Source organism: Hippoglossus stenolepis, chromosome 9, assembly GCF_022539355.2.
Source record: "Hippoglossus stenolepis isolate QCI-W04-F060 chromosome 9, HSTE1.2, whole genome shotgun sequence".
Taxonomy (NCBI): Eukaryota; Metazoa; Chordata; class Actinopteri; order Pleuronectiformes; family Pleuronectidae; genus Hippoglossus; species Hippoglossus stenolepis.
In genome coordinates, this window is record NC_061491.1 from 24588831 (window position 1) to 24660919 (window position 72089).

General features: G+C 43.5%; 1 protein-coding gene across 1 annotated transcript; it reads right to left on the bottom strand.

The window, feature by feature from the left end:
- Positions 1-15532: 15532 nt before the first annotated feature.
- Positions 15533-58186, bottom strand: rtn4r (reticulon 4 receptor). Its single transcript, XM_047341400.1, has 2 exons — positions 57612-58186; positions 15533-17621 (listed from the first exon to the last, which is right to left on the bottom strand). Exons 1-2 carry the CDS (start codon positions 57631-57633, stop codon positions 16240-16242), a joined length of 1404 nt encoding a protein of 467 aa, XP_047197356.1. The 5' UTR covers positions 57634-58186; the 3' UTR covers positions 15533-16239.
- Between the last annotated feature and the right edge of the window lie 13903 nt (positions 58187-72089).

Sequence of the window (72089 nt, forward strand, 5' to 3'; positions counted from 1 at the left end):
CAGCATTCATCAACTCTGTCATACATCCATCACCTTCCTATTGTTTTTTTACTTCTTAATTGCATTTCTCTTTGCCAAAAAAGTCCTAGCATAAGCAGTCATCGTGATTTTACCATGAACAACAGTGTCCCTCGGCCCACTAGCACTATGGATGAGTCGTTTGATAAACGGCCACATGTTGATGTACTCACATTATCCTGTGGATGAGGCAATACAACATCCTCTCAATGCTTTTCAGAATATTCCACTGATCTGGTGAACGAGCAGCAATGTGCTGGCAGACGCAGGGAACCAGAGGACATGGATGAAAACGATGCATTTTTCAAACTAAATCTAAAAGACGTGACACATCATAATCATCATCATAGATCCACACGTTTACTGAGTGACACTGAATCTTTCTTTGTTTTAAAGGTCAAGTGTGTATGATAGATAATCCTATAATATTCATAATGTTTGTATCACTGTATAATTAATTACCTGGAAGTAAAATCACAGTATTTGTTTTTCCTAAGAATTAGACCTGGTCCTCAGAATCTTCCATGTTGCACAGCCATGTGTCTACAGTAGCCCAGAACGGACAAACCACCGCATTTTTGCGGGACACTTAAATTGGCCACTACAGCATCTCCTACTTGGAAGAGAAGGGTGAGGGGAAGGGTCTGTAACTCTGCTTGATGCCACTATATCCTCTTCAGTAGTTTTTTAAGTAATGCTTCCACAGTTTAGGGACAACTCACGTCGCCTCTTTGGAGATCTCATCGTGTAGTGATAAGATTTCTCAACCCACTCATTCCTCTATGGCTGAAACATACTACTGATTTGCATTAGGCAACATAAAACCCACCATTTATGTAGCAGAGTTGGTCACAATGATTAGGTCGCGTCAGACAGTCACGTTTAGGTCTCGACTAAACTCTGCAGCTACTGAAGTTAAAACTTTACGGTTTATAAGTCACAGAATTTCGAATTAATTTACCATCTGCTCACATGTAAAGATGGCTTTCGTTTACATTATCTTTTACCGTGATGCAAAAATAAATTAATATAATCAAAAGTAAAAACAAGATTATTGAGTTGCTCGCCTGCAGCAGCTGTGGCTGCAGCTGTTTCTATGGTTACCACAAGTGGAGCTCTGTGGTTATCTTTTCATGCGATGCAGTGAAAACACTCCTTGGTCAGAATCACAGATGCACAAAGTTTGCTGTAACCACTTTGCAATTTGCTAAGAGATGCACACCTCGCTCAATATCCAAGTTGGGTGATAAGAGAAAGTTCAACTTCTCAAAGTCTTTACTTTTATTTATGGCCCCGACTCTAGATCTTTATTTTGGAACCAAATTAAAAAATTACAACAAACGCGCAATATCAATACGATTTATCTCCTCCCACACACGTCTCTGACAGGGCATCCACCGACCCGGCAAATTATCCACAGTCGTCAGTAATTGCAACAGTGTATTAAAAAAATGTGTGTGTGTGTGTGAAAGTATTGGAGTGCAGCAAAATCCCACAGCACGTTTTTATTCCTAATTTTGAAGTCGTTGATATTGATCAATAAACCCATTAACGGAGTCTCCTTCAACATACAGTTAGAGACATATAGCTTTTAAAAAACCTCACTGAGATGATGTTTTTGTTAAAATGAAGACCTCAGATGCAGGTTCAGTCTCAGTGTAAAGTCTGTGTTATAACTAGGACCCTTGTATGTATGTGAACTACCTTAGACGTGTGTGTGTGTGTGTGTGTGTGTGTGTGTGTGTGTGTGTAGAAAATGTTGTGAACTTTCTGGGTACACGTCTTCCACACGCTATAATTAAATATGCTTTTTTTCCCCCTCTGTGAACTTTGAGGTCACAGAGACGAGGATGTCTGTGATATTTTAAACATATTCTTAACATTTTTGAGGATTTCAGTCACATTCTGCTGTCGGCTCATGTCAATAATGTTCATGATGACAGGAAACAAGACAGCCCCTGACAAACTATTCGATCATGCATATTGTTAGACCAGGACTCGAGTATTAACATCATATTTGACATGTTTCTAGTCTTTTTTTTTTCATTTGAAGCAATGTCTCCCAATGCCTACTTCCCTTGCATAAAGAAATCCATTGATCTAGCCCTGTTTTCTTTTTTTCCTGCAAAATCCCTCTGATATGAGTCGGGCTTATAGCACCATGGCTGTCTGTGTGTAATAGCTTGGGCTAAAGTAGGGGAAATATATGCATGCCTCTGAAACAATCAGTCTTGTTTATCCAGAGCCCTTGAACCTCCAGGATCAGAAAGTTTTCGCAATGAATTCTGATTCCGCTAAATCCCTGTCCAATAAATTGCCTCGACTCTGCACAAACATCAAAACAAACTCTCTCTCTCTCTCTCTCTCTCTCTCTCTCTCTCCCTTTTTGTGCCACCAGCTGTTAGATCTGGGGCGAGAATAACAGAAGGAACGGTTTGGATGATAGAGACGTGGAGGATTCACAATTTGTTTATTAATGTCTCTTTCCTTCTTCCCCCTGTCTCTGCCTCGCCCACCCTTCGTTTCCCCTCCCCTGGAAAAAGCCCCTCAGCGTCTGCACCCCCAGTGTTTGCTAACTGCGAGGAAACGGTGGAATCTTGATGGAGACCTTGCAGGTGGAAAGTTTTCCTTCCTGCCACACTCGAGTTATATTTTTGGTATTAGTGAAAATCGGTCTTCTATGAAGTTGTTATGAGGGCAAACTATAAGGACACGTTTTTATTTTTAATCTCAGGTGTTTATTGAGGTCCACTCGCTTGGCTGGAGTCACAGCTTTTACACCCGAAGTGTAAAAAATGGCAGTTTATGGTGCATCTGTCTTTTTTAAAGCCCCGATGACAGTGGATGGAAAATGGAATTAAACGAGTCAGATTTAGTGCTCGGGAAATGATTAATTGCTCAAAGCCACAGTTGCTGCTTGGACATCTGCCTACTTGTCATTGTGTCTAATTAAAATGATAAACAATTAGTGATGCAAATCAACTTCCCTTTGGTCTTTTCCAGGCAATGAAAAAATATTTTGCTGGACATGGAGCCTGGAGAGTGATCTGCATATAATGTAACCGGAAAAAAAAAAGTATTCCACACACTGGAAATGTTTGTTTGACTCGTTGGAAGAAAAGAAACTTGGGGCTCCATCTAACATCTGGCAGAAAGTGTCTTTGCTAGTTTCAGATGGCGACGGTTTCCATCATGCATCCTGTGTAATTCAATAGCAAATACACTTGTGGCCTATTATCTGGATTGACTGTGCATTTTACTGTTATTTTAAGGGTTTGTTATCAAGATGGTAATATGCAGGTGCACGACATGTTGAGCTTTTTACACAGTGATACTGCATGTGCTCGTGAGTGACGGCGTGAAAGCCTTTTCTCTTGCTATCTGGTAAATCCGCCATTAAATTAGCAATCCACTTGCTCTTTGCAGATGACACAGTGATTGCTCTATTGCAAATTCTGAACCAAACTTCACCCAGGATAGTTAAATAACAGCCTTTTGGCACACAGACCTTTTTTCCTCACTGTTAAACTGTCACAAATGGATCACCCTCAATGCACTTGGACCATGAGCATGACACTATGCACTTAACTCGTTGCAGCTCTTACATGATCAGAATAAATCGTCCACTGATACCAAGCAGATGTAGTTGTTTTTTACCACAATCGCCATCTTAATTGAAAGTGTTGGGATGCTAACATTTACTAACTAGCACTACAAACAAAGTCAAGCTGACACTGACGCAAATGTCATTACCAGATATTGAATCTTTCCACAGATTCTCTTGCATGTTTGGAAGGGGAGGGTGAGGGGTATTCGGCTACAACATGCAACTTCACCACTAGATGTCACTCAATTCTATACAGTGTACCTTTAAGGCCTATGGTAGGCTGAGGCAGGCAAGAGTTAAACACCAGGGAGAGCCGTCCAGTGAAGCAAACAAATCCAAAGGGGAGCAGGCAGAAATCCAAACTCCAGAGAGTGCTGTCTGAAAGTCCAAACACAGGTAAGCAAGCAGAGCACAGAGCGTTTAGACAAGAAGCACACAGCAACAAACACAATATTCTGGCAAATAAAAAACAGGACAGGCAAAACTACAGATACACAATGGACTAATTGACACAACAATCTGGCTGGAAAACACACAAAGACGCACAGGAACAGAAATAAAACCAGAAACTCACCAAAATTGCCAGCCCTTCAGTCATGTCCCCAGCACGGCTAAAAACAAAACTGAGTGTCCCGTCTTAGGGGGAAGTATTGAAATAAAAATTATAATATTTTTCACACAAGCTGTGCAGTAAACTCTATTAATGGTCTCTTTAACTTCCAATAATAGCCCCATCCCAAGAACTGTGTAAAAAACCTTTGGTGTCGGCTTTGATCTTTTGCCAGAACCCCGTGTGTCGGAGGCGTTGGACGGGATTCAACAGCTGTTTGATCTGAAGACGGTATTGGCTCCGTATAGACTGGAAACTTCAAGATTTGCATACAAGTCTCCCTCTCATCACTAATTAATTGTTCTATTTTACCATCCTGAGGCAATTTTGGATCGTTTTCTTTTTCTTTTTCACTTATGCCGTCCAGATACAGCATTTGACACCCGAGAAGATTAAATAGCCCCGAAGAAAAACTGCAGCTCAGAGGAGAATCTCTCGCTGTGAAGTGATACACTTCATATCGGTCTATAAACAAACCTCTCGGATTGCGCTTTTTAATCACATATCCACACCAGCACGGCATTAAAGTGGTGGATCTCATTGCAATGACGAAGCATTAGGATGTCAATCGTGTGAGATATTCCATCAGTAAATTTTCCCCGTTGCCGTACAGGAGACCTCTTTGGTTTACCGAGTTTATCGTAACAGCTTGAGAGTAGATGACCCGCCAGATGTTTGTAATCTCACACTGCGAGGCTTGTGACTGGGGTCGCAATCAGATAAGGGAACATGGGAAGGGATTATAAATGGTGACAGTGGGGAAAAGGCTATAGATTCCACCATAATCGCTGATAGATGGCAAATGTCCTCTTTTGGCAAATGTCCCCCCGCCCCTGTCACCGTCACAGGGCAGTCAGTTTATACACCGACGCAATATCTGATAAATATGCAAGTCTATTTGAAATAAACACCCTGATGTGTTGCTGTAACCGAGTTAGCTCATTCCTTCTTGCTAGTTTGCAAGGCCCCATTGAGAGTGTATGGTTGTGTGGGCAGGTTAATGACATCAGCTGTAGAGTAGTTTTTGATCAGGAACAGACTAATGAGATGAGGTTGAGCTGGAGTTACTCCAGAAAACAACCGGAATGATAAGTTGCTCACTTCCTCCCTCGATTTTTCTATTTTCTCTATTTTTCTTTCTGCTTTCTTCTGTCCAAACCAAAGAATGGAGAGATTTAGGAGAAACCGGAAGAATGAGTGCACAATGGTGCAGATTAAAAGGAATCAGTCATATTTACAGGATTGAACAGCAGGACAGATTCACCCCGTTGCGAGGCACTGGGAGATTATTGGTAGCGGAGGAGCAAAATTGAGAGCTAGTTCTGTTGATGAATAGAAAAAATGAAATACAATTATAAAACATGTCCTGGCTCTTTTTTGACGGACAGAGGCCTTTTGTTTACGTAGAAAATAAACCAATGCTCGTGATGACGTTACCCGGATTTCACAGAGCAAAAATAAAGTAAATCTCTTTTCTTTTTTAAAAAGAACATTGTCATTTATTCATAGAATTATTCATCGTTAATCAACAGAAGAAAAATCCATGGATATTTGGACTGTTTTGCTATTCCACAGCCGTGCAGCGCTGCAGGAAATGGAAGCCCCCCCCCCGCTTTTTTTCAACTCCTTAGTACTGAAGCTTCACTCTCCATTAGAGAGTGAAAATTGGAGCCATGGAAGTGTAAAGAATTGGACATCACTACTCCACAGCCCCTGAGGTACATCAAGAAATGTTGGCGAGCTCTCTCCCCGGTAAAGAGCATGTTCAGCCCGAGAAGATGTCTCCGCTGCAGAGAGTACATTAACATGTTAGCCCGTGCCAACCGAGTCCTGTGGTTATACTTCATCCAATAACTTACAGATTTGAATGATGGCTGGTTTTACTGAAAAGACTCCCCTTTCCAATCCAGCGCTCCTATTTGAAGTGATAATGCGTGACATTTTCAGAGAAGTAACACGTTTCCCTCGCTTTTGGTAGCTGAGATAATGCTCAGTCATACTCAACCAGTCTGCCCTTTATGAATACTGATGCTTGATGGTCAGAAATGCAGATTTTAACGATAAATTGCAACACCAAAAATTAATAGAAGTAGATTTTTGGTATAGGCCAACTTCTGAATGAACATGTTAGTCCATTGTCTTTCCACTTGGCCACCCTTAATGCAAAATATACATATGGCCCCAATTCTGATCTTTTGACAGTAGCTGAAAAAGGGGTAAAAAAATCAAATCTAATAGTGGTTCTCAACTGAATAGTTGGAGGACTCCAGCTCTTCTATGGTTTGCTTTTATAATAAATACATTTATTTTCAGTGTAAAAGAGCTGACACAAAATGTCTTTGTGCACACAGCCTTGACCAAATGACTCAAGAGGTCAGGGGACTATAGAGATTGTTTTAAGGAAAATGAACCAATCATTGTGATGAACACTTCACTTTAAAGTTTGATGTGCAATGGAAACACTCAAATATCTTTTATCTTAAGCTTTAAAGTCTTGGGTTCAATCATGAAGTAATAAACTAGATTTTGGGGTCCCAAACCTTTTGAAAACTCTCAATGGCTTCAAACACATATTTGTAAAGTGTCTTTTTAACATCTTGCTTGAAGTTTGGGTATTATAGCCTCTCTGAATTTTGAAGTCCAGTGTAATTGAATTCTATTTTATTATATAACAGCATGAAATACAAAATGCTGTTCCCGGCAGTTCCCGAAAGGAGCTTGGCCACAGCGAAGATGTTCAAATTCCCCTTTTTAATAGAGACGTCCAGCAGAACTAGACTATCTGCCTTGTGTCCTGTTGGGTTGAAAAGGAGAGAACCCAAATAATCAGATGTTCTAAGAAATACAGCTCGGAGGTGTCCGACAGTAATGGCTCAGGATGTCAGAGGACTCGTTGTGAGGTTGTGGGTAATTTGATCCTCTGTGAATTGAATTGAAGATTTAATGACTCTAAGAAAAGGAGTTTGAGGGTCTCCAGCCAATTGTGTTAGAGGGCTGCTCGGAAATTTCTGAGGACGTGGGTTCAATTCTTATGAGGCTCAGAGAATTCTGAAGGACGACACCCATAGTGAATATTGAAAAACGCTCAGAGACGTCTACATTGTGATCGAAAGCATGGAGGGTTTGTTTGTGAAGGCTCCAAGGGTGCAGGTTTCCAGCCTGGGGTGTCTGAACCAATCCTACTTAGGCAGAGGTCCCATTCTTGATCAGTGGGGAACTGACAAGTCCTCTCTTGACAGCATTTATGGGAAAATTACAGATGTAGTTTTGCACTTACATTAGGAAATCAGACCTTTTTTGTAGAGCCTTTTATGACTAGTGGTGTACTAATACTTTACACAGTTCAACAGTCCAATGATGGATCAGTGGGAATCTGTGTGTGTGAGAGAGACAGAGAGAGGGACACGTGTATATGGATTGCTTTATTCTTTTTAATCATATTAAGTTGGATCATTAGATGGACCCATTTGCACGGCGAGGTGTACGCGACCAAATCCTATTGGATATCGGCCTAATCTACAGCAAAAGCTCTGCAGCTTCCAGTTGCGGCTTTAGTGGGAACTGCGTGTCCCTCTGTGCCGGCCTGGCCGCGGACATACGTGCGGCATTAATTTGGCTGAATTAGGATTGAGAACAAATTGCCACTCTACATTCCCAAATCCAGGGGTGATTCAGAAATAATGAGCGGCTCAGCTCACATAAATGGTTCACGAGATTATCCCCATCTGAATTAAACAGCTCACCTCTTGGCCAGGACGCGCAGTAGTTTCATAACAAACTTATCGTGGACAAAGCCAGAGTGAGATAGGGGCCATCCTCATCAGGCAAAGGACGTCACAATGATGTCACCCTAACCCAAAATAAGTCTTGTGGTAGTTTGAGAATGTTTTCCACTTCGATATCCTGCGCCTCACACACACTGTAATAACCCTGAAACCTTCCTCATGTCATGAAAAGCCTTTTTTTTTTTTCAGTCCACTTCCATCTAAAATGCTTCAAGATTATCCCTTAGCGGCGTTTCATGCTATGATAGCACTAATGGCAAAAATAGAATCATGATCCTCATCGTTTAAAAGCGGATCAGGCAGGAAGGTCTTGCTGAAATGACCTCTGGATTGGGCTCCAGGGACTAAAACAAATACGGTCACAATTCTTGCGCCAGCTCAAGAGGCCACTGGTATCGGTGGAAGTCGTCGAGCCAAATGGGGCAGCAGGCACAACACCAGGGCCTTGAGCAGCTGAAAGGAAAAATTCAGTCAACAGCACTTTCCCATTTATACCTGCTTTTTATTTACAGGGACTAGTTTAGCAAAATCCATCAAATCCAATTTTAGAAATGGTTTGATGGCCAAGGTCAATGGAAAGATTCAAATAAAAGATGGAAATGAATTAGTGTTTGCAAACTGTTGAGCGAATAACACTTTATATATGAAACCATTTAAAATGACTTGATAAACAAATTCTAATAATAAAAAGACGAAGTGCATCAATCTTTGACTTTACATGAGTTACTCAAAGTTATATGTATATTAAATATCTCACAAGGTAACGGGACGATTGCGTCACATCCCCTTTACCCCTGGTTTTGCCCGTCTCTGCTATAACTTCCTTGCAAATGATGTATGACGAAGCAAAAACACACTGATAGCCAGTTAGCTGGGTGTTTTTTCCTGATACTGTTTATATGGGTCACTCGTAATGGATGTTTTTGGGCCAACAACCACTCCCATGATCCCACGCTGCTCCACAATGTCCTCAATCTAGGTCTTTTGTTATTGCAAACATTTGGAAACTAAATTTTGAGATTTAATTGTATGTCATAATTAATTGTATAGCCCATATTCACAAATCACAACAAGGGCTTCATTGCACTTTTAAAAGTTTTTTTTTGTTTTTGTCTCCTTGCAATATTTACCAAAGATGTAGATGTTCCACGGTCTGAAAACACATCAAACACTTATTCAAACGGCTGATCCTCTATTCAAAGAGATTTTCCGAGCGTGAATCATGAATGTGTCGGTGGCAGAAGGTGAGTAAGATGGGGGCCAAGCAGAGATTGACAGAAATAAATACAGAAAGATTGACAGCGGGAGGGGGAGGTGGGGGGGGACTAAAGTGAGATTTGATAGAGAAAGAGTGTGATAGCATTGGAGCATTTAGTATGCAGAACGTAAGGGAAACACTTTTAGCCCCTCTGTCGAAGTCTGGGACTCCTCTGCAGCGAGCGGTCTAAACCTTCTCTTATAAGCCTTCGCCTCGAGCCATGAACTCAAATATTTTAGTCACATTCGCTGAAGCTAAAAAAAAAAAGGGTGCCTCATTACTTATGATCAAAGGTTGGTGTTTTCTGGAGGAGACACGGAGCGTCTGCTAGAATTTGCATTAAGAGTTGAAGGCGGGTCATTTTTCTATGGAGACACATCCAGAAACGGGCGGAGACTCGTTGTCTGTTTTCCTGCTTTTAAGCTCACTTCCTTTTGAAGAAAGTTTACACGGGTAAACAGAGCTACGTTAAAAATCTGAATATCACTGATAAAAGACGATGAGTTAAATGGCTCTCGCACTGTAAAGTCACGTCGCCCAGTAAAAACAAAGTTGACCTTTATTTCATCATGTTTACTGGAAATTCTTAGAAATACAGCGCTCGCGGTGACGTATCCGACTGCTGCCCTCTGTGCTCGGTCTTTTGCAAGTGTTTCCCTCCAAAAGCATCCAAGCAAATACGAGATGTGTCCTAAATATTTGAGTTTGTTATTTCTGTGACATTTCGGCATTGTCACCAACCTCCACACCCCCCCCCCCGCCCTGTCAGCAGCCATCAGCAAGTTCACGGTAATAAGAGAAAGGCACATCACTGTCTGTTTGGCTTTGTTTTAATGAAACAATGAATAAATAACATTTCAACTGAGTTTTAATCTTTTATTGAGTCGTTTCGTAATGTATTCATCAATTTATGAATCTATTTCTTTATTAAAATGATTGTTTCATAATGTTTTACGCTTTTAATATTTTATATATTTTGAAATTTCAGCAGCCAGGCTTTTCACACATGGGAAGCAAATTACAGTAGTGAGTGTACAACTTCTCACATACCCTTGACTTTTTTCGTTTTGTATTTCTACTTCGGTAGTGGCAGCTAGTAACACCTGCCTCACCCCTTGCTTAAAAACAGCTTTGGATTTCTATTATTCATAGAAATCTCTCACGGCGAGAGCTGCACCGTGTCTTCAGGTCCATTATTCTTTCCAAACCAATTACAACAATTGCAGTGATGGATGAAAACAAATTTGGTGAGAACTTGAAAATTAGAAACCCACAGATATAAAAACTATTCAGAGCTAACCCTGACACCACTGAAGTGCAATGAATCGCAAAAAAAATACAGAACACCAGTGAAATGAAACATGTTTTCATCCTGAATATTTTTCTTTGACCAGAGTTTCTTCCATTTCCTGAGGCCACGAGGCTAATCCATCTTGCCTCCGGACCCTCACTGCAGATGGAGTGTCAATAATTAGCTTAATTTCTCCGCTTCAGTCCAAAAAGAGGTGAAAAATGTGAGACCACCAACAAATACACTGAGTGCCACAGAGTGGTGGGTTTCAGTTGTTGCTCCATCTGAGGGGAAAGTTGTTTGACGTCCAGCGGGGGCCCTCAGGCTCGGGTCATCATGTTTTCTGGGCACTGCTAAATGGAGCCGTGGCCCCTGCATGGCTCTGCTGTCAGACCTCGCAGCCTTGGTCTCTAACTTAAAGGGCTTGTAAAGAGGCCAGGGCTGATGGGTTTCCAGTCTCCTTGGGCGGCGAGCCTGGAGGAAATTGGAATGATCCTGTGCTGTGTTGTGTGTTTCTGTGTGCATGGGGACTATACGTGGTTTAAAAGTATTTGTGAAAGCAAGACACACTCACCGACTCGGAAGGTCAGGAAATAAAGACGTGTTTATACCTCCGATAACTCCTTCTGGTTTATTTGAGCGATCCGGCTAACGACGTGTTAACCGGTGGCTCCAGATGGTCGGTTGAGGGGAGAGAGATCTGGGCTAGAATAGTATAAACCTCCTTTTTCAGTTAGTGTTGGTAGATGCTCCAGGTTATGGGGATGAGATGAAATGCAATTTACAGAGTCCGATTTAAGTTACAATTTTCAGTTTACAGGTTTACAATACAGAACATCTGTTGTGATTGAATAGTTATCAAAGCCCAAATCATTGTATCCTCCATCTTGTCAAGTAAACTGTAAAATAACCTTGTCATGGCAAGACAGTATTCTCAGTGTTAAGTCTGAAAACAACCTTACTGATAGTTTATGGCTAACAGGTCCACTGTGGAAACCTGCTCCTGATAGGTCTTTACAGGGATCAGATACAACTTTTGAAAGGATATTCAGGTTTGGGTCGGGTCGTCGTTTGTTTGTTGTCCACGAAAACAAGCAATAACCATTTAACACAAGCTCCGTGCAGCTTATATTAACTGCGGATTGGGTCAGGGTCGTCCATAAAAAGAGAGAACGGCTGTCTGGTTCGGGGTCGTGCTCGGATGGGTTCAGACAGACAAATGTGGCCCAAGCTGTCCACGCGTATCACGGTCATCTACAAACCTGACGGGCTGCGTATCCTCCAAAAGGGGACACGAACAGAGACAATGAATCTGCATGTTTCACTCACACAGCATCTGGTGTCTGCGTAGGCGGACGTGTTCACACACATTTGTCAACGGTTTGAGGAAATTTCAAACGACTGAGTGGGTTGAGTTAATAAGGGAGTTTAGTAGAGTTGGCAGGGGTGAGGAGTAAAAGGGGGACTCACCATCCGGTTTAATTAGAAAAGAGGAAAACAGGAGATCAGTTTTATCGGAACAATGCACAACAATGACTCCTTTTGGAATTCTCTAACTCGAAATGTCAATTAACGTTATGTCTTGATTTGAGGGCATCCCGAGCGCTAAAATATCTATTATCTCTATGCCTGTTAGTGTCTACTTCTGTATATTTGGGACATACACATTCATACATGTACATATATTACCCACAGCCATGATTTGCACATTTGATTCAGACCTCGACCTCACAGAGCCACGTTTCTGGGGTATTACCAAAAATATAAAGTACTGTTAAAAGCAATCACACAGGAATATCCGCAGAGAGCTGCCCCTTGAAAACCAGGAATCTGCCGAGAGTAAAGAGATAAGAGGACACTGGAGAGGGACCATGAAATCAAATTATCATGTGCGAATGTAGCGGGAAAGTATGTACTCCAACGTGTGAATGAGTTGTGATGTACTCGTGAAGGTGGATCCCTGTTTCTTTGCCAAATGCTCCAACTTGTATTTATGCTAGGAGGAACTGCAGCTTCCTCTCAGCGTGCAGTCTCTTCTTCAAAGTCTCAGCTCCGCCGGCCTCGTGTTTTGCCACCGTGGAAGTGCTAAATATGATCAAGCTAATTTAAAAGTGTGCTCCTCGTGAAGTCAAGACACTTCATAATATTTTCATCGGGGGAGATGCCTTTTAAGTAGAAATCCAGGATAACGACTTTTATCACACAGCAAAATGGTGAATCCTTCCCGTGCACTCGATTGGGTTTTATGTTTTTTGCAGCAGCTATAAGCTGTGATTTCCATTCAAACACAGCCGCAGTGATTCCTTCAAAATAAAGAGAAACGTACATGGCAAGGAAACATGACACATGGCACGACAAAATGTGTGTGTTGTTGTCCGAGGCCACAACCTTCCACCGATACATATTTTTATATTTAGAGCTGACTTGGGAAACAAAGCAAACTGAACTCTAAAGCAGCAATTATGACCACAACCATTATTTTCCTACATTCCCCTATTAATACATTTTTAATAAAGCTGCATGTCTTGAGAATAAAAGGCTCACTCAAGGTTAACTTACAAGCCTTTTTTGGTGTTTTAACCTTTAAAGGCATAATGGATATCTCATGTGGGACATTTCAGTCCCGCTTTCATTTATTGTTTTATAATTTATGGCTTTTTATCATTTACAATTGTTTTATTTATTATCATATATTATTATTCATATTATGGATTTATTATATTATCTTATTATTATTTAGTATGTCTTGTTTTACTTTTTAATTATCATACTTTGTAATATATTATAACGTATTAGTGCATTCGTTTCTGAACGCTGATTGATAAAAAAATTGGGGTCAAGGAGTAGCATGGTAATAGAAAACTAACTAAATACAAACGTGTGATGGCAGTAATGGTTGTAATCTTTCTGCAACTCTGTATAAATAAATGTGTATTAAATAAAAATGATTAACGGATTTGTAATAAAGCTATTTTTATCTAAATTTAAACAGATGTGCTGGATTCTCTTACACATCACAGGCCCGTATCCACATTGTTTTAACATCTGCATGGGACTGTGCTATCTCATGATGCCAAGGTGGTTCTACTGAAGAGGCTTTTCTGAATCAAACACATTCACTGGCTTCCTCTCAGCTCGCAGTGGCTTGTGGTAACAGGACTCGGTTGTGTGTGTGTGTGTGTGTGTGTGGGGGGGGTTTGTTGATTCCTAACCAAGATCAATATCTCCTCAGGTCCCTTTTTGTCCTCTTACTTTCCAGGGTTAATCGATGACGATGCAAAGCTCCGAGGATTTGGAGACCCCGACTTCTAATCCTTTCACTTTGTGCAAGATAAACTGAGCGGCTGCTGACAAGATCTCGACTTAATTTGCCGCAGAATATTATTATTATCCCGGCCCGTGGACACGGCGCTGCATGGACCTAACTCAGACATCTCTCCCCGTGACAAGGTGACATTTTGAGGCTCCAATTATTTTAAATCCAAGTGGTTTAAACTGCATTTTTCATCCGGAAAAAGCAAAACAGTGCTTAATATGATGCCTTGAGGGTCTTTTAGAGCTCTCAATGTCAAGGTTGTGATGCGAGGAGTCAGTTTTTTTAATATTCCCCCAGCATTTTCATACATTGTTTAATAATTCACTCAAAAATTATGAGGGAGTGTGGCAGTGTTTGTAATATACATAACTAGGCCTAATGGTATGCTGAATGTTGTGAAGCTGCCTGGGGCATTTCATTCAACGTCATTGTGCCGCCTGCGCAACAGTCGCTTAAATATGAAAAAATAAATATAAACTGCCTGGCTGGGTGTTGATATTGACCTTGTTTTAAATTGCATATTATCACATACTCATTGATTTTGTTTGATCCTTCACAAAGCCTGAGGAGGTTGTACAGAGAAAAGAGGCTGTAACTGCTGAAGATAAAACAGAGGCCCGGTTAATTTAATTCCCATGTGAGTTCTACTTAAACCCGATGGTTTCCTGACCAATTTAACATCAAAGTCAGAACAGGTGGCGGCAACTGTTGAAAAGTCGGAGGTGGGAAGTTCAGAAATGTTTATCGATGAAAGGTTAATTTTCTTTCTGCTCTTTCTTTCACTCCCTCTGAGCTCATGCAGGTTTTCTCTGCAGCGTCTCGAGCTTTGCGATGCCAACGTCCTGAAGAGGCTGCGGAGAAAACAAACGAAACCTGAAAGCCTGAGGTTTGGACGGAGGCCAGATTTGACAAAACAGTCGGTCATCCCTCTCCCAACAATCCCGAAAAAAACAATGAGCACGCCACAGTGGGTCCACCATCTGCTTAGGAGGAGGAATGTTATTTGGCTCTTTATGTGGTGAGAGGGACACAACATAATTAAATTCAGGTGCATGTTGGTAATTATTTAGAGCAATTTCGCAGTTTTAAAATTAAAAGTCTCCCTGAAATGCAGTTTTTCCTCACCTCATTAAAAACAGTACACGAGCAAAGGATGGATCCTGATGAGCTGCAAATATTAGTAGAACTAACTCAAAGGTGTAGTTTTCTTAATGTTCTTAGGCAGCAACAAATTATTATTGTCATTAATCAGTAATGTGATAGTAACTGATATTAGTAAGTCAGTAAAAAGTCGGAAAAAAGTAATAAAATATATGATACATTGTACTTCAGGTTTTTAATTCTAATTTGTGTTATTACTGAAAAAGCTTTACATGCTGTCCCTTGCTGCTGCTCCTCTTTTCAGCCTCTGTCTGAAACACTTGGTTCTAGCCCCCCCTTCCGATAAAACACTGTCAACTTGGGGCTTTTTAACTTTGCAGTCGTTTTGCATTCCCAAAAGAAACCTCTTACTCACAAGAGGAAAGAAAAACTGAAAAAGCAATATCCTTTAAAACCCCAACCGTTAAATCTGCTGCAAAATTTCCCGACTGAGAAGCTGTGAAGTCCACGTGTTCTATCAAAATACCACACAAAATCCACAAGATCTACGAAATAAGAACTTTTATTCATAATATATTCATACTTGTACACAAGTAAAATAAAATGCATATCTATGGTTCCTTTGCAATCTCCATAAACAAACCAACAGCATTTAATTCAGTAAATGCTCCCCATATACCCTTTCTGTCATGAAAATAGAACTGAAACTGGGGGGAGGTAAAACATTTGTTTTTATAAACATAAAAAACATAACATTACCCAACAAATGCATCACTTTGAATAAATAATGGGGGGGGAGATCGTTTATGTTCATTAAACCGACCCAACATTCTTTGTGTGCGCTCTGTTTTCCTATATCTGTATTTTTTTTTTGTTTCGTTTTTGTCTTTATTTTTTTTTCCTCTTTTCGTCGTCCGGTGTTCTGTCTAAGCAGCAAAAGCTTTTGGGAGGGAGAAAGGGAGGAGTCTCCGAAAAAGTGTAGCTTAGACACAGTACAGTAAAGTACATAGAGAACAAACAATTTTGGGCACCAATTCATTATATACATTGGATCTGTAAGTGTTCTGTAAAGGCATCCATTTTGTTAAATGTACTCTAGCGTCTTCGTTATTTGTTTGTCCTCACCCGCGACGGGGCCATCGAGACTCCTTGCTTTTCAGTCACTGCCTGTTGTAGATGTCACTGCATCTTTTGTATCATTGTCATGAGCATCAACAATCTTGAGTCCTGTATTCAGAGTGAGATCGGGAGTCCTAAGACATGGCTAGAGATATCCAGATCGCGGGAATGAAGAGAAAGTGAAGAACTTGTAAAGTGGCGCCCCGGCCTTTGATGCAGTGGGTGTCTGACTTTGGCTTTTTGGAACACTTCTTTTTCTTTTTATTTGACGCTGTGGATGATTCCGTATTGTCTATGAGGTCTGGGCTTAGATTTTCCAAGGACTCGTCCAGGGTGTTGGACAAGGTTCCCAGCGGACCATCATTCTGCTTGTTCTGGGTCTCATTTTTTGTTCGTTCTGGGTCTTTATATTTAGTCTTGGACATGTTCTCCTTTTCCTTCAGGGGGTTGTTAGTGATTTGGCGGCTCTTGCCAGACAGGATAGAGGACTTGTCGTTATCTCCGAGACAACACCTGGGAATGGTTTCTCCCAGAGGATTTTCAGTGGAGGGGAATTTCCCAGACTGTGCCTTGGAGCTGAAGAGACTGGTCTGGATTTGAGGCATTTCCACACACCCCTCCAAGTCCTCACTTTTCAGACGTTTCAAGTCTTTTCCTGCCAGGAATTCGGGAACGTTGCACTCCAACTCAGAGCTGGAACCTTTGAAACGCTTGAACCAGTCCCACAAGGTCCTCGCCCGGCAGTCGCAGATCCACTGGTTCCCATTTAAACGCAAATACTGGAGGGACACCAGCGGGTCCATGGTCTCCCCTGACAGGATGGTAAGATTGTTAAAAAACAAGAACAGGGATTTCAGCTTACCCAGATCAGTAAAAGCCCTGGGTTGTACAAAGATAACCCGATTCTCATGTAGCAGTAGCCTATCCAGATTGATTAAGCCTCGTAACATGTTGTCCGTTACTATCTTGATCTTGTTATTGTGCAGGTAGAGATAAGTGAGGTTGGCAAGGTCCAGAAAAGTGTCATCATGCAGGGTAAGAATGTTATTATCCTGCAGGTAAAGGTACTGTAGGGAGAACATTCCTCGGAAAACCCCAATAGGGAGCTCTGACAGGCCACACCTGTGCAGGTGGAGGGTGTGCAGCTTAGTTAAGCCCCGAAAGGCCGTAGGGCTGATGATGCGGAGGTTGCTGTTGTCTCCTATGTCCAGTTCCTCCAGTCTTTCCAGGCCAAAGAAGGCCCCTGCCTCGATGTAGCTGATGTTGTTGGAGTACATCCAGAGGACAGTGAGATTGTGGCAAGAGCTGAAGCTGGTGGACCGCACCACCGTTAGCTTGTTGGTCTGGAGGAATATCCGCTGGCTCCGCACGGGGATCTCAGTGGGGATGGAAAACAGTCCTTGTTGCTGGCAGGCCACTGTGGGCCTGGGCTCACTGTAGCAAACACACTTGGCAGGGCAGCTGTCAGTTTGAGGCACAAGGTGCAGCCACATCACCAGAAACAGTAGTCTCCCCCCTGAAGAGACAGAAAACAAGAGAAGTTGGTAAGTTGGAGAATGCTGAGTCACAATTTTAATACTTTTTACACACAAACGTGTAATAATAGGTAAAAACACAATAGTTAGCCTGATATAAAGTATGTGGGTACAGCTATCCAAAATGACACTGCACATATGCTAACATTCCCTTACATCAAGTGTAAATTTAAGAGCATTGCAAAATAATATCTTCACAGTGATTCAGCATGTATTTTAACAGAGATGTTTTTTGGGGGGGATTTGGGGATGTATCTCCTCCCGCTGCTTTCTCTGCTGACAGGAAGTCCCAAACAGCCAAAGAGAGCCCTGTAGAAGCAGACTCATTTAAAATTGGGTGGGTGGCTTTTATGTGGAATTAGCTTGCACTAATAGGGCGAACATAACTAATGGTGTTTCAGCGTTCCTGAGGTTGACATTTAGCCTGGCGCTGGGAGATAAGCTTTCATGCCAGGCTAAGAGATTGATGCCTGGGGCCGGGGTGGAAAGAGGGCTACGGAGGCCCTGCTAGAGTTTCCACTGCTCAGCCAAGACTGAAGCGTTTTTTTTCCTAAGTGCAGCATGAAGACGAGATATACAAGAGGTGTGGTAGCACTCAGAGAGAGGCTTGTAGGATTCTTGCCCTCAAGGCGTCCATGTTTAAAATAAGGCCTATTCCGCATTTGCTCGCATTAATTATTTCTCCCTGTCCTCTGCCCGTGGTTCATATCAGCTTTCTGCACCACATCACAAGTGAAATGGGCTGGATCGCTACATGTGAATTATCACTTCTGACATTACACTGCTGTGGGTGCAGCGGAATGAAGAGCATCTACTGGGGCTCATTCCTTCACATAGAGATGCAAGTGTCAGTGTCACAGGAATGTCTGTTATCAGCATAAAACTGCAGGTACACCTCCAAATCTCCAAATCCTCTGCAGTTCTTGTCCTTACTGAGGATTTCCAATCTCTGCTCTCATGCACATGTGAGGAATCCCAGACTCGTGGGCATGACAGGTACAGTGAGTGTCTGGAAAGATGCATGAGCCTCACTCAGCCCGTCCTCCATCCCCACTCTCCCTCCTCTCATTCCCCTGCAATATGTTTCGGTGCAGCTCATCTCTGGACCTTGTTAAACGGAGCACTGGTGTGGCCTGGCAGCAGCCCTCTGCTGCACTTTCCCTCCAATCTCCCTGCTCAGCCGTCAGACTGCCACCGGAAAGCTGTCAAGACTTTCCCCTCTTTCTGCATCGTAGCACTTTTCCCTCAGCACTGCCTAACAATAGCAATATTTTATCGCACAGCACGCTTCGCGTATCTCCTCTGCCATCTTCATTCCCCCCTCCTCTGCTGTCTATTCATTAATGGGCTATTTCCATCCACGCGTTGCATGTCAAAGCCCGGTTTCCTCAGCTCTCGGCATAATGGGTCTTGTCTTTGTTAGCATCTGCTGAATGACACCACGAGACCCACAATGTCATCAACTCTATCCCAATTATTTTTTGCTCTCTAACAGCAGCCTTCACATCTGCACCGCGCTGATTGCATTAACATACAGTGCGTTGCAAACATCAATCTGGAATCTGTCTCTACGATTCCACTCTGTCATTATCACATTTCTGAGTAACCTCTGCTTGGCTCCACAGTGAGACCTCTCACCTTCCACTCTGGAGACTTGTCCTGTATCTACAGCGTATACAGCTGACGTGAGAATTGTGTTCACGCTATCGATTTGGCAGCCAACAATGCTGGTCCGTGCACTTTTATTTTCAGCGCTACTTTATTGTCTTTGCTTCAGATCTAAATCATATAGCCAAGATTACACCAAAAGCAACTCATGTTTGGCCGTTTGTCCTAATGGCTGTTGACAGAAACTTTAATATCTTAAAATACAACAAGGTTGTGAGGCGGGAGAAAAAAAAAAGAAATCCGTTCCTTATCGTCTTCTGCCAGCTTTGGTTTCAACACTTAATCTTCCGCTATCTGCTGTGTCAAAACATGGCTCCGAGCACTGCCTTCCTGTGTCAGACCCTGCCAGTGGCCTCTCCTTTGAGAGCTATATTATTGTACAATAGCAATCATCGCTCTGTTTAAGAGCAGACAAGCCTCTTTGTTTCCTCCTGACTGACACTGTGGCCCCTTCAGCTTTGAGTACAGCACATCATTTAACCCCCTCCCTCTCCTCCAAGACAAGCCCTTCTATTTACATTGAGAGGCTGACAAAATGCAATACTGCAGCTTGGAGAATTGCATACGACCAATATTCTTTGGTGATGTAGCGTCCTTGCTTGTGTAATTAAATTGGCTGTCAAAACAAATCCTCCGAACCCATATGATATAGCTGCGGACAGTCTGGTTAGGGCATTAAATTGGGCGTTATATTGGTACTGAACCAAAAATTGGATATTGGCCTCTTGGTGTCCCTTGCTGGTGCCATGAAGGTGAGGATATGATTTTATTCATCCAGCTTCAGGCTTGACAATCTGCTAGACCTGCTGTGAAACCTGTTTAACAACCCACCGAAAGGAATTTCATTACAAGGGGATTTCAGGAAAGTTTTGTCCCGTGGTCAAAAAAGGAAAATTAAAAAATCGAGAGAAACCTGTTTGGGCCTGAAAGCGGTCGGTGCTGAAGATAACTGATATCAGCCAACTGCAGCTTATGTCCAGAAATATTGGTATCGGTGCGTTTTTTAATAGCTGCAGGACACAGATGCACAAACTAAGAGAGTTTTATGAGTGGGTGGACATCGCTTTGTTCCGTTTAATGTTTCAGGCTTGTTTGGACCTCAAAACAAACTTTTGTGAAAACTCAACGTGCATTTCAACCCCCTCCTCGTGCCCTGAAAGCCACAGTGAACACAGAGGGCAAGTTGGGACAGCACATTCGGAGGACCTCCGATTCATCACGGTGGCTTTACTTTGAAGGGCTGGGGATCGGGCAGGGACGGCTAACATGACAGTCTCATCCCCTCGGCCCAGAGTGGTAGTGATGTCTCTGTCACAGATGAATCACGGTGGTTCTCCAGAGGGACCTCCTGGCCCCTTTCTGAAATCATGCATTATTGTGCTGCTCAGAGGCGGGCCTGCATTTAATGTAGTCATGATCCCTTCTCTGTAAGGTTGTGTCCCTGCTGTGAATCCACCCATGCATACGTAAATTGTTTTTATATCATGTTGAAATGAATAACTTAGATAAACTTTCCAGGACGTGACAGTGGTATGAATCCTAAATTTCAGCTTATGCAGCTTTAAATGGCGTTGCATGCTGGGAGCAATTGTGGGCAATTAGTCCATTTTCACAATAACGTGGTAGTTGCTGTGTACCTTTGCTGGACAGGCTGGTGAGGGCATTATATTGCCGTTTTTTGTCCATGTTGAATTTGTTTATTTGCTTTCTCTCTCAAGCCTATCATCAATTCCCGACTATTCTGCTTCCGTCTGCTCTCCCATCTGGTGCACATCACCATTTCCCACTAAAAACAAATATGACATGTGGTCAATCTGGCTACCGAGCTACCGGCTACCAATGAAATGCTTAAAAAGGCAGGTAGTGGCTCAGTTAAACGCTCCTCAATCACACTCAACCAGAAGAGTTTCGCTCAGGCCCCAGGTTGGTGATTAGAGTTGACAAACTAGAACGGCACGAAGTGGATGCACAACAGTCCTCTTTTGAAACCACATTATAATTAACTACATTTGGATTTTTATTTGGATCTGCACTACATTGAAAATGTTCAAAAAATCCCTATGTCACAATGTTGAAGAAAGAAAGAAATACAATTTCCTGGATGTTCTCCCAGACCCGGATCCGCACCAAAACGGATCCACCGTGGAAATTAGTCCTGTAGATTTTGCGTAATCCTGCAAACTACCAAACAAACGCTGATGAAATCATAATCCTGACTATTTCTTTACCAAAGCCTTTCTCCCATAACAACATATTACAAATGTCTCCTGAGACTTTATCAATTGAAACTAACAGACACAGTCAAGAGCCACAAAGTTTAAACAAAAGGGAAAATGGACATTAAGTTGATATTCTCAAATCCTGAGTGATTCATCGAGCCTTCACTTTTGGCTTTAATGTATTTTAATGCCGCACTCTCCTGGATGTAAGCAACTAATTACATCTACTCGTGTTACTCTTGATGAATCCCTTTCCCTGTGCTCTAACTTTTTGGAGTACTTCCTAAAATCAGTACTTCTACTTTCACTTGTGTCGAGTGTATGAGAACCGCGGAGTATCGGTTACCTCGTCGTGGCCGACCGGGAGAATATTCCATTTAAGTTTACTTTGAACCTCTTTCCCCTTCTGAGCCTGGGGAGAAAGTTTTATTGTGGAGAGGAAATGGTCTTCACTTTCAAGAGCAGTCATTGAATTGCAGATGGAATTGGTCGGTGGGGAATATTCACACGGGAAAGGTTGTGATCAAAAAGCCACAGTGGCCCTTTTATAGAAACATTATTTACCCTGACACAAAGAGCAAAGTGTTGAAAAGAGGTACTTTCCTTCCTTTACTTGGTTTTCAGCGCAAATATTCTTACTTCTGGGTCAAGCAAGTTTATTCACTGGTTCATTCAAATACTTTTCCAACCTTGATGTAATTTCCTATTAGTGTCTCAGCTATAAGATGTGTTTCTGGTTGTAATGAATAAATACTACTCTACCATTGATTTAAATAATAAGTGGATTTAAGGTTTATTATTGGAAATATATTTCTGTGCCATATTTTCAACCCACTTCCAAGAACGCCAAGAATGAGGCTCACACACACACAAGCAAACCAAACACACACACGCACACACACACACACACACACAGACGAGCGGGAGAAGGCAGAATCTTGCTCGTCCTTACAACATTGATGAACCAGATGCTATGGTCTTAAATAAAGATGCACACATCAGATCAAACAGGATATTTAGGACATGATGGACCAGCGAGTCAAGCTGGAATCCCTCGGCTTTAACCACGGAGAGTTGCAGGGGCGTCGGCTTCAGCGTGTAGACGAAGACACGATTAGAAGACGAACAGGGGGACAGATGAGGTTGTGTTACACACGCATCTGACACAGCACCAGCCCAAGCAGATGGCTCATGAATAACTGTCGGGACCAGCAGTCGACTGGCAGAAGGAAAAACACAGGCTGTGTGGGAAAGGACCATGTACAGAGGCCTTAATGCACGGAAGTCTCTCTTTGTCCGAGAGAGAAATGTGATCAATACCTGTAAATACACCTGACTCGGCGTAGCAGCGGTAGGCAGATAGGCTGCCACGTTGCGCTACGGAGAAGTGACAGCGGTAACAATAGGCCAAGAGGTGGCAATACCCTGACAGTGAGGGAATGAGCTCGCAATCAGAGGGCTGTCGGATCGAATCCCCGCTCAGCTGGCCAACGATTGGAGGAGAAAGTGGAAGTGAAGAGTTTCTCCTTTGCAACAACTGCCATCAAATTACCATCGACCCTTGACCGACGCCCTGAACTCCCGAACGCTTCGATCCGTGTTGTGCTCGTCAACGTCTTTGCTGCTTTTAGCGGTGAAAAGCAACTTGGCAAAGTAGATTACCTCCAATAAGTACAATTTCTGAAGAACTCACAGTAATTTCATGCAACTTCACATTCAATTCTTTATTCTCCACTTTTACAGCTACTTATACCTCCAAACTCGATCATTAGCTTATACAACATAATAGATTGTGAGATATTTAAATAACCTAATAGCAGAGATTAACGCTAATAGTTCAAATGAATCTTTAATGGCTGCAACATGCTGTTTCCCCATTAAGTTTCCAGTAATGATTTCACATAAGACTGACGTTCTGCCAGTAAAATGGAAACTGCACTTTTGAAACTTTGAGTGTTATTAATACTTTATAAGTGGGAATCATGTGGACTCGCACTTAAAATGACAATGACATGTTTTACATTGAGAGCGGCCAGAGTCGATAATCTGACTGGTCCCACGTTCCACATACAAATGATGCTGCTCCTCCAAATCAATAATATCAATATCAGGACCCTATCAGTCGCGTGAGTGCCCGTATCTTTCAAACCCGGTGCCAGTTTGTGCTACAGGTTTCCCGTTACAGATTTGTCGACTAAAAGCCAAGGTTGCGATTTTGTCAGATGTGACAAAGCTCCTCCAGAGCCTCCGGAAATATTATCTAACTGTTCAGGACTCCTCACGACTTTAAAATCCCCTCTGACGTAAACAACCCTTTAAGTAAAGGATGGATGCTTCTAACACTGGTGACTGTGTATATGGGCAGGATTTCTGTGACCATCTATCAACCCCCGTTGTAAAAAATGACGATGCTTTTTTCTCGTAAATTGAATTTAAAGATGGCTGAAATAGAGTTCGGTGTGCTTAAATGCCAGCGCAGTGGATTAATCGTGGTGCGGTGGCATAACGCCAGTGGATTAGAGGGCAGAAATGGCACATTCGTCACAATTCTATTGCGTAGTTGGCATCGGACCAAGCCGCCCTCAGTGCTGCTCAGCTCACTGTGAAGTGTCCCACGGACGGCGTCGGGAGTCATGTCTACCCATGAGGGTTTTGCAGGATGCCTGAAGTCCAGCTTTGTTCCCGCCTCCACGTGTCACAGACATGGGCAATTTCCACATGTGAAACCACGTATAATGTTTAATTCAAGTAGCCACCAGGCACAAGTGTGTGTGTGTGGGGGGGGGTTCTCCAGATGTTTTCCTTAAGCCACAGAGAAGCGAAAATCTGGAATGCCCTACTTTGGCTTTTGTGCCGTGCGGGGCTGCCAGTGGTGCAGCCGGGCGTTATTTTTTTGAGTGTATAAGTTTATATCTTATCTGCTCGTGGCTGGAGAGCAAATAAATGAAGGTAGCCGCTGCAAGTACACACATCATGTGTCAGAGTGTGAGCTCAGCTCCCAGGCAGACTTTAGCAAGGGCGCTAACAGCGTTTTTAGAAGGCATCCTTTTTTATTATAAATAGCATCGCTCTCTTCAGAGGATTGTGTGGAAATTTATGCAGCAAAGAAAGATATCAGATATCAAATATCAGTACTTACTGGTTTAAGTAAGTTATAAACAGTTTTCTCCCTTTTTAATTACACAGGCTTACAGTGTCGTCACATGTCTTATGGTAAATACAGGACAGGTTTGTGAAAGGTAAAACTGATGTTTTTAATAATTTCAAATTAGTTGGATTGTTATCTGTGTCTATCTAATGAATTTTATATGAATGAATAGAGGTTCAGAGTCCCAGGGAATAGAACAATATGAATGTAATCAGCGAATAAATTGAGTTATAAGTTGATTTTGAGTGACTGTCTCCCAGAAATGATGTGTTAGATGTTAATTATGAAGTTGGTATCACTGGAAAAAGAAGAGGATTTTGTGTATCATGTGTGCACCTCCCTATTTGAATATGTTCACCGAAGGCCCAGCGTGTTGTGTATTTTGAATTAAATTCTTCTATTTCAGGTGTTAAAAAAATGAAAAAACATGATTCACCACTCCCAAAATTGAGTCATGGTATCTCATGCAGTTCCGGGGCTCTCACATCAACAATGTGAAATTGCACTGGCATGAAGGCAAATGAGGCATAATGAATCACGGCGGTATTATCTAAAAAGGATGACAGCCCCAGTGAATATTGGATGATAGCTTCAGATAATGCTAACACCTCCTCGTGTGAAGTGTCAGCTGGAGAGGGAGAGAGCGGCGACGGCGCCCACAGGCAGCCCTCGTGTATCTGGGCACGTGGAGATGAGAAAACACGGCGAGGTGGACGGAGCAGAGAGAACAAGCTGTAATGGCTGGTTTCACAGTTTGTTGCTGGTTTGATGTCACTGCAGCCTGTCGCTCCTGTAGAGCTTAGTTGAGCTCACACAGAATAGGCTATTCTGTTTTTCTACACCTGGAAGCAAGAGTTGATACAAACATTATCCACTCTGATAACTTCATTATGGGAAAATTCACATGTGCAGCAGCGGCCTCTCTCAGACTGGCCCTCGTAGAGCAGCTGTAGCTCTGGATGAGGTGTGATTGTGTGAGCTGTGAGAGAAATAACGTCAAATTTGACTCATCCTGTGCGTAATTCATTTAGTTGGATTAGAGAAAATTAGATTGCAAATTGAGAAAACAAATTCATCAGTTTGCCGACGCATGCAAATACAGGAACGCGCTGCAAACTGCAAAACACAACAACGGAAATGTTTCCAGGGGACCCAGAAAACTGATGAACCTGCTGTAGTTCAATGGCTTGTAAAGTAATTGAAGTCTGCTTCTCGTCAGTTGTGATGGAACCTCACAAAGCGTTAACTTGCGCCGGTTGAGCTCCGTCGAGTTGTGTGTGTAGGAAAGAGTAGCTGTGGCAGGGGAAACCAAAAATAATTTCTACGCCGCCCGCACCTCTGCTGCTTTGTTCTTGACATGGACGCTCGACTTAACCTTGCAAAGCCTTTGTGCCCGGGATAGAAGCAACTGCGAGCGCACACATTAGTCATTCCAAGGTTATGCTTAGGTGAGTGCACTGTACAGCACAGGAGGGTTATTTAGAGTGGGCAGTTGTTCTCATTCATGTGAAAATGCAGTGAACGATACAGGTAGATCCGCAGCCTGAGGCCGAGATGAGCCTGAGAATACTTCACACAAGACAAACGATTCTTGAAGTCGTGACGTGTCATCCACCCCCTGTTGCACTGACTGGCTGCAATCACCTTTAAAAACCAGGAGACCAGAGTGAGACCGGGCAAGAATATAAAAGACAAACATCACTGATCTCGTCCTTACTGAAGTGGATGCCGTGCATACTAAGCCCATATGTTGAGGCATGAGAACACACGTATGCAGATGGATCTCCTGCCCCAGCGTTCACATGTGCAAGTGGCCATGCATAATTAATGCAGCGTTACCTTGAACAGGGAAACCAGATCTATTCTGCACTTTATTCAAAAAAATAATGTTCTAATATGTACTTAGATTTTAATTCCTCTTTTTTTGTGTGTGTTAGAAACAAAACAACGCTTGAGGTGAGACACTACATGCAAAAGCATTTTTGTCTTTTTCTATGCACATGCATTCTGAGATTTGGGCCGGTTATAATGTCTTCTAATGGAAAGAAAAAATATATATATACACATTAAAGGGTTTATTACCTCCTCCACCAAGGAGGTTATGTTTGTATCTGCATTCCTTTGTCTATTAGTAAGAAGCATTACACAAAAACAAACTGGATGGATTTTTCTTTTTACATTTTCATACATTTCCAAGAGAATATTTAATTGATCCATGAAGGAAAAAATCTGGCATATTTAGGGGACTGATCTATGTGTGAAATCTGGTGCAGCTTGATTGAATTACAGAGGGCTGTTGTGCACCATTCTAGTTTAAATCTATCAATCAAAGCAAATGAGCATAACAATAATAACAAATTGCCTCTTTTGCACATTTAAACATAATATTTCAGAAAACTTGAAATGCAAAATGAATTGCTTTAATGTAAATAACCTGTAAGTCACCGGAAGCGCCTTGAACAAATAGGACACTTCTGTTTATATAAGTCGGTCTTGCAGTTTTATTTCATGGTATAAATCCACACACACACACACACACAAAGGATGATGGAGCTCATGAGATGATATGTCATGCAACACGGTGCTCAGCAAGCTGTTATCTGTGCTGCTCGCCGCAGAGCGTTTCAGCTGCAGCGTGACATATGGCACAATACTCATTTGGAGGAGATGAAAAAGAGGAATCACGTGGGACGTGCGGCCCTGAAAGAGCCGGGCATTTTAATGACATGTGAGTGACAGGGAGCCACTGGATCGCTGTCTGCGACACGGAAGAACACGGGATCTCAAGAGGAAGAAGATGAACGGTGGAGATAAACTGGGAAAGAGGAGGCGGCACCCAGTTTGCAGTTTGCACTGAGTGACTGGCTCGCTGTGGTGTGGTTGTTATTTACATGGCCTGTCTCATCAAATCAGCACGGCGGCGTGTTTAATCTCTCAACTCATATTTACGGCGGATTCAATTACCTCATCTCGCTCAACTCATATGCTGCAAAGTGCCATCTCACAAGGTGGCCATTACTTGTCCATTATATCAAACAATGACAATGCGTAGTTTTCTTTTTCAGTCCCTGTGCATGACTCACCAAGACACACGGTGCAGGACGGAGACTAAATGTGCCCACAAGGATGGGAAAGAAAGTCGCCAGAGGAAGGAGGAAAAGAAGGAAAGAAGGACATCCTGAGACTGGCAGAAAATGAAAAGAATAAAATAAATAATTAAGTCGGGCGGCTCATTGTGCAAGCGTTAACTACTTCTGGCCAGCTTTCTTGTAGATCCATCTATTTTGGATGTGTAGGCAGCCCTGGAGGCATGTTGACCTGAAAAAGACAAACCTCTCCCTCCCTTTCATCTTTTGAGTCAGTCCCAGCAAGCAAATGAATTAGAGCCAATAACACGAGGCCTACTTCTGCTGTTCTGCCCTGCAACAAGAGTTGTGTTCTCAGCACGTTGGAGATATATATATATTTTATAAGAGGCCTCTTTTCCGAAATAGTGTTGTCAGAGGGAGACGTTGGGATTTGTTGTGCAATAAAAACCCGGTAAATATTTGTGGGGGCATGCAGCAGTACTCTCCGAGAGCACATGTAGGTGGATTTCTGACATCAGTAAGGTATAGGATCTCATATCTTCCACCCGCCTCCGCACACATCTGATTCATTCTCTACCCTAGACCTTCCACTTACACCCAAAGCATGCGAGAACCGCAGCTCTGAAACTGAATTTAGCCAGCGCCTGTTGACTCAAACCGTATTTACTGCATATTCTAAAGCACAGAGGAGAATAGAGACCTTCAAGCCCACTACAAGGTCTCTATTCTCCGCCGTGCTTTAAAGAGAAATGACAGCCTTGCAGCAGTTTGACTGAAAATGAAACAGCGCTGCAAAAATAGTTGCAGAATTGGGTAAAAAACGGGAGGTAAATAAGAAAAGACCTTTTTCTTACAAATGGAAATACTGGACCAGAAGTCAAATAAGTAAAAGAATAAATAAAGTAAAATAAAAGATGAGAGTCGGAGGACGGTAGAAAATGACTAAAGCGCAACTTCCAACTTGGATTCCATCAACCTTGAATCCTGTCCAAAGCTAAAATGACCATTTACTCCCCTTATTATTATATTTTCTGTTGTAAAATATCATAAAACTTTCAAGGTAAAAAACGTTGTTTGAGAATCCACAAGGCAAGTCAGCCATCTTATCTTTCAGCAAGGGATCAGACATGACCTGACTGCATTATCTCTGCAGCGCAGGATCTCCGCACTACAGCAGAGGCACACTTAGTGGTGTTGGGAGTTCAGTGTTCGTCTTTCACTTTCATGGGTGAGGGTTAGATGCAATGGAGTAATGGACCCTTGCGGCAGACAGTTTTTTTTTTGTAGGGACATCCTCACTTTCTTTTCTTGGCACCCCGAAAAAAAAAAAAAGGGAAAGAAACATCTGCGGCCTGGTTGTTTAATAAGCTCACTTTAGAAGAGGATCTTATAGCGAGCACTCCCTCCTTTGGAAGAATGAAAGGAGAATGACTTGTGCATTATTTACCACCCGCCTCAGTACTGCCGCACCCTGAGCAGACAAAGTGGGCTACTGCAGGAAAATGGATTTTCTGCAGAGCAGCTCCGATAAGAAGGATGGAAGGTGGAAAGGACAGAAAACAGAAAATGAGGCGATGAATACAGAGAGATATTAGTAACGTCGCCATCCAGCCGAGCCCAGAATCAGTTAAATTTCTTTGCAGCAGCCTGTCTGCTATCTGCTGCTCTCCCTCCCCGTTGGCCTGATAAGGGCACTTCTTTACATCAGAGGCCTCCACGGATCAGTCACCTTTTTCACTGGAAAGGTCGAGCGCTGGCCCAGAGCTCACTTCGTGCTGGGAAGTCATCATTCCTGCTCTTTATCTCCCAGGTGAGGCATGATCCGAGGCTGAGTGCCATGCCAGGCTGCCCCCAATATGCCCTCTCACCCCCTTAAACATCTCCCTCGCACCACCTTGGGTTGCATCCAGAGAGATAGAGAGCCGGTGACGTACGAGCGCCGGTTTCATGGCAAAGCAGCCATCAGATAAGCCTGGAGTAAAGATCCAGTAGTGGCAAGTTGTCACGGTGGCACACGGCAGTATCTGAGCAAGGAGTTGGTCCGGCTATCTCCCAACCACCTTTACTTCTGAACAAGTGAGCCACAAGATGAGAGGAAGGGATAAACATGTCAGCAGATGGCAGCCACCTGAGACTTTCCCCTTTACGTCGCAGAAACTAAAAGGGGAAAATAAAAAGCATGCCCCTGGAATCCAACGCAGGTGTGCGTGTGTATGCAAAGCCGTGTACAAATGTATGTGTGTATCGCTGTTGTGCTCCCTAGTCCCAAAACGACCGTGGCGCTCTAAGTGATGCGCTAGCGCAATTTGCGTGTCACTATACTGTGGGACGACCCAACTGACAAGACTTCCTGCTTTGCTGCCTGGGTAATGAGTCATTCCAGCCCTGGAGAAAAACAATCTGGTATTTTTAAACTGCATCCTTCAGCTGTTCCTTTCTCCCCGGAGCTCCGGCTCGTAAGCTCGTGCTGGATTGTAATATGAATGCCATTTCTAGTGCTTGTGCTAATGGGCCTGATATGTCTGAATAATACAAAAGCATTACAGGGCTTTTAACGGTACTCCTGGTCCACCCATGCCCGGCTGATTAAGACTTAATGCTCGGCACCACGCATCAAAAAACACAAAATCTGCGCTTGTTAAGAAACTAACCAGGAGTTTTAACACCGAGAGTCGTCAAGAAAGGGGAAAAGAATTAGTTTTACTGAAGTGTGAGAAACCATCTGCCCCATCAAGGTTTCTGATCCCAGGAGCGAACGAGACTTGGACAAGAATGTACTGATGCATATTACAATCAAGAAGCAGGTAAGTGAAAAAGGAGATTAGCTGGAAGACGTGCTCAAGTAGCAGAAGCACATTGTTAAGATCCTGGTGTTAACGTCCATGTCTTAAATCCTGTAGGTGATAGTACTGATGAGCTGATTTACTTTAAGTCTCCTGATTTGTCTTGTTTTCTTTGTAACATGTGAATTTGCATGTATCCCAAAAAATATCTGCTGATCTTTTATTCCTTCAGCAATAAAAAGTTTAAACTGTTTTTAGGCGTTGTCACTTATTACTTTATTAATGGCATAGTGACGGGGTGAAATGGAGAAGATCCACAGCAAAGGGCCGGGTCAGAACCGCAGTTGAAACCGTTTTTGAACCAATTTATTTAAATGTGCATCTCACATTTGTCTTACTTGTGTCAAAAACCTAAAAACTTTGTGCTTTTGTGGGGAAATCACAGACTTTTTATTATATAATAAACAATTATTAGAGTGTTATTACAGTCCATTTATTGTGTAAGCAGCATATTCCTGATGGGGTTAAAGTGGAGCTACTAGTAACTAACTGCAACTCTCTGAAGGAGTCTTTCTAAAATGTAAAGGAAAATAAGATGTAAATGAGAAATGGAAAAAAGCCCTTTATGTATAATAATGTATTAAATGTACTTATCTGCTTTCACCCAGCGAAGAATGATATCATTAACTGCCTGAATAGAAGATAGTGATGCTTAAGTGAATGGGAGGAGAAATATTTCCTCTCTTTGTTCTGGTTCCTTTATCAACTTCCTCTTTGTTAAGGCTTCTCGGTCACTGTTATCTCAATCACCCTCAAATTCCAGTCAGTGCTAATAACATATTGCTGACTTGGCATGTATGCAAAAGTCTTTCAAATTAATCTTCTTTTCTGTGCCACATCCTTTTGATTTAGTTGTGTTCATATATACGACAGGATGTTCCACTCCCCTCTTGGTTTGCACATGTGCCTTTTTTCACATTGCGCGTACAGGGTTTATTTTATGCTGCGTGCGACACGCGGCCCTGACGAGAAACAAGAAAGTAAAACGGACAGCACAGAACCAAATCCCCCTTGATCCCCTCGCGTATGAAAACATCTGAAGTCCTCCGCATTCTGCTTACACAGACGCCAGCATTGTGCCGCATCACCTGAGCAGCCAACACCTGACGGCAGGGATTTCAATCACTCTGCTGAGCTTGTAACCCTCGTCTCCACCACCTCCTCCCAGCGCAGCCACCCACCACCGTCATGCTAATTTACTGGTGCACACTGACGCTCACACTTTAGAGCTCAGAACCCATCATGGGCTGGCAATTAAAGTAACGCGTGATATGAAGCCGGAGAACGACAGACAATAACTTTTGCTGCTCTCCAGGGGGGAATATCCGTTCATTCGCAGGTCATGAGGCAACATGGGCTCGGTTATACACACACATGTTTTCCAAAGAGGAAAATAGCTCAGAGGCAGATAACACAAAGAGCAGGGAGAGTCACTGTGGCTTCACAGGTACACCCGTGCATTTCTACAGGGCATCTGGAAATAGCAGCTGTGCAGCAACAACAGTGGTTAACAATAGATTATGTGTGCTCTCCCACTTTTGTTGGCTGCATCTATGGTGAAGCGCCTCTGGTAAAGTAGAGTAAACAAGAAAATAGCAGGTCTGTGTCGGCTGAAAGCAACAAAACCACGCTCCCGCAGATTATCATTAGTCTCACCATGCAGCCAGCAGAAAATAAGACAAGAGGCTTGTGCCGTAATGAATTGAACACAGATTTGGAAAGAAAAGCAATAAATCAGCGTGTGTCTGCATTACCTTTGTCCACGTTAACTAACAGAAGCCTCTAATAGGCTAATCTTAAAACTGTATCCACAAAGCTTTGGAAAAACAAAGCTCTGTGCCGCAGCATCGTGCTTACGGAGCCGGCACACTTCCTCATGAACATGACATGACATTTATGATTAATGGCATTACCGGCTGGCCCGAGATAAGGGCTCAATTAGCTGCGTGAGCAAGGACCTTGACTTTATCTCCAATGACTAATCCCATGGCTTTTGTCATGATCAGCAAGAGCGGAGTTTTAATCCCGGCTTCTGAGCGCCTGGCGTTGGCCCAAACACAACTGATTCATTAGCAGTTAAAGATCCTGCTGCACAATTCATCGCAGCGTTATGGTGGCTGCAATGTTTATGTCAAACCGATCTTTGCCATAAACGTGCTTCCGCAATATCAGCAACAACCGTCATTGGCTCATAAATTGAATTAAGTCTTTTAAGTGAAATGAATTCATCCACCTTGTTAATATTTTAGAAAGAGGGGCCTCTTGAGAGTTATCATCCATAACAAGCCCACTCACCCTCCCCGGGGACCGTGCTGCCTACATGCTTGCGCTGATGCTGGTTTCCTACAAATACATTTCTTGCTACGGCAGCATTGCCCAGGGAGTTTTGCTGAACCTCGTAATCTCTACAGAACTGTCAAACAACTGTGGATCTCAGGCAACTGTAGTACAAAGTGTCCCCTAACAAGGCTTTTAATATTTCACCAGTTTATCCATTGGAAACAGTCAAGGACAATCCTTTCAGTCTTGCCGCTTTAATTTGGTGCAAAAACTTTTAGCGAGGCATCGCTAAGGGTCCTTGATTAAATATTTAAAAAAAGGAGTGCAAGGAGAAATCTTTTAGAGAACAGGGAAGGCTACAGTATGCAGGGAGGTATAGAGTCGGTATAAAGCAGCGTGGAGTATGATATAGTGGCATTTATATGCGCTGATAAGACTCACACAGCGGAGGGGATCTACTGTGGTAGTCGGTTCTGCAGTAAAACCCATCCTGCATGATGCGGCACTTTGTAGCACTCACCCTCTGCAGGGAGAAGCGTAGCACACCATCTGTTCCCTGATCCCCAGCAACAACAACAGACAGACAAACGCAGCAGACAGACCAGCAGACACAGGCGGGTACCACTCCCGCACCAGCAAAGCATTGTGGGAAAAACAGGGAGGCAGTTACACGGATGCAAGGCAGCTAAATGCGGGATGAAAGTAGTCATCAGCTGCTAGGATTTGATCAGGAGGCCTGAGCTGACACCACGCTCCCAGGAATGATGCAAATTGAGGCAGACACTGCAAAGGAGCCGCCGCGCAATAAGAGAGAGTCGATGGCAAAGCGAGCGGGATAAAGGGAGATGATGGGCTGGGGCAAAAGCAAAGCAGAGAGAGAGAGAGAGAGAGAGAGAGAGAGAGAACGTGGCCACCACACACTGAGGGGGCCACAACATGCAGGATACAGGCGAGGGGGAATATGGGGTGAGAGAGAGCGGGCGTATCGAAAGAGACAGCGTGCACCATCAGAGACTTGACAGGGTGTGCAGGGGGCACGGGGAGCGGGAGGGGAAAGAAAGAGCGTGAAAGATTTGGGGATGCAATCCATTTTTAATCCGAGATGCCAGACGTCTGCACCACTCGCCTCAATCAGAATGCTAAGTAGCCCCGATGAATGTTATTTTTGGATTAAGATTAATGTGGGTGGCTCACCACATGCAAGCCCACACCAAAACAAATATGAGCAACGTGCGAGTGCAGGCGTGTGCCACTGCAGAGCAAACACGTACACACAGTCTAAAGTGGAGGATGGAAGAGGGGAGAGATCTAATTGTCCAAATATGCTATGGACATGAGAGGAAGGCTTAAGCTTGCCCCCTAGTGTTCATCCCGGTCCCTGATGGCAGAGGAGCAGCCGAGTGCAGAGACGTCTCCATCTTAACGAGGCATTAAGTCTGTTATTACATCGTAAACTCAGATTTTCATAACACAAGCACAGGAAAGTCCACAAATAGGGGGATATGAGTATGTGACCTGTTTTCAGCCTGTGCTCTTGAAATATTGATGTCTCAGTGCAGGTATCTGCCTTTTCTACTCTCGTTTCTAGATAGTGATGCACAAAAAGAGAGCTGCATTGAAATCCATCAATGTCACTATTAAGATTAATATATTAATGGTTTCACTATATTTCAATGTATATTATACATGATAATAATTGTAATATACTATGTTATAATTTCTGGTAAAGGGTACTTACAGGAGATAGATAGATAGATGGATAGATGCTTGAATCCATATCTACATGATTAATATGTAACAAGTATGTTGATGAATAATTAATGTCCTGCTACAAAGGCCATGAAAAAAACGATGTCCTACAGTGAGAAAAAAATAGGTCGACATCTTCATGGCTAATGGTTAATGTGCCTGTGGATCAACATCAAAGTCAGCACCACATTAATAGAAAGATTCATTATTTGAAAGATAAAAAAGGATGCGATCTATTAACGAAAACCTTTTTCCACTTGGGCTCTGGAAATTCTCCATTTTGTATTGCCAGCAGCAGATTTGATTAAATAATGTGCGGTGATTCAACAAAGAAAAACGCCAGAGCCAGGGAAGCAAAGGGAAGAAAACACACAAGAGACGTTTACGTCCAACGTGCTTGAACCGAGGAAAGGACATGAAGTTGTTTAATGGAAGTGGAACTGGATGTGGACACTGTGAAGTTAGGCCTCCATGATTCAACTAACATGATTAATCAGTTCAGGAAAACAAGCTGGACAGTAAATTGAAAGTTACAAGAGTTTAAACGAACAAAATGAATATCATGTCACCAGAACCATCATCTTCCCCTAAACCTGAGCAAGAGGTTTTTGTGCCTAAACCCCCGACCCTTTCACCGTACGTCAATCATCGTTACCATGACTACAAAGTTGTTGTACGCCCGCTGCCGTATATCTGGGAGGACCAATGTGGTCGAGTTGTCATTTCCACCGAGCAAAGCCCTGCAGAGAAATGTCCGCAGTGCTTTTCGTCTCCATGCAGTTCATTTATGTTTTGTTAACATTTTCCAGCTGCACACGCAGGCAATATCTGCCTGTGTGTGTCTGTCCGTGTGTGTGTGTGTGTGTGTGTGGCATATTCATGAGAAACGTTATCCCTGTGTCCGCGCAGTATTCGCCAGAGAGACGCTCTTAACAGTTTTTGTCTCTTGCATCACTTTGTTTTGAGATAAGCTTTAGCGTCTGACAGCTCAAATCCCTCTAGTCGATGGTAGAAAAGGCAAATCATGGCAAAGTGACAGAAGCAGCTTAGCTATCGGCTTAACATGGTTATCACTGGTGTTTTAGTTTTTTGTAGATATTAGTGAACGCTGTCAATAGTCCTAATTAAGGTAGATTCCAATAATCAAAACGTTGTCACGACAGGATTTATCCTCCGGTGAGGTGATTGTTTTAGCCGACGAGAGGAACCAAACCCTGATCGATAATCCATTTGTAAACAAAATGGTGACCTGAAACAGTAGCACAGCTATGATAAGATACCATGCATTTTATTTGTGGATCGAAATGGACCAAAGTGCATGAACCCTTCATTAATCTTTGTACTTGATAAATCACATCCTCCAAAAAAGTTACGTTCAGTTCATGTCTGAAAATGTCCAAAAACATAAAGAGAATCACGCCTGATTGATAGAGGGAACCTGAATGTTTGGTAAAGTGATAAACAAGTCATATGACAAAACAAATTTTAGCTCTCTTATGTTTTATTATATCATATATTATTCTACATTAACACACATGGAACATTATGACCACGGCCCTAAACACAAACTGCCACAGATCCCTCCTGACACATGCAAATAGTGCACACGCCCCGGGGCAGCCTGCACCCACACAGCATATATCACTTATTATATGTGTTTGATATGTTAAGTTATTGCCATTTTTGGTCTTTTATCGACGTAATGTACAGCAGAAATATGTAGCTCTGTGGCACATTAAATTATGCCACAGAGCCATATTACTGCAGTGAAAAATATCCTACGCCTTCTTAACCTCATCTTTCTTCTGACCTTTCAGGCAAAGTCCTTCATCCCGTCGAACTAGCGCAGGATTTCTGATGCAGCGGCCATGAGCGTGTTCTGTCGTCGCTGCGTCATCTGGTGTTTAGTTCATTCCGTCCTGGACGTCTGCGAGAAGGACACCCTCCATCATGGATGCTACAGTCCTCATGTAATATATATGCGGCTGTGCATTGTGTCGGCCGTGCTATAACGTTGCATGATTCATCAGCTCATTTATAAATCATAAAAAATAATCGTGCAACATTTTTCAAAATCACATTGACTCCAATGTATTAATAAGAAAAGTACTGAATAAATCTTCACACCACTCTGCCCATGCTCCTGTTTGTCATTGTGGACATATGCATTCGGGGCCTGGATGGTGCAGTGTTATCGCTGTGTTACTCTCTGCTGTTTTTATTTGTTCTTTCCCACGATTTGCAGTCTGGGAACCGAAACACTGGAAACCCTGAGAGTCGACCTCTCTGGCTCCCAGTCAGCGGTTTGTGTCCCATGAGCACGGTAAAGCAGAGCAGCCTTGGTCTCACAGGAAGTGTTGGAGAAAACCATCTTTCCCATCAGAAGTCCTGGAACTATTTCTATCTCACTCTTTTAGCTGTTTTGTCTCCGGTCTCCTCTTCTCGTTATGATTTAACACCCCCCCGACAACCCGCTGATATTTGGACCAGTTATCTGAGCATTTCATCTTCCCTCGGTGGGAGAAAGTGGTTGTTTTACACACGGCTCCTTTACACAGGATACAGAAGGTGAAAGGGTCACGCATGTTTCTCACAAAGGAACGAGTCTCATATTCAATGAATTTCCTCTGGTTCCTCACCCGAGAGCTTGTTCCCACACTCGAGTCGGTCGGTCACTGCACATCTGGACACGGAGGTTACGACCTAATGTCTCCGCTCTGGATCAGTATGACCAGAGGATCCTATATGTACAAGATAAGCACCTGCCCTTTATTACTTAAGCAGCCTATTAACTGGGTGTTGTACAATCTCCTTTTTGTGAAGGCTGCCCTCTGATACCGCCGGCAGAGCTCAGGAGTGAAAACGCAAAGCCATCACTTTATTGCACGGAAAGACAGACTTTATGGATTATAGTTTTTTTTTCTTCTTCTATATTTCTCCTAAAATGAATATCACAGGACAAAGCGGGGATAAGCAAACAACAGCAGGGAATCCGCTCGGACTTTTAAATGTCTTATCCGTCCTGTTTGCGTTTGAAATATTATTTTTTTGGGGGCATTTCCACGTGTGTTCATAGTCAAAGGGATTTATTTACGCGAGAAGGATTGATGTTCGCTGCAACCTGACCAGCTCCACGTTATTGGCAGCAGAAGGGAGCCAATAGTCCGAGTGCATGGGGGAAAAAAAGACTTAACATGAAGAGCAAGCATCAATGCTTAATGTTGTCACCTTCGCTAATTCCATTATTCAAACTCCAGTATTTCCTGCCCTGCCAATAGGATCTGGCACCGGCTGCCGACAGTGTGCCGCTCTTCAAGACTAATAACCACCAGCAGAACTTATCTGATGGGACCTTACACTTGAATCGACAGTTTGAAGATCAGGGCTCAGGTCGCCACTTAGAGTCTATTCCCCCAAAAGAGCTTATACTTCCCTGCGAGCAGCGAGACAAGACACACTCCCCAAAAACGCAGTCAATAAAGTATCTGCTCATCAGGAGAGCGTGACAGCCGGAGAGATGAGACCCCATCAATCATGTGGACTCCGATAAACACTCCGCAGCTCGGATAAAATAGGGAGCGCAGAGTGGCAGCTCTTTAAAAAGGCGCCGAGAAGCCAACTGGAGACCTTCTCCATCCTTCTTATTTGGAGACGGGTCAAGAGGTCATTATCCCTCAAGAACTTTTCAGGTTTTTCACTTCTGTGCCGAATGAGAACCACACGCTGTCTGAATTCCAAAATGAGCCTGCCGTCTTTTTTCGACTTCGTTTCATGAAGTCAAGCTGAATTTTTTCTGAGGCAATTTCCCTTTGCCCGTATACCTTCAGAAAAAGAAGAAAATCAAATGCTGTGTCGGTTTCTGACTTTAGAAAAAGGAAGAGATTAAAAGAGCCCTTTAAAGACACCTCCTCGCCCCCTCATCCCGAGGTGACTTCCACTTCCCCTCCCGCCTTTTCATTGTCACGTCCCATTTCTGCCATAACAAACTTTGCTGAAATGCAAAACGAGGTGTGTGATGAGCCCAAACCCGTTCTGGCACCGGGGCTCCCCAGGGCGGCTTCCGAACAGGCGAGGAACAGCAGCAGCAGCTGTTGTGTTCCGGCGACTGTTTACTGTGGATGTCACCCGAAATACGAACACGTGTCCGTGAGCCATGCTGCCTTTATGTTACTGGGGAATCGTGGAACTTGTTTTGAGGCACTTTGTTGGTGGTGTGAATGTGTTTAGACAGAAGTCCCACGCTGACTTCTGACCCACTTTCCCTCTCGGAGCCGTGTTTTGACATTGGCTGTCCAACATGGAACCCTGCAGTTACACGCTGCCATTTGGCATTTTGCGGCGGTCAAGTCCAATCTTTTCACATTACACATTCACATTCAAATATCATCGTTTTGTGCCGCGTTGTCTCCGGTTTAAAATACGCCAGAGGGTTTTCAGAGAAGGACAAAAGCTCACTTAATGTGAAATCTGGTGTTCACTCAGTGTGACTTCTTCTCGTCAGTCAAAAGTAAACTTTTCTCACCTGTGCTGCTCTTATTAATTAGTAGAGTTACATGCCACCATGATATATTCAGTCTGTGTGAAAACGGTGAAATAATGAATAATCTGTGGCTCTGAAGGAAAAATAAATCTGGTGTCGTCATGGTTGCATCATCAGGGTTCATTTAACTACTAATGTGACTTGTATATCTCAAAAACTGTTCATCTCATCAGCTTCACGCGTGGCAGGTGTATTGTTAAAGGTCGGAGGAAGTGCAGAGTCAAACGTTGAATAAACAGGTGACCAGCGCTATGCAGCGGTGGGTGGGACTCATCAAAGTAAGTGACATTGTCCATCGTGAAAACAGCGAGGAAAAGTGATTCTGCAGTTCAGGGTTCTGCGTACAGCTTCACTGAACTTTGAACTGACACAGGTGAGCAGCTTCAGGGTCCTGCAGCCTGAGTCCTGCAGCAGGTCTTCACTGGCTGACGCTCAATTACTGCAGGTCGCTTTTACAGTTTCAGACAAAAAACGGCATCCAGCCTCACCACAGACCAAACAAACAGGTTTAGAACGGGCACTGCAACAGTCATCAGCAACAAAAACAAACAGGATGATTCTAGCTTCACTTTTACAAGTATTTTCTCCTTTTCTTAGTATTATATTATTCTATATTTTTGACTGATGGGCTGAAGCTTTTGCAGGAAATTGTGATGATTTGAAGATCAAACTAATCTATTAAGAAGAAGAGAAAATAATTGCTAATATCCTTTCACCAAGACAAAAAATGAAGCAATTCATTCATTGGCTCAGTCGGACAAAGTTGCAAACTGGAAATGTCCATAATAATAATCCCTCAATGCACAGAGGAGTAACGTGTGCATGCAAACCTCGGTTTCAGCAGCAGGTCGAGGTTGAACCAGCTGGGCCACAGAAACGATGGATTTCTGACTGTCTGACTTCTTTTTCCAAGAACTCAGGACTTAACTTGGTGAGAGCCGCGTTATTAAAAAAGACAAGATTGACGGCCTGAGCTGCGTGAAATGAAAATTTTTCGTCTTTGCAGCATATCTCAACACATCACCAAGGCTGCGTCCAGCTGTGTGGGTCAGTGGAAACCCACCCACTTATCCATCTCTCCTCCCCCTCACGCTGAGAGCCTGTCGGCATCAGTCACTTTCATCTGTTTTCATCACCTTTTGCCAGACAGATCACCCGTCTCGCCACCTCCTCGGGTGTTCACCGCCACAATGTGCAGTTAGTGACACAGACTTCCCATTTATCTTCATAATTCCCTCGTTTCTAAGTCAATCAGCCCGGTCGATATGCTGTCGGTTATCACCCTCACTGTGCCATCAATACTTCCATGCATTCCACATACGTCCATCAGGTTAACATGGAGGTGAATGGAGTCGGACAGGAGTCATGGATTAACGGCACAGAATCAGTGTGTTGACTGACGAGCGCTCCCCCTCACAGGGAAACAGGCGTATTGTGTAGGAGGCGTTGTTACATGGAGATTGAGGATTCTAAAGTCGGGATAAAGACCCTTATGTAAAGTAGCGAGAGGGAGACAAGAACGCAGAGGACAGCATTAGTATGCACGCTTCCCCTCGCCTCCTCAGTCGTTCTCAGATCCTGGAGTTCTCCGCTGCAGTGGGATCTTCTGTTCCATCACCAGCCCTGCAACTTCATCCTCCAAGATCCTTTATTCCCCCGCTTTATCTTAAACACGCAACCACGACGACGGCGGCGGCTGAAATCTGCTCTCGAGAAGCTAAGGAAGATGTTGTGACACTCAATCTCTAACGCTGCTCCGGCTCCACCGAGGAGGAGGTGGTACGTGCGCTCCTGCCGAGGGGACACGGTTAAAATGTGTGACAAGTTTCGAGACACAAACACAGACGGCAAAGAAACTTTCAAAGCAGCGCAAGGCCGTCGAAATGTATACGGAGCTGGGGTGACACAAAGAAACAACAGACAACCCGTCTGTTGTTTATGTTGTGTGGTGGCAGTCAATCCAGAGTCTCTGCATTTCTCTGCTGATCTAAAAAAAAGAACTAAAAGAAGCCAGCCCTGACTTATATGGGCTTTATTTTAAAACTCTATTGGTATTCAGAACAAGCTGCACTTGGATTCTCTGAGTTTTAATTTCCACGTCGCATTTGGGAGCCGGCATCGACTCATCAGAGGATCATTTTTTATTTTTAAAAGAAAACAAACGGAGTTGGGGGAACAGCTGCAAGTCGTGAGTTTTTTGTTGTCGACGTGGAAAACATTCATTAAAGCGGTTACTCCGAGTGTTTGCGTACCGGTGAATTTGCATTGGCCACCTGGGAATCCTGCAAATTCACAAACCAGCTCTCTCTCCTGGTAAATATTGAGATTTAGTGTTATTAGTGTTATTAGGTTTTTTCTACCTGCTGTTACCAACGAACATTCAAATAATAATTTCTCTCAACAAGCAGGAAAATAACAATGCGGCTCAACGGGTTCCATTTCACGCTAATCTTATTCTAGCTGAACGTTAACAAACCTGACAGGACCATGATTGTATCGTTAAACCTGTAACTAATCTTTTATTTTATCTACAACCAGTTATAATTTACATGAGTCTATTAGAATTTGGGTTTTATTGAGGTATCACATGATTTGGATTGATCTAATAAAACGTGGCGAGTACCAGAATAGAAAAGCAGGTGCAGGGGATGAGAGAGATGTTGTTTTTCAAGCCGATCAGTGTCTTCCTCTTTTTTTTTTTTTATCCTCCTTCCATTGTGTTTCTGATATTTTAGGTTCACCTCAGTTGCGTCGCGTTTTAATTTGGGCTGGCATCCTTGAAATTAAAGCGAGATAAAAGGGAAACTGCCGCTATGTTAATATCTCTTTGAAGATGGAGTCAATCTGGCAACAGAATGCCTGGCCTCTTGTTTTCCTTTCCCTTCCTCCGTTATCCAGCCCGGTGGATAAGAGACGATATCTGCAGACTCAGCTCAGCAGCCGCTTACCTGAGGTGGAGCAGCTCTTAAAACCTTCTGCTTTCATCTTGCTCCTTGTGACAGAAACTAGGTTTTGTTTAGTCTGTATTTTTAAATCTACACCTGGACACTATGAATATTTATCCATGTAATTTCTGCTTATTCCCGTGTATGTCCCTGCAGAGGGAGACGCACTGCACCTGGCTGGACTTCACCACCACAGTGTATATGATATGAATGTGTGTGTTTATCAACGACAGGGGAAGAGAAACACGTTCTGCTCTCCTGGCTGTGGTCATCCACTGTTTCTGAAATAATGGCTGCACAGTAATAACGGCTACGTGTGCGCAGTCGCAGCCATTATGGAAGTCCTTCATGCATTTAACCTGCTTAATCCTCCATTAGAATTTCAGATAATGAAAATGTTATTAAGTACAAAACAACCTGGTACATTGCTGGCGCAAAACTCAGTTAATTGCCAGACACTTTTATGTAAATTCTGATGATGTAACCTATAATTTTTCCCCAGAGTTACCCTTGAGAGAAGCTCCAATGCGAGGCAGCGTTTCACCAAACAGTGTGATACAAATGAGTCTCCAGCTGCATCTTCATCTGCCAAACAGCCTTTCTCTTGACTTCTGCTAATGCATTAGAGTTTTTCAACCTTTCTCCGAGTTCTGCACTTATATCCAAACGTTTCCTTATCACCCAGGGTCTGTAAACAAAGTAAAAGTTATTAGAATTTGCATTCATGCAGGTGCTTAGAAGTCGATTCAGCACTTAAGTTAAACAATGGAGCTCTTCTCATGTAATATTAACACCAGCACATCTCCTGCACCTCTTGTTTCATTGCTGATATTATTTATCTTTTACTCAAAGAGAGTTCTTGATCACACCCGTCTCGGCGCGCCGCACCCTAGCCTCCATTTTGTCTCAGAACTGGCGAACGCGTCACGCTGCGACTTTAATACCAAGTTAATTACTATCATCTTGACCTGCCGGTAAAATGAGACCGGCTGCCGCTGCCGCTGCCGCACGTGCTTCTGTTATCTGTGCAAAAATGCATTAGCGTGTGCCCCCTGTAATGGCTTTAATTAGTCGTAAACGGAGCTGATTCTCCTGTTAAGTGGATGAGGATTCAATACTGTAATACAGTCCCAATATGCACGGCTATCTCATTGAGAAGGAGGTGCAGTGAGGGATGGTTTGCACAGCGGAGGCAGAGGGAGGGCTGCACACTCCCATTCAGTAATAAAGAAGGTATCACATATTCCAGAGCCACATCAGGCAGCACTCGCTCACCGCTCTGATATGAAAAGAACATAATTAGAGAGCTGCTGTACCGACGCAGGAATCTTTCCAGACGAGTTGTTTCAATGTCAGTTACGTAACGTTCAAGGAAAGTTTCCACTGGAGCGGATGAGACGTCAACAGGGTCTATTGTCTGCGGATGGAGGGGGAGTCGTCTTCCTGTCATAATAAAGTAAACATGTCCTTGGGATGAGTGGAAAGAAATATGGCTCCAGCAAAATTGGGGTTAAAAAAATAACAAAAGCGAAAAAACTACGCCTGTTTTCTGCAGCCTCACGAGAATAAAAGAGGATTCCCACACAAACACATTATTGCTGTTATTTCAGCTTTCGATGACAATGTTTGCCCAATAAACGCTTTTCCAATAATGATAATAAAAACCTTGCAGATTCAGTAAATGAGGCTGCTTTGAGGAAGGCCCATAAAGTCAATGTCAGTAAACCATATCTGCTTCCGTCCGCTCATCTGCAATAAAGTTTCCAGTCTCCAGTCGCTCCATTTGCTGAGTAATGCCGGGGCCGGGGCCGGCGGTGAGGTGCAGTGCTCTCACACTGGAGGCTGTTTATGGTTTCTAATGCACCATGCTATGGCTTTTTAAATAACAGGCCTCTGGATTATGACGTTGTCTGTAGATCGACTCCGTTGACGGGAAATACTGGGATACCGCAAGTGACCTCCTTGACTTTCCGAATGTTTACGTCTTAAGGGTTCCTAATGGAGCCGAGCTTGTACATTAAGTCCGGCTGCCCAGAAGATTTGCTCACGGATCGAAGTGAATTCTTTGAGAAGCAACAAACAGGAATCCCGATCAGTTTATCCTCTTCCCCCCCGAAGCTCCCGAATCAACCACCAGAACAGGAACTAAGAGGATCTATAAAAACTGCAGAGTGATATAACAGGGACTACTTGAAAACACAGATTACAAACTCCATCCATTCATTATCAGGACCACTTATTCTTCGATGGTCGGCTGGAGGGGGGGCGGGAGCTAATCCCAGCTGACGAGAGGTAAACCCTGGACAGGTCTCCAGCCCACTGTCACACCCATGGCCTCGACCTGCATGTCTGTGGACTGAGGCTACGTCCATTCAACGTTTTGTAGATGCCCAAATCAACAGGCATCAGCCTCGGCTAGAACAAAACATGGATAACCCATCACAACTGACCCTGTTGTCTTTGCTAACAGCTGTTTTTGCAGTTAAAATCTGCAATTTACAAATGTTACGACTGATTTCACGTGTAGGAAATGAACTATTATCTGAGGAATCTGTGACAATTCCCACATAGCAGGACATCCATGGACAAATTCGTTTTCAAGCATGTTGATGTCATCTGAGAGACCCAGGGAAGAGCCACACTGACACACGGGGGAGAACATGCAAACTCCACCCAGGCTGAACTGGGATTTGAACCAGGAACCTTCACGCTGTGAGGCCACAGAGCTATTTACAGATTACAAGCTCTGCAGAGAAAATCTAAAACCAAATTCACAACTTTTTCAAGGACAAAGATAAATATAGGAATAATTCTGTTGAGAATACTTGAGAATACTTGGAATACCTGACTTTTTTTAATGTTGAACCTTGAGAATAAGAGAAAAGCTGAATGAAAAACGTGAGGTCTTTGGATCACGCTTGGTAACCTGAGTAACAAGGACATTTTTTAATTATTTTTTTCTGGAAGGACACGTTTCTTTTCAGCTACAAGTGCTGGATTCTTTGAGCGCTGAGAATAAAATTCCCTTCACCTCTGTGTTTTTGTGAAGGACAAAGAACATCTCAGCAGCAAGAGATTCCAACCTGCACTGTAACTTTCATACCGATTTTTCTATTTATCTAAAGCAAGGACTTATATTCATACATTTGACATTGGGTTCGCGATCTCGATTGTGATCCCACCTTGAATTCTCTTATTATTTTCTGAAATGTATTCATCCGTGTTTTTATATTTAACAATCTTTGTGTTGTGATTCTATCTGCCGGTTCCAAAAATAGCCGTAATGTTGACATATGGATGTTTGAGGCCTTTTTCCCGAGCTCTTTACTCTCTATTTTTATATGTTTGATTGCTCTGTGGTGTAATTGATTTTAAAAGCAGCCACTGTGGAATATACACAGCAGCGTCTCTGATGAAGTAGTGTAATGTGGAAGATGACGATGTTTGCAGAAAGACATTTGATCACTGGAGCTGCATTTCCTTTCCTTCCTTCTGGTGTTAATTTATATGTGAGTGAAAACCCTGAAATGTAAGGTTGTTCCTGCATCAACTCACAGAGGGAAAACGTTTCTGTGTTCCCAGTGGTCAGATTCTTTAGGTGTGAAGAGTTTCTTGCTCTAATTTCTCCATCAGTCCAGAGCAGTCAACAACACACGAGAGAGAAACCACGGGAGGGTCGACGTCTTTAACTCGGAGGGGAAAGGTTTATCTCTCTCCTGAGTTAACAAAGGGAGACGGGAATGAAACATGTACTCGCCCCGACTGGAAATCAAGTCCACGTCTTTAACATTGTGCGAGTGGGCGAGCAGTGGGGGGTCCTATCAGCCAGTGTGTGTGTGTTTATGCTCATGTGTCGAGCTCAGACAAAAAATACCCTGCTCTCTCTCTCTCTCTCTTTCTCTCTCTCTCTCTCTCCCCCATCTCATATTTCACCGCCGTGTAATGTGCCGCCTATTCATGCGATGCCTTTTAAAGGCATGGTGGGAATCGCTTCACAGTCGGGCACGAAACTCAATATGCTAACGCCCTCCAAGGGAGCGACGGAGGGGGAGAAAACATAACCTGTCAATTACCTGCGGCAAAACCCACTGGAAGATTTATTGAAAAATTGCAAGAAATTTCCACTTGACAAAAGGGCTTAAAGATGCGATACAACACAGGCCGCCATTTGTTTGACTGATTACAAAATGATGTCGGTAGAATTAACCTCCTCAGACTCGATGGCATCAAGTGGAATTACACTGAGAAGCACATGAGGCTGTAGATTCTCTAATTACTTCCTGAGAGTCCCGGGTGGACTTTGACTAAATCCATACGTTTTAGTTTTGAAACAGCATTTTTTAAATTGAGAATTTCATTGGGATTCAGAATTCCCTTGTATTATCTAATACTTTTTATTTTCATTTTCAAAACTAAATGAACCTCCGTCCACACAAACGTTTTAGTCAAGTCATCAAGTCGTAACTGATAAACGTGTGAGATTGCGTCATTGTTTCCAAACGTCGCAGTTTTTGCTCGTCCGTACGACAACAGACCAAAAAATGGACGTAGACTTCAGATCTGGAAAGTGAAGCCAACGCAGATGTGCCTGAAGGCTGTATTCTCTTCAATGACCAGGAGAGGGCGACTCCAGTGGTTGTGTAAAGATGTCAGTTTCCTTAGAAGTTTATGTGAAAATGATCCTTAATTTATAACATCAGGAAACATGATTAGAGTTTATTGTCTCAATCTATAGTTTCAAGTCTTCTTCAACACAGCATGGTGTTCATTTTGTAAAATTATGGTCTGTTTAGGGTCAAATAGACGTTCAAGCAGAGTATGCATTGCGGGTGTGGATATCATATAATTGACAGCTTTGATTGACATCCAACGGCTGCAGGTGTAGGTGGGCAGTTCTCCAAATATGGCTACTTGTGGTTTTAAAAAAACAAGATGGCACTAGACAAACTCAAGGCCTCAAAACAGCAGCTCACAAATCAATGGGTGCCACTTGAACACCAGAGTTTGAAAATGAAATGGGCTCAGCATCTCTTTTAAGTGCTTGGAAACTCGTGTGGTCGGCAGGCGTAAACATAGCAGAAAAGAGGTTTGCAACTAAATTTAGCAGCGTGGATGTAGCCTTTGATTCAAAGGCTTGATCTGTCAACACTCATTTTCCCCAAATACTCGAGGGAGGGGTCTGCACTGTTGGTTGAGAGATGCAAAATGAGTAACTATGGCTTTAAAAAATCAAAAATCAACACGGATACACTCTGTAGCACACCTGGAAGGGACCACCGCCGCAGCCAGCTTCGTCCCGGTGGCGCCACACCTCCTCCCCCGTGGGTATCTGCCGGCTGAGGAGCTAAACGCAGCACAGCGGGACCATCGGGATTGGGATCAGACTGTTTCATTTCTCACACAGACATCATGGAGACCCCTCAGCGTAATTTGTTTACAGCTCAGAGATGGAGTGTTGGCAGCGCTCGTCTCCCTCGCTGGAATAATTGCTGTGATGATGGGCTTTGGTGGGAACACGTACAGGCATGTGAAAACAAGCACCGTTTCTGATCAGAGGTTGTGGAAACGGAGCCAAGTCGATGTGTCTGTGCGACGGCGACGTATCCAGAGTACGATCTTCACGCTCATCAGATGAGTTTGCGTTTTTTTTTTTTTTTTACACACGTCTTCCATCTACTCTAATGCGCTTAGAGCTGCACTGCAGGGTCTGAATTATCTTGCTTCGATCCTGCACAGTTCCCTCAAACAACCATGGGCGATATTTATCAAACGGATAAATTTCCATTCTGAGACTCTGTTGTTGTAACAAATCAGAAGAGGGGGAAAGAATGGCATCTATATTTTCTGCTTTTAACGGTAGAATCCGTACAGGAAGTGATGCTTGTTGTGATTCGAGCAGCATTGATGGGAATAAAAAAACAGGAGGTTGTTTTTTTACGACTGAGTATTAGGCTCATTTCAAGATACAAATATTCATAGATTTCCAGATAGAAGTCATAATATTACAAGAATAAAGACACAATTTGATGAGAAAAAAAGTCATGACATCAGAAGAAAAAAGTCGTTATTAGGAAGAAGGTCATAATATTTAGAGAATAAAGTTGTAATTTAATGAGAAATAATTCATTATATTGAGGAAGATGCTGATCCTCTGATAGTCCCACTTCAACATTGCCTAAAATTATTAGGCTATGTTATTACGACTTTACTCTATTCTAAAACATTTTTTCTGACAGTATCCCAACTTCTTCTAGATTACAACTTTACTTTTGTGATATAAAGACTTGTTTCCCCTGTGGGTGGCCCCTCAACGATTATTATACACTACAAACTGGAACTGACACTTCCAAAATCAAAATACAAAAATGAAGACGTCAAACCACCATAACTTTTAGTCTGAAATCTTAATCTTTGTATTTTTATTTCAAATTCAGCACAAAAAAACAACAACAACACACTGTACATTTTGTATAACCTACAAAGGTTCATGACCTGAGCTCTGGGTACGATTACGACCTCGGATGGTTTTCTGGTTCGTGGGATTTAAATCCACGGGCGACATATGGTCCAGCTGTCCATGTGAACCTCATCAGAGGAGGAAAATCCACGTCCGCTTGTCTCCCGCTGGCCACGACGAATCACCCTCCATCACCCCCCCGCTTCCCCTGAGCCAGCAGATTACAGATATCATTATAATGGACGTCCTGGCAGGCTAGCTGCGGTCACATTTAATTTGCCGTGGTCTGATATCTACACAAGATAATCAGCATTTACACCTGAGAGTGAAGACAGAGAGATGAGCGACAGTTTGTGTGTCTGTGTGTGTGTGTGTGTGAGAGTGAGTGAGAGAGACAGTAACAGAATTAGTGGCCGACACAATGCAAGGGGATCGAGAGAAAGTAAAAAGTGAAAGGAAGGATTGTAAAGAATCAGAGGGAATGTGCACGGACAAAAGAAGAGAAGCAGCGAAACACACTTGACAGATTTGCATTTTAATAAGAATAACCTACTTTGGGGCCCCTGAGATGACGGAGGCCTGATTCACACGGACGTTAACAACATCACGGAGAGAGAGAGAGAGAGAGAGCGCTGCCTTCTCCTTCATACTGTATTTTGCCCTGTTCAGTTACATGCAGATAAACAATAGTGTTGCTCTTTCAAAGTGCAGGTTGTAGGCCGCTCGTATTGTTGCAGACAAGTGGGATCGCCCATTGATTCCACTTTTTATGCTCGCGAGCGTCTGCAGAAAGTCTCACTTTGCTCCTGCAGCGGTGGCAGGATTATGCGTTTCCCCCGCTCGACAAATCGTTTTACTCCCGCCCGCAATCGAGGACATTGATTTGTGTATGAAAGGAAGTTATATCTGCCACCTGAAATTTGTGCGATTCTTGTATAAAAGCCAGCGGAAACGGTTTAGGTGTTATATATGTTTAGCACCTATGGAACGAGCCTTTCACATCTACAAGGGATCAATTTCCCACTGAGCCGGCGAGTGACGGCCGGTTTCCCTTTGAAGGAGCCCCCCCCCTCCCCTCCTGTACATATCTCAGCTGAACTGGCGCCCGTGCACTGAGAGAGAGACATACAGCTGTTGTGGATGTACTGCAACTTGTCTGAGAGGCTCAGTTCCTCCTCCATCTTTAATGGGAGTATGGCACAATGTAAAATTCAGGATTCTGTCTGTCTGCACTCATGAATACTTCTGATACGCTGCAGAAAACATCCATCTAATGACTAATATTGACTCAGATCCCACTTATTTTGCAGCCGTCACCTCCCGCCAAAGAAATCAGATAATTCCACTTGATGTTTTACATATTTAAAAAAAACTAAAACTCTGCTCGGAATAATATTTTGTCTGAGATGTTTCTTTTTCCTCAACAAATCTCCAATTAACTCATTAGATATTCTTAAAAATCACATCTGTTCCTGCTGGATAATAGATAGATTCCCACTTTGATGAGAAGGTATGTTCTCGGTGGACGTATGCCGGAGCTTTCAAGTTTCCACATCACGCTCGTGTAAGATCGTGATCGTCCTCCAAAAACCGTGAGTCACAACTTTAATGTGTGTGCGGAGACGACTCGAACAGATAAACGTCCCATCGCGCTGCACATCGAAGGTCGAAAATCCAAATGAACGAGGAAAAACTCCGACGACGTGATTTGTGTTGGGGACAATCCGTCAAATAAAACCTCCCTATATGGACTTTTATGTTTCTTTTTATTTCTTTTAACTACTTTATTGTTTAAGTAGATTTGAGGATGTGATACTGAAGAGTCCTGGTGCCGGAGAGATGGATAGATACAATAGCAATTCAGCTTTCTATCCATCTAATTTATGGTTTGTCTAGCCTCTCGTTCTGAGTGAGCCGCCCTCCCTGTCATTAAACGGGATCCTTACTCCATCATCTCAAGGTGCCTCTTTTCCTTTCACCCCCGCACTGTGGAGCTCTCCTTTGAAAGCTCGCTGAAATATGCACTGTGTGACTTCAGCCCACTGTATTTGTCCTTCACATGAAGAAAAAAACAACAATATAAGCAGCTATTTATGCAAGTCACAGAGTCCCTGTGAAGTGGTTCTTTAGAATGTGGCCATTAGTGGAAATAAATAATGAGAAGAGTATAGCATCCAACAATTCATACGGTATAGTAAAGGTGCCCCCACCACCACCCACCACCACCCAACCCCCACCCACCCCCACCCCCTAGTGGCTTAAGAGCCTCCGTGATGTGTTGCCAGGGTTTTGACGCAGCATCAAAAACACCGACTCCCATCTGTCGAGTTTGCAAACTAATCAGGCAGACTCACACAGGATGATCAGAAGAATTGGTGGGGAGTCCATTTTGCATCACTAACGCTAATGAGATCAACATGGCTAAAAATACCAGAGAATATTTATCCATCCATGGGGGGAAGCAAAACAAAATAAATAAAAAATCTGAGCTTCCTCCTCAGGAAATCCTCCCTCCTAAAAAAAAAAAAAACTCAGATGAACATTTCACAGGCCTGCAGTTAGAAGCAGATGAGTGTATCTATCTATCTATTTATCGGTTATCTGCAAACTCCTGGTAACAACGTGATCGATGACGCGTCCGTGCTCACGTCTCGGATCGGTCGGTCACTTTATCCACCTGAGTGGCCCTGCAGCCGGCAGAGGAGAGGAGCGGCGAGCGGGGGGCCCTGACTTATAAGGACGACAACGACTCCATCCATGCGTCTAATTTAAGAGCGGCTTCTGCTCTGTCTAATTAATAATTTACTGGGCCATCAGTCAACCTCCCCATTGTGGTATAATCAGCGTCTTCATCGCTCAGGCACAACCGGCGCACACACTCTCACGTCTGCGGTGGGATTAGAGCGAGCATGCAACTTTCATGGGCGCACAGCCGGAGGAGAGGGGGCGCACGGCGAGTTTCCGGATTGAGAGGCGACACTGTGGTGGAGTGAGATGAGCCATGTTTTTGTTTTTTTTGGGGACAAATTAGCCGGCTCTGTTTGTGCATGCAGCCGTATAATGTTATTGCCGTGTCACAGGAATCAACAGATGAATATTCACCTCCCCTGGGGGGGGGGCATCCGGGCTGGCTCAGCCGGTCGGTGTGTGTGTGTCACGACTCTGGTGTGAACGCAGCCCCGATGGAAGGGGTTGGGCATCCGCTTGCTCTGCTGTGGCATGTGTGGGCATCAAGATTATGATACGGTGACAGGGGATTTGGGTAAAAAAAGACATGAATAAATCCCCCCCCCGATAAAGACTCCACCCACTTCACTGCCCGAACGTTGCGTAACGCCAATTCATCCGGCCCCGCCTCCTCTCCCACGCCCTCCTTAAGAACCAACTGTTACTGACATCTTATATCCTTCTTTAAGAGGACAGGAGGGCAGGGAGGGCGGTGGTTCTCGTCTTCAGTGTGATTCTGCTCGTTGTCCCTCCAAAATATTCTGACAGTACAATAATAACCCACAAAGAGGATTAAAGACTGGTAATCTGGGGGAATGGTGTATTCCATTTTTGCTTCTTTCTCTATTTTTCTTTCTCCCCCCCTTAGCTTCCTCTGTATAAACAAATAGAATTTTACCCGTTTATCCACTTAGTCCCTCTGTCTTGCTGATTAGCAGCGAAGGGCTGGGAGACTGGGATAACCTACAGCGGATGGTTCCAAGGATATCTGAGGCCAGCATGCCTCTGTGGGTATCAGTGGGGATCTCTGTGTGTGTGTGTGTGTGTGTGTGTGTGTGTGTGTGTGTGTGTGTGTGTGTGTGTGTGTGTGTGTGTGTGTGTGTGTGTGTGTGTGTGTGTGTGTGTGGGGGCACGGATGTCTTTGCATGCACCGTATAAACAAATGCAGTTGCTGCTGGAGGGGCGCGGCCAATTAAAAGAAGCCCCCGAAGGAGCGCGCTCATCAGGATGCAGAGAACAGAGCAGATCCACTCTCAGATAGCCTGCTGCAGTCTGTCACTGTAACTAAGGCATTAACACCAGCTCAGCTCTGTGCCATAAAGTACTGACATCTTCATGCTTTAGACTTTGAGCAGTCAATCAGCTCGCAGCAGAACACGACATGACACACACACACACACACACAACACACACACACACACTATCTATCTGATCCACTGTAACAAACACTTATTCCAAGCAGCATTACAGAATAACATTCCATTCAAATTACAAACCAAAGTCCATAAAATGGCTCATAAAACTGTAATAAAATGTAAACCACTGTGTTATTTTGCATTGATAATGTACAGTGTAACTAAGCTGCCATGCACAAACCCAATAAGTATCAGTCCTCCAGTTGTGCACAACACTGTGGATCCATTTCCGAGGATTGAAAGTCTCTTTTTGCTAAGTTTTAAACACTGTTATCGAAGAGTTACTATCTGTTGCTAAGAAGCTTTGATTATCAATCTGAGCGTACACGTAAACGTGTAATTGGATGGGGGATGTCATTGACTTGCGAGATAAACAAACAGATTCTGCTGTTAGGGAACAGGAAATTCAGTGTCGTGCAGATAACACAGAGACAAGTGGAGCCGAGGCTGAGAGGCTGAAGTGCACCGAGCCACCGACAGTGTTTACCCACAAGGATGATGCTGATGTGCAGCAGTTCACAGCTGAGTGTGTTCACCTCCATGTGACGTGTTCTCAGGTCGCATTCAAACCGTGTAGAAGACAAACCACAACTTCATCACAGCTGGGAAATAACCCCCAATCACCCTGTGACCCTCATCGACCTCTAATGGCAGAGGTGAGACATGTCACAAGCAGGTAAATGCTCTGTATTTATATATAGTTTGTTTTTAGTCTTGATGACTACTCAAGGTTTTGCCATTTACCCATTCACACACACATTCATACACTGCTGTCACAGCCGTCAGGGTCAATGGGGGATCCAGTATCTTGCCCAAGGACACTAAGGCATGCGGAATGGAGGAGACGGGGATCGAACCGTCAGCTTAGAGGTCGACCTGCTCTATCTCCTGAGCCACAGCCTCCTCCAAGTCTTACGTCGAAACCTTCAAGTTAAGGTTGTGAGTGAGGATCAAGCAGGGAAGTTATTCAATATGCTGATGATTGACACCTGTTCATGAATAAATGAGGATTTTCAACATGTTTTCAAACTTTTTCACGCATTATTGATGTCAAATTTTGTGGTAAACATTAAGCAGCCAATGTGTTTGTGAGACAAATAGTCACAATGTTCACGATTACTATAATGATCATTATTTTGATTATTATTAGGCCATTCCATAGCATATATCTTATACTGTTATTAATCACTACCTCTAGCATTGCTGCTGTTTTCACAAGAGACTCTCTGTTCTTACTAATCCCACAGTTGCTTGCATGCTATTCAGATCTGCTAGTTACTTAAGCTTAGCAGCTTTGCTCTCTCACTCTCTCTCCCTGTCACTCTCCTCTGCTAACTCGCCCTCCTTTAGCAATAATTCTAGCCTACGTGTAAAAGATGTAACATTGGAGGCAGGGCTCAGTGAATTAGAGGCTCGACTCTGCACTATTGGAAACTATGTGCAGCCAATAGCTTTGTCAAAAAGACACATTCACACTGAGGTGTCATGTCCCTGGAGGCTGGGGACATGTCCCCACCACTTCTAGAAATGGACGGTTTAGTCTTCATATCTTTTTTAAATTCAGTGAATATTGCAAATTTACAATAACAAATGCCGGGTTCAGTTGAATTCATTAACAGTCCATTTTGAGTACGGTGGCCTTGTGGGGGACCTGCGTGGGTTTAGTTAATTCAGTCCTTGTCGAGTGTGTGAGCAAACAGCACCTGCTTGTTACTGCTGCTACCCAGAGTTACACACATGCTACAGGTATGTTAGTCCGTGTTTAAGTGTCCAGATGAGCTCAGGTTGCAGTATTGTGTTAGAAAGCTGTGTCCTGTGATTCCTCCTTCTGATATAAAAGCCAATACTGCATCTCTGCTACTCAAAAGCAGAACAAAACGTGACTTCTCAATATCTAGAAACACACGATGCCTCACGTCAAGCAGAAAGTCGTGAATACCAAGTTAAAGTCGACTCGAGTATTTCATCAACTTTAGTCACGGAACTCTAAAGTCCTTCAATTTGAGACTTGAGCCAAACGACTTGACTCGAGTCCCCAGCCTCTGTGCTGGTGACCAGAAGGAATGGCGAGAACATTAGCGGGATTTATTACGTCCTCTCCTTGGAGCGCCAAAGGTAATGAGGCTTATTAGTCTTCATAGTTGAAAGGTCTTGCTCATACATCCTCGATTGTTAAAGACTTGAATAAATGAGACCAGAGGGACTGGGAGGGTCTTGGAATTCAGGCCGAGAACCAGAAATCTGTTTGCCTGCTGAAGTGATTAGTGAGTATTGATCGAGAATGTTCCCAGCTACAGATGATAGTCATTTAAATAAAAGGGGGAATTTAGAAATTTTACATTCAAGTTGTGCTTCTTATTCAAATCACCATCTTCAGCCAATTAAGATGAAACGAACCTCAACTGGAGATCACAAGAATGAAAACTAATTTCCTCACTGGCTGAATTTCAGGAGCTGCTAATTCATTTTTCTTCACATCTCCGGAGCTCCCATGCAGTTTCCATGCTGGCGAGATGAAAGACGCTGAGGGGAAGACGCGTGGTGGCGAGTCAGATGCATGGCAGGCGCGAAAAGTTGCATAACCTTCGCACTCCTGAATTTTACATGCGATCTTTCTTCCTTTCTCAACGTCTCCATTTTCCCTTCACTGCCTCTCCTTTGCCCAGACCTCCACATACACACTCACAGAACCACCACACGCACGTTATCCCTCACACACGCTGTGCACCCATACAAACACACAGATGGATCAATTTCACCACGATGCATCAGTAATTCTGCCATTGTTATCATCTAACTGCATGCCAACTTTATATTCATGGCTTTACATGTTCTGAACACTTATCTCACGTCTTCAGATGCTGCATCTTGTGCCCTATTTTTTTTAAATGGGGCAGAGTTCTTTGGCAAAACAATGACCAAGTTAACTAATTGACGAAAAAAGAAAACCCGCCCTCATTATGTAGTGGTTTAAAACAGCCGAGGAGAAAGCTTTCAGTTCCACCATAATGGTTTTATCCATTCATTTGGGCTTTATTGGCTTTGCTTGGCAGCAGACGGGGAGCAACAGCCCCTCTGAGCAACAGCCTTCCCACAGAGGCATTTGATCATATGCTGACTGGCTGAAAAACAGTGTAAATTAAAGTCCCACCTCTCTCTGACACTTTAAACACAAGACACGACAGGCCATATTTTCTCCCGCCAAATCAGGAGCCTGAGATATGGATACCAATTATAATTGCAACAGGAAAAAAAAAAAGAATCAGACATACTGTAGGTGTAAGTCAGGGGCTCGGTGCTAAATCACACCAGCAGTCGGATGATGAAAACCTTCCTGTAGGGTCTGTGGGACCCACAGCCTTTCTGTGCCAATGGAGGGGTGTGCACTTGGATTTGCATCACCACCTGACATATCAAAGAGAATGCACAAGTGGATGTGCCTCTTCGCATTTCACAACTAGGCAAACTCAAAGTTACTCGGCAGGCCCGTAATCTGGAACTGGTTGACCATAATCCCACGGTTTTAGTAATGAACAATGTGAGGAAGAGGGAGTGTGCACAGCGTGTTGCGTAAGGACTGTGTGTGTGTGTGTGTGTGTGTGTGTGTGTGTGTGTGTGTGTGTGTGTGTGTGTGTGTGTGTGTGTGTGTGTGTGTGCGCGCATTTTGTTGGCTCTTAGGGACCTTTTCCAGTGAAGGCGCTGACCTTGTCTGGAGCAATAGTCCTCATAGGGACTAATGAGGCAAAGCGTCATTTGTGAGACGGACACTGGTTTAGGTCAGGGGTTGAGTTAAGAATTGAACTGTCCACTGGAAGACATTGTCCTAACAAGGATAGCTGTGCAAATGTGTGTGTGTGTGTGTTGTGAGGCAGTGCGTGCAGGGGTGGGGCTGGAGGGTGGAGATGAAGGTTTTCCACCAACTCCTGATGGAACAAATTGGATGCTGCGCACATGCACTTATCTCATCACGGTGCATGGGTTTTTCCAAACAACACACGCCACATATCACTGTTCTCTGCCCCCCCCCCGCACTGCATTAGACACGGTAACACAACCAGGCCTGCAGGAACACACGCGCTGACACGCCAGGTGCTTCTTCCTCCCCTGCCCTCGCATGCGCACATAGCCTGAAGCAGCCACTGCTGCCAAGAAATGAAGTTCTTAGCCATTTCCGGCGGGGGATGAAGACGAGCCTGTGATTATGAGAGAATCAGGTCCGGTCGGTGGAAGCTGGAGAGGCCCGGCTTCCTCTCACGCACCCTGAGTGGGACGATGCCACAAACAACAACAATTATGAGCCAAGAAGCTGGTTGGTTATTACTGAGCCGCCAAGCGCACCATCTGCAGACTTCTTCAAAAAAAGCTCAGGCTGCAGCTTCCACGGGGGCTGGAGCGGATACCCCGGGTTAAGTTGCTATATCACGCACAGCATATTGACCACCACTGTCGCGCACGGGCACGCGCATGGCACAAGAGGAGGGAGGAGGAGGGAGGAGGGAGGAGGAGGAGGAGGGAATAAAGGGACGCGCACAAAATCTGCCCTGAATTATGACTCAATTAAGAGCCACTGAGTCAAGGTCGTTTACAGCCGCAACATCCATAACTGGCATCGACTGAGCTTGTTAGTCCGCAGCAAAAAAACACAAGGTTCACTTGTTACTGTGCAGATTAGGTGTGTGTGTGTTTTTTTCATATTGCGCACATTCTCAGTGATGCACCAGTTCAGCCAAACCCTGGAGGAGCAGGAGAGTAACTCCAATTAGGACATGTGATTTATCTCCTGCTGCCCGATGTGGGCTTCATCAGTGCGCATTAACCCAGCGGATTTATCCTGTCTGCTTCAAACTTTACAGAAAGGTGAACCTATTGTCCAATGTGCAGCGGTACTCACCATCAATGATAACGGTCTTCATGATTTAGATGGGGGTGAAAATCCAGAAGCTGTAAAATCCAAGGCGACTGAATCCCAGCGTGTGCGCAGAGACAGAAAGGGTATCCGACGTTTATTGCAATGTTGTGGGTGATTGCAAATCCAGTGCACGGTGGGAGACGGACAGGCTCAAGCACCCCGGCACCCTTCAAACTTTACCCGTAGGTCTTCCCGAGTGGGGAGACGCGGCTCCGGCTGCACCCGAGCTCAGTCATTTGGGCGAGGGGTTCAGGAACAGGATAGTCAGCAATAAACATCCAAATTGGGATCGCACCAGTCGACACCTCCCCAAAAAAAATATAGGACGCGCAAACAGCTCCCGGAGAAGGAGAGCTCGAAGTGTGGAGAGCAGGAGAAGTGGAGAATCAGCGGCGCAGGCGAAGACGCACAATTTGATTCATCTTTTCAAGTCGCAGCAGCAAATCCAGTCCGATCACTTGCCCCGTTGTATATTTCCCAAGTACACAGAGAAAAGTGTTCGGTGGATGCGCACTAGTGCGCGTTAGTGTGCGTTTACCACAGGGAGGTGGGAAAGGGAGGGCGGGGCAGCGAGGTGAGCGAGGGAGAGAGAGAGAGAGGGGGAGAGAGAGGGAGGGAGAGAGAGAGAGAGAGAGAGGGAGAGAGAGAGGGAGAGACAGAGATAGAGAGAGAATTCAAAGATGAATGTTTTATTGATCTGTATCACGCTGCAAAAAATATTTCTTTTAACTCTCAAAGTGGAATTTGAAATCGTCCCAGTCGAAGCAGATGTGATTAATTGATTTGCTCTGCCTGGTTTCAGATACCTGCTGTTGTTTCCAGACGATCCCTGACGCGGGTGAACACACACACACATCTTGGAAGATGCGCAGTTTTTACATAACTGATGGACTTTCGGGATTTGGAGGGATGGAGCAGAGACTGGGTGATTCATCCACTCAGACATTTCTTGCAGCGCAGGGGCTGCACTCCAATGAATGTTTTATGTGCACGGGGTGGTGGGTTGATGGTGGTGGTGATGGTGGGTGGGTGGGAAGGTGACGTGAGGCGAATCTATTTGGATCGGACACGGCCAGGCACGCACATGCATACAACCCCCCCACCCTCCAAAAAAAGAAAGGCGAGCAGCCAGGCCTGCTGGTGGGATCCGCGCTTCCTCCCGGGGAGTGGACGATTTGGCTGCTCCGATGTGCAAGGAGGAGTTGTTAAAAACCGACAGAGAGAAAACAAACAAACACACACACACACACACACACACACACACACACACACACACACACACACACACACACACACACACACACGCACACACACACCACACACACGCACACACGCCTCTGCTTGGTTATTAAACTGACAGAATAACCTGGGACCTGAGACTGTTACTAAAAGGTTCTCATGGTGTCAGCTGGTAAAATATTTTCTAATTTCCTCACTATAAATTATTGGGATTATCTTAAAATAACTTTTTTATATTATTTATGTTATTGATGTATTTTGTCCACATGAGAAATCAAAGTGCCTGCGAGCACAGCGTGTTCTCCAACATAACACATTCTTTTTAAAATGCATTTGACAGTGTTAACAGTTGCTGATCGGACCACTGAGCAGTAAGAACACACTGTGGTGATGTGGGCATCGAACCCACCGCAGATGTGCTGGTTCTGCTGAAGCTGACTGGGTTCACAGCAGCGTGGTTTTATCTTTAGGTACCACACGCCCCCTACCGGTGAACACGGACGCCATTCAGCACCATGGACAGAGACGCCTCGTGTATAAGATGATTCCCTGAGAGACAAGAAGAAATCACACTGTGTGTTTCTGCTGGAGATAAATCTTTGACTTTATTACATCCCCTATAAGGAGACCTGGTATATTTCCATCTGCTGGCCTGCACATCCATAATGAAATGTGGGAAAGTTTCCAGATCACACAGTAAATCTTTCACAATAGGAATAGAAGCAGCTTCCTCTTCCAGCTTGTGTATTGGGGGGGCCCACTGGCACAGGATCAAATGCGTGCGTTAATTAAATTACAGTACATTCACTGATGACAGAAGGGAACAAGAAGACAAGAGATTATCACCGGGAGCAGGTGAATGTATAAACCACAGCCAGGTGGGTGGTGTAGCTGAGTGCAGTGGAGGTATGTGCAGCAGGCTAATCCCGAGCTTACAACTACCACCAGTACAGAATCACATAATCAGAATATGTCGGTGAGCCACTCGGCTTTTATACGCGCACGGTGGAGACCGGCCGGCGGGGCCAGATGGCCGGTGGAGGCACGGTCCAAAGCCGCCGCAGCAACCCGCCGAGAACGAGGTCACCCCAGGAGAAAAGGAAATGCTGTCACCTTTCGCAGTACAGTCTCTGTCTGTCGTGTTTTATCTGACCGTATCACACATGTGTTGATCCTGTGGTTGGCTTTGTGTGGTGTTTTGAACGTGTGTGACCTGGAGTGCACTGAAACGGGCAAAGCAACATTCTACTAGTGCTGTATTCTGGTCCTTTCAACAGTTATCACCTCTATTAACAAGGATGGATGGCAACAGACAGCACATGCATGTACATGTATGAACTGTCATAGAGAATTATACACTAAAGAAAATATAAAAGGAAGTAACCTAGTTCTGCAGAGACAGTCTCCTCTTAAAACAAACAAGAACATTAGTTGCATGTATAAAATGATCTTGTTTAAGTGACAACCACACACAAAAAAAACCATTTCCCACTGTATAACCCGCTCTATATTTATCTCCAGCTCGAAAAGCACTAATTTGGCTCAGTGGTTTGGACGTCTTCTTGTGCCAGGGAATGAAGGGTGCTCTGTAGCGTATTACTCCCTCCCCCACCTCATTATACAACATGCCTACTCACTCCTGAGTCCTCCGCTCTTTCCATTATTGTATATCACAATGATATGCGCCAGCGAGTGAAAAGGACACAGGTAAATTGTCGTGGGAGCTTTGAGGCTGGCGGCCTCGCACAACGAGCAACTGTAAATTAACCGAGAGCAGATCATTGCTATGCGAACGGTGGGGGGAAAGAAAAAGAAACGAGGAGATCGGGGGATCTTTAATTCATGACAGTAATGAAATGAGTCAAGCTGTTGAGTCTCAAAGGAGCCGGATCCCTGGGCTGAGGCTCGACTCTCCTTTTCATCCCGAGACGAGACGAGAATGAGGGCACAAATGACTTCCTTTGGTAATGGGGAAGTTAGGTGTCCCACCACCGCCGGAGCTGCAGCAGGACCAGCGTTAATCAGAGAATATGCATGAATGCTACTGAGGAATGTAACGTGGGGGGGTTCACGTTATGTTATACATGTTTTTCAAAAGGTCAGTGGAGTTCCTTTGGGCCACTCGTCCAAAGGGAGTCCGTCACGTCAGGAACGAATCTGGAAATCCCACATAGCAAAACTGTCTTAGCCTAGATGTGGCCCACACTGTCACACATCTTATTTCCGGCCTACATAGCGCGTGGAATGATTTTCCTGGGTGGTCTGCTGCTGTTTGCCATATACGGGCTTCATTTGATATTTAGCAAGTGGAAACTGCCGGCTCACATCCATTTTGCTCAGGCCACAAGGAGCCAGAACTGCTGCATCATTCCCTGAAGTGGCCCACACCTGTATGATATCAATTTGTCCTCCTGAGAAGTCATTGTCATCTGTATTTATAGTTCATTACTGAGCCGGAGTAGCACATTTGTCATATGGACAATTTGCCAATATTGCAGTATTGGGTGGTTAGGATAAACATAAATGAATGAAAAAACAAATAGTGTAATGGAAAAGAGAGAGGAAATGTAAATCCTCCTCAGGAAGTGGATCCCTGCTGAGTGATATCCACGTAAAACCAGTTTTTACACTAATCGCTGGAATAAGAGTCGGTTTATTGGTTTTGTAACTGCAAAAAAGGAACTGGTGAATTGTTCCTATAGGTCACATTAAACACACACAAAAAATAATAAAATGCATCATAAAAAAAACAACAAAACAAAACACATTGATAGAAAAAGCTTTGTGAGGAGTGAGCTCTTGTGATCTGTTCACTTTCCTCTCGTCCTGCAGAAACATGCAGCTCCCTCACTTTTTCCTCTTCCTCTCATTTTGTCCTTGTTAGAACCTAATTGCAGCGAAATAGTCGAGTGATTATCGTTTTGTTTTGGCACAAACTGGCCTGTTATAGACGGATGAAGGTGACCAAAATGATAAAAGAGATCTCCGCACTCTTGGATTTGTGCGATGTTTTCGCTCAGTGAACAGTGAAAACACTGCACGGATCTAAGTGGGTGGAGACCTTTTATCATTCTTGGACTCATTGATGCTTCCAGCTCTGCTCCACCGGCCGGATGGAGCGGCCTTCATGCAGTATTTAATGAAGGTGACACATTTTTATTCAGGCTATGCACGAACATTTCTCCATATATATATTTTGTTTTAGCTAAGAGGTGAAAATATGTCCAGTATGTTATCTCATATAATGACATTACATATCTGTGGGGGGGTCAGTTAGATCCTAGAGAGTTGTAATTTTCTTTTATAACTGATAATAAAAAATAAAATAAAGATCTCCCATCGCGCTGCGTAAAAACTACTGTCAACAAACCACAGGTACACAGGTAAATAATTACGATTAATAAAACATAATCATTTCTGCATCTGGCTTGTCAAACATGTAGCGAGTTTAATAAGTGTCTTTATTTGCAATTATCATTAAATTATCAAAGTGGAAAACAACTATGTAGAGTAAAGAGAAAACCGAGGTTAAGACACATTGAAAACCAGCGATGTTTGTAGTCTCCTGCCTGATAAAAATAAAGTGGTTGCATAAATATATACAGTATACATGTGGAGGAGACGCGTGTGTACATACATATTTACAGATATATGTATACACTACCAGCTGCTCTATGCACTCAGCAGCTGTCTAATGACACCACTTATGTGAGCACACAACGTTTTTCCATTGCTTCCCATCCATCCACAGCTATGATACACGCACATACCAGCATGAGAAAATGAGGTTAGGAGATACAATACATCACACCCTGGCTGTAGGACAGCAGGTGTAGGTGCTGGGGACCTTCAGCTTTATTACTACGACTCCCTGATTATGTCTTTGTGTATAATTTCGCAGTATTAAGTAAAAGAAAGAACGACCGTCACGCTGATACGTCGACTTTCAATCCAAATCGCCCTTGAGGAGCAGAAAGCCGTCAGAGAGATGTATTCCCCCGCAAGAGCCACAACTCTCTGCACCATCCGATTCTTCCCTTTATTCCATTTATTTATCAAGGCTGTATTTCTTTTCTCTCTTTTGTTTGCTTTCCGCTTTCTTTTCCGAAAAAAAAGAAACTTGCAGGATAAAGGAGGCTCCGCTCTACTCGCCCAGCTCCTCCTCATTAGGCCTCAGAGTCAGATATTAATTCTGGCCCGGGTGAAAACCCTGTTGCCATTAAGATCTGGTGACAGCTCATTTTCCTTGGTGGCCTGTGGAAGACAATAGCAGTGATGGAATTGCCCCCCCCCCCCAGTCTGTAACCTCATTAACTCATTGGAATAAAGACACTGTTGTTTGCATTAAGATGTAATTACGCTGATTCACTCACTCTTCCCTCTCTGTCCATTTGCTGTTTTAATTAGATTCTCCTCTTTCCTAAATGCTGACGACGTGGACTGGGTTTTGACTCATGAATACAGACTCAGCATATCCATCACTTCCTGTATGGATATGAGTATCATGTGTGAGAGGGAGAGCAGGGGGGGGGGAAGGTTGATGGTGAGGGAGCTCCACATGCAAACACGCCATACGTCTTCACTAGACATGTATTACCTGTCTTGACAAGGGTACATTCCCTCAGACTGTCGGGTTGAGGGGGGGTGGGTCATAGAGGACACACTGCATGTGGAAATTTACTCTGCAACTTTATGTGCTTGACCTGACCTTGATTTTCTTTCTCTCCTCTTTTCTTTTCAAGTAAGAGGCAGAGAGGGAAAACATGAGAGAGAGAGACAGAGAGAGAGAGACGCTCGGATGAACACAGGCTTTGTGCATCCGTCTCATGTGCGTTTCATTTGATCGTATTTACTGTGCGGTGGGGGGGGGCACGTGTCAGCCGAGCCTTTTCAGTCCAAATCAGTGTAATTATACATAATTTACCCTCATGAGATTATTATAATTATCGAAAATGACACAAGAGGAAACACCCAGTTCATGAGCATGTGATCATATTGTTTGAGGGAAATTATCTCCCCCTCACATGATACGACAACTCATGACCCAAAGCAAAAATATCACAATTTTATCCCAAGGTTGCTTTTCTGTTTACCACCAACAATAATCAAATCAATGGATAAAAACACACAAACACGCATTGTTCAACAAATTACAATTTTGGACACATTTGGACATTTAATCACATTTCTTAATCCCATACATCTGGTGGACAATCTTTTGAATCCAAATATAGCATAGCTACATGTTGAGAACATAACAGGAAACCAATTTTTTATTTTAAATCAAATCTCCAATAAAACAGCTCAGGACTTAAATGTCACTCTCTCGACCACAAACGTGATTTAGCCACATAAATCACACAGATAAAAGTGAAGGCCGTGGATTTGTCCCTGGACAAATTGCATAATTCAAAGAAAGTGATAAAAAACATTCTTGATTCGCCCCTTTGTCTCCCTCCACTATATTCTGATGTGTTTCTGTCTCTAGTGTGGCTTTAACATTTTAATAAGTACTATAAATAAGGACTATTTGTGTTCCTGAATATAACTTTTTTGGTATTCATGTGAACTTGTTGCTGAGTAAACCCACACCATCACATTTTTTATTAGATTAAAAACAGCAGCTCCCAGAGGATGCATTATTCTTTACAGCCCACGTGAAAGCACTGGGAGGTCGGAGCAACACCCTCGTAATTTTTGCAATTCTTACTTGCTTTGCCCTGGAGCTAAATAAATGGTATTTTTCTGGAGGTTTCCAGCGGAGGGGGAGGCCATTTGGGTCATTAAGACCCCAGAGTTTGTTCCCTCGGGAGCAGGGACGTGCTCGGTAAGTTGCATGACAAGATATTGGATGTGTAATTGAACAAGACTAATGGTGTGTCCTGAATGCGAGCTGCATGACAAACTGAGTTCTAACTACGTCTCGAGTGTGTTCACACTGGAAAAGTGACAGAATGAAGAGTACTCAGAATAAACTGTATGAATTCTAATGATGATAGCTTTTTTTTGTATCTGTTGTATGTGCAGTATGCTCCCACAATGCATTGCACAAAAGAAACGGGAGAGCTGCTCAAAACTGGGAAAAGCTTTTAATAAATTCCAGACGAATCAGAGGAACTTAAACATAAAAGTAGGCTACTGAATCTCACTGTATTTACTTTTTTACATAACATCTGCTTAAAGAATGTACTGTGATTATTAGCATGTACTATATACTGTATTATTAATACATAGCGTGAATCTGGGACAAGCTATACGAGTCAATAGCCAATCGAGGAGCTCTGTGAGGCTGTAATTAGCTACAGCAGTGTCTACAGTATGCTATCATGCTAACATGCTGTGTAGGTAAAATAATGTTTAGCGTGTTAATTATCTTTGTTTAGCATTAACATTTGCTAATTGGCTCTTAACACTAAAGTATGGCTGAGACCAACGGAATGCAGAACGTTACATGGTCAGGATTTCATTGGATACATTTAAATTGCATGATAGCTGAAAAGTCAGGGATGGAGGTGCGTCTGGGCGGATGGTGCTTTGTGACCACATTGAACACGAGTGTGAATCCAGTTACGTTGTAAATCCACACATGGAAAACTGACATGACTGTTCCGAACCAGTGAGGGAACAGCAGCCTTTGGTAAGTAAACAAACAAAACAGTCCTGTCCTCAGTTCTCACGTTATTCAAGACACATTTGGATGTCCCAGTCAACATCTGGTCTTCTTCTTCTACTATAATTCTGTTGTTTGTTGTTTCTCATTGACTTTATACATGAGGGAGATGTTATTTATCCATCAAGGACAAAGATTTATTGTTTTTTATTTAGGGGTATGCGGTCATTGAATTTTTAAAAGAGGCAACTCACCCCCTCGTCTTCCACATGGAGTACTTTGCGGTAATGTGCAAGAGCCATACATCAGGACAAATTGTCCTAACTTGCCCTTAACAAAGTAACTACTCAGGACAATGGAGTCTTACATAAAGAGGCCATATTGGGCTCGCTCTGAATCCAGGTCGATGCAGGTCGAAGCGCCATCTGAGACGCCGCTCTCCTGGTTCCTTATTTCTTAAGTCCCTCTCATTCCAGATTATTTAGGAGTCTAATACCATCGCCGCAGTAGATAAAGCCGATTACACACCGTCTCTAAATGGAATTAGGTAATTTGCCTCACTTCATTCAGTGTAATCTCCACCACCAACCTCACTTCAACTGCTGCCTCACTTGACTTGATCTGTTTCTCCTGGTTTTCAACCTGACACCTGACAGTTTGGGGGAAATGCTGCGTGTGTGAGCAGCTTCTCTCTTTAAAGAAGTCACTATAAATGCAAAAATGTTTGAAACACAACCCTTTGCCTGAGCTCCTCCCATCGAATTGTTCAGGGTAAACTCAGCTTTACCAGCAGAATCCAGGCTGTTTTGGGGACTTCTGTTGTTCACAAGCTGAGTGAAGGCAGATCTCATTGTCGTTTTAAATCAGATTGGATTATGGGCTTAGTCTATTTTTTTCCCATTGTATTATTCTTGCGAAAAGCATCATAAGCAGTGAAATGATGCAATGCCTGTTTCCAGATTTGTTGTATCCTCATGATAATTATCATTTAAAGTCATTTCTTTACAGCAAATGTTGCCGGCGACACCACAAACTTATTTCAGAGCCGTATCACTTGATGATCTTTCAATCCGCTGGAGTTCAATATTAAAATTCAAATGCAAACCCTGGCCGTAGTGACTGAGTTTATGATGTGAAATCATATAATGAGATCTTCGTCCTCCCTCCATATATAGATGGTATCATACTGCGACATCAATAATGTGCGGGACACAAAGCGACGGACCAAGATTGATACGGTCTGATGACGCAGCCATGTTCAAATTTAAACATGGTCTGCTGTTAAATCTTTCAGAATGAACATGGTCTCCTGTTAGATATTGCGATTGTGCGAACGTATTATCAATCTTACATACAATCTAAATCTTTTTCCTCTAAGCTCACAAAAGACGATAAGACGCCAGCATCAAGATTGCAGCCCCATGGCCCCTAAAAGAATGACCCTCGCACCACGATTAACAACGAAAAAAGAACACGATATATTTCTCAGATTGTCGTAATCTGCCAGTCCCGCTTGCACAACTACTCATTTCCTTTGGAAATATCCTCTGCCTGCCGAAAAACCCCAAAGCTCGCGTTGTGGAACACATAAATATACATATCCTTCCTAGAAAAACGGTGTAAATATTCCAAATCCGTTTCACAGGTACTCTGCCCAAACAAGGCAGTCCTTTTGATTCAGAGAACTTGCCCGTGTGAAAAGGGGCTTGGAAGTGGCCCTGAGCAGGAGGAGGAAAGAGGATGCTGCGGCGCCCTGAGCCTGGCAGAGTGCATCTGCTTACTCTGCCTATGAAATTGATGGAAAATCACAAGGGGCTTAGCCAAAGGATTCTCTACTTAGATATCCAAGAAACAGCATGATGGCAAATCCACGGTCTTTCTTTTTTTTTTTTTTGATTTTCAGTTTAAAGTAGGAGCTTACTAATGTTGGTGACTTTAGTTTGCATCTCACAACAGGCGACGTTAATGTCTTTCCCAGTGGCTGTAAGCATCTGTCTTCAAACTCGTATCGCTGGGACGTTAAAAACTGTGAAGCTACTCGGGGGTCCACAGGCCCAGCTGCAGAGCCCCCCCCTGTTGGGAATGTATAGGATGGATGTCACCTAATTAATCATCGGTGGTTTTGAGGTTGCTGAGTAGCAATTAGTTTTTTTTTAAAAAACAGGTTGTAATTAATGTTTCAGCCATTTAGACTAATATGTAACACTATGTACACATTATACTCACTGGTGTAGTGTGTGAATCACAGCAGGGGAGGATTGTGCCGTCAAACATGGGACTTTCACCCACATCTGCTTTCTGCTCACCTGACGTTCTTTTGTAAGCCCGTTCCTCTGCAGCCATTTTCATGAATTTGAAAATGTGTCAGAGGTCCCTTCCATAAATCCGTAGCCAAGATTGAGTGTCCATCGTTTTACACTCAACATTTGTTTGGTGCATCATGCAGATACTGAGAGGGGATCTGCATGCTGCCATATACTTAACAGTGTGAACACACTCTAAAAAAAGCAAGTGTGGGTTATAGAAGTACGCAAATGAGCTCTGACGTTTCCCTTATATGCAGCAGCTGATGCTTCAGTATTCATGTTTGAAAACATCAAAGGCTTCCACAAGAGCCATGAAGTTCAATCATTCTCTTCAGAATTACAAGATTCTCACCTGTTGGTTTTATATGTCGGGTTTGTTGCAGCTGTTTGATCCAGCGCCTCATTTCTCTTCAAAATAAAGAGTGTATGGATGTGTTTGCCCTTTGGGACGCTGACTGGTTCTCTGACCTGGACCAGCTTGACCAGCCCAACCAGAGAGAAGACACAAAAGCCAGTTTAGCTTTGTGTTTCTCAGCTGACTCCCTCCTGACTCCGGTCCGGCTGCGGTGCAGGTTGTGCTGTTCCTCGGTTGCAGCTCAAAAGCAAAATCAGCAAAGTCATATTTTATGAGAAACTCGAGGTCCCCATCTGCCTCCATTTTAATAACTCGCTAACTGCCAGCTGGCTGGCTGCTGCTGCGTGTCATTGGCTCGCTGGTTGGAGATCAGTGCAGGCGGTTTTCCTCATGATCGTGATTTGATTAGTGAGAAGCCAGAATCCAACAGCCCTCACTTGGTTTTTATTTTTAGTGATGAATTGACCATTCAATGTTGAGCTCGGTCAAGCTTGGCCTCAATACGATTGGCTGGAAGTCCTTTTTTCTTCTCCAGGGGAAGCCAAGCCAAGATGGCCTCCTGTGACCGGTGGTTGTATTTTACTGAACCAAACAGATCAGCTACACATTCTAATGCCCCGTGCAAACAGTGACAGAGGGGAACTGCTTCGCTCGCTACAGCAACTTAAAAAGAAGAATATGATGGTGGAATGTTTTGATAAGAAGGGAAATGACAACACTCAGTAAAGACCACAGCTGTAGGAGTCACTCATTTTGTTTTCCTTATCAGAACATCTTTATTATGAGGCCAGGCTTCATTGACCTCAGAGAGAAATCGCCGCCGAACGATTCTTACTTTGTCCCCCTGCACGTGTTTGGCCCCGGGCTACCGGCTATCTCCCTGCAAAAGGTCAGCCCGAGCCCTATAGTCTCATAAAGACAGGCCAATTAACGCGTCCACACTCGGAAACCTGCATTATTTATTCAAGATTTCTCCCCAGGACGGGAACGGGAATGAGGGCAGAGGCAGGGAGGATGTAGGAAGAGATGAGGGAGATCAATGGAAATGTGGAGTTTAATTAACGTCAGCAGGCCGTCTTCACAGGACTAAATCCTTGGCAGAGGCGGGTGGAAACCGGCAACACCCGGAGCGAGCGGGAGCAATTGTGTTTCTGACAAGTTTCACTATTCACAGTGGTGTTGTGTTTAACAGAACTTAGATCAGGGCGAGAGCAGTCCTGCTTGACAAGGCCGACACGCTTTATGATGAATAATGAAAGAAGTGTTTTCATCAAAAGCCCTTAATTAGCTTAAAGGAGAAAAGCATTTTGAAAAACCTCCCTTCTTGTCAGGACGTAATTGAACGTCCTCTGCAGATAACTTTCCAGTCATGATGCACTTATAGCATCGCTAAACACAAATGTGCTCGCCTGGCTCAAGGATAAACACTTAGCTTCACACCAAGTGAAGGAAATGTGATTAAGTCCCTATATCTACACATCAGGCGATAAACATCATTAGATGGAAACCGCCCCGTCTAATTTGTTGTGATGTGTCTGTGATGTCATGATTGGATGTGCTCCTCTAAATGAGAGAGAGAGAGAGAGAGAGAGAGAGAGGCAATTCCAGCCGGTTCGGAAAAACACTTTGATTAATCATGCTATGCTGTTGACTGCAATTAAGCTGTGAACGGGTTATTTCAGCCGTGATTCACTCCGGCTTAACAAAAGAAATATACGACTTAGATGTGCCCACACTTAAAATGACATAACATCGATGCTTGTGTGGAAAGCACCGAAACAGACTCACATGGCAACTACTCACCGCACGTCACGGTCGCCCTTTCATCTTCCTGATGTTTTGGTGCATTTCGGATGTCACACGGGAGAGACGGTAACTGCCTACATCTTTTATGGTGTTTGCTTGATATTCATGTAAGCAATACTATGCAAACTGGCTTCTCACGCCACCTTTGAACACATGGAGGAAGCAAATTTCCGTGTTGTTATGGCTAGTCAACGGCAGTCTTTGCTTTGTTATCTATTTGCATTAAACCGGAGAAGAAAGCATGTTAACACACGCTGAGATGAACACAGGTGGCCTACAGGACGTCAAGAGCATCTCTAATGTCTGCACACAGGAAATAACATGCATTGAGAATCACATGTCTGTGATAGCGTTTCATTTGTGCGATATAAGTCAACAGAGAATTCCCTTCACCATTGTGGTTTCACCCCTTTGTTTGTCTGCAGGATTACACAAAAACTACACAACTGATTTCCACCAAACTTGGTAGGATGAGACCAGAAAGAACCCGTTACATTTTGGTGTGGTTCCAGACAAAGGGGCATATCCAGGATTTTCACGTCTTGTCATGTTTCATGTTGATATTTTCACTAATTTCCACAAGGAACAGGAATGAATCTGGCATATTAAAACTAGGGGTTGGTAAGATCGGGCTACATCGTACTAACGATACATCCAACGCCCTCCCACACCTCATTTAAGTCTTGAAATAGAGGTTTGTATCTTGTAGTTAATCAATCGTAGTAGTAATGAATGCACATTTGTTTAATTAGTTTTAATTGGAACGCTTGTCTCAGCCTCAAAAGACACAGCAGATGGATAATGTTACTTTTCTCATTGATTAACCTTTTACAAAATACTGTTGTACTGAAACATTTAGATTCAAAATTAAAGAATAAATTGGTTGAATCTGTTTCCAGTCGTATGTTGGATTCCAACTGGTTTTTGCCATTTAACACCGGGTCAGATGAGTAAATGCGTCTGTTCTCTCGCCCTCACATTTAAGTGCATCGCTGGGTCACAGCTTAACGTGACTGAACCACCTGCTCACCTGGAACACGTCTCACTCCACGAGGAAACTCACTCCACTTCCCTCCGTACCTCTGCTGGTGATGGACGGACTCACCTCTGACCCCGAGAGACTGAGGATGTAGGCAGGAGGGCAGGCTGCCTCGCCCTTTTGACCACCACCCACGGTGTATTGACCGCTCACAACGCAGGCAGTGGTCAATACACTCAGACCCAATTAAAGGCTCCTTCCTGAACACAGTCAGCATTGTAATTTACAACATGGTATTAGGGCCATTGTAGGTACGAAACAATAAATCCAAATTAATACAGAGCCAGAGGGAGGGGGGGGGATATATCCATAAAAAGCTCTGAATTTCCGACATTAAAGTTTTATATTTTGTAAGAATAATGTGGTAAATTAAAAAAGAAAAAAGGAATATTCTCTGAAATTATTAAATCATAAATTGTAGTGAAAAAAAAACTCTTTGGCCTCAGGAGCTACGATGCAATGAAGTGATGTAGTTTCTGACATCTATAAGTAATTTAAATGGGATTTCTGCTAGAAATATGACAAAATACATCATCTCATTTAATTCACTGTTATTAATGGGGACAATTCACAGAAACGTCTTGTCAAATTATGGATGCTAATGACGATATTGATATACTCTCGTTTATTCCTCGTGTTTCTGATGTTTGTTTGTTACTTTTAGGAGATTTTTTAGGCTCTTTGGCCTTTATTTACAGAATGTAAGTGTAAAAAAGGGGGAGAGAGAGCGTGGAAGACGTGCAACAAAGGGCGAGTCTGAGCCGAACCTGGTATCAGGAGTTTTAAGGTGCTTCATTCCAGACTTTCCCCATAGGCAGTTACCTATTAAAAATATTTTTGCTCTAACCTTGGAAACCTTTTCAAAAAGCATCAGAAACCTTGGTTAGTTTCCACTGAAGAGAATCTGCAGCGCTGCTCACGATAAATCCAATTAACAAAATATTCACGAGTGCTATCGATTCTTAGATCTTCAGAGTTGCGGGGCTGATGTTAAACATTTGAATTCATGAGCCACATAGCAAACTTTTTTTTTATTTGAATAATGTGGTCCCAGTTTCTCAGGGCAGCTACTGTGCTCTTTAAATGTTTTCTCATCTTTTTTTTT

Coding starts and splice junctions, on each gene's coding strand:
- rtn4r (XM_047341400.1), bottom strand. CDS start 57,633: ATGAAGACCGTTATCATTGATG. Junction 17,622..57,611: donor GAAGACCGTTATCATTGATG/GTGAGTACCGCT, acceptor CTGTCTCTTCAG/GGGGGAGACTACTGTTTCTG.